This window comes from Aulonocara sp. 'chitande type north' Nkhata Bay, linkage group LG3, assembly GCF_057382095.1.
Source record: "Aulonocara sp. 'chitande type north' Nkhata Bay isolate Kocher_YH1m ecotype deep benthic linkage group LG3, A_spYH_male_GT1.1, whole genome shotgun sequence".
NCBI classification, from domain to species: Eukaryota; Metazoa; Chordata; class Actinopteri; order Cichliformes; family Cichlidae; genus Aulonocara; species Aulonocara sp. 'chitande type north' Nkhata Bay.
This window is the reverse complement of record NC_141346.1, coordinates 9,875,700-9,946,577: the sequence shown is the minus strand read 5'-3', so window position 1 is coordinate 9,946,577 and position 70,878 is coordinate 9,875,700. Positions and strand designations below refer to the sequence as shown.

The following is a 70,878-nucleotide window of genomic DNA, read 5'->3' as shown; positions in this document are numbered from 1 at the left end:
CAAACTATAAAATTCAATTTCAGTTTAGTGATGATCATTTTCAAACCAATAAATTGAATTTCAAATTAGGCTAATTCATATTCTGTTTTTAAAAGCATTTATTTAAGTTACAATTCAGATTCAATCCGAGCAATTCAAATTCAAATTGAACTTATTCAAATTCAGTTTCTGATGGCACAGATTTCTGCCCATATGAAAGGGCATAGCCTAACATATAAAACAGGAACAGACCGCTATGTAATTCATTTATTTCAACAAAGTAACTTTATTCTGAATATCACCTTTTTAAACGGTAACTGTAATGGACTACAGTTACTAAAATTTTGTTTTAAATATGTAATGCTGGTACATGCACTCTGTTACTCCCCAACACTGTCTGTGTACAATATATAGTGCTCTAGCATGGTCCATGGTAGTGATGTGCAAAAACACAGTGACTTCCAAACCCTTTTCTCAGTGATGATTCAGCTCTCATAACTCTCCTCCTCTCTCCTCTCAGTTCCAAGTTCCACTTAATACTTAATACTCCAGGGCTGACTGAGGCCCTCTGTTAAATAGTCAAGGCAAGAAGATTAGTGGCAGGTTTGACGTCTCCAGCACGGGAACGCTCCCAAGAGCGCGTGACCTTGATAAACATAAACAACACATACAGAGGGAAATGAGAGGGAGAGGAAGTGAGAACACCACACCAACGCAAGTCGACCGGTAAAGATCATCAGACCTTGACAGTTTCCATTTTGCATCATAGTCTAAACTTTGTGGTGACACCTCACGGACTAAATAATGAGTGATTTAGAAAAGTTAACATCTACAAAAGTGACCAAAGAAAAAACAAGGAGGATTTTGGTGAAACACCTTCAGTACAAGTGACTTTAACCAGCATTAGCCAAAGAACAACCAGCAAGTTTCATGTTGCCATGTTTTTATCCATGGCAACATGATGTTGCCAGGGGATCACCAACTGGTTTCTATGCTTAAGTAACTGTGGTGCAGCTGAAGTCATGTTTCCGATATCATTATTTTAACTATAACTGTGACTCTATTATTTTACAAACTTCAGCATCGTGTCTCATTACTGTCACACACAGGCATTAAAAACAGAAATATTATGTTCACTGTCATTAGTTCAAAATGAAAATATATTGTTCAAAAGGACAATTACTGAATTTTAACATTTGATATGTTCGCTTTGTGCTATGCTCCAGGACTTGATGACTCAATTTTCTTTTATTTATATTTAATTTGAGACAATTATTTACTGTACAGCTAACAGAGAGGAACTCATGTGTTTCCAGAACGATGAAGCCACTCACCCAGAAAGATGAGGAAAAACTGTGTGATATAGCTGACGTCACTACTGAGCATCATTTCTGGAACTGCCATATGTTGTTTCCTGATGTCTTTGTTTTTTTCTAACACAATAATTCCAGGTTTCAGTTCATGGCTTTGCTTTTGTTCCGGTTTGTTTGTGTTTTTCAGTTTGCCTATCGATAAAGATTTTTTTTTTCAAGTTTATTAGTATTAAAGTTGGCATTGCAGGATAACATGTAGGTTTTCATTTTCAGATTCTCCCTTACACTAAAAAGTCGTCTTATCCCTCAATTGCAGCGGTGTGAAACATAAATCTGGTCCACTGGAAGGCACAAAATTTGGATTTTTAATTGTATTTTCATATGTATTACAGCTTTTCCTACTAAAGGTCATTCATACTACACCATGATAATGAAGTACAATACTACATAAACAATTAAATAACCAAGAAATGTTTTTCAATATCTAGTATAAAAAATAAAATAAGACATTTCTTGTAAACTGACAAAGATATTCTTTAAAAAAAATACAGGTCAATCAATGAATACATGAATGTAAATTTGACATATTCATATCCATTTTTCACGGCACGGTGGTTAGCACTGTTGCCGCACAGCAAGAAGGTCCTGAGTTCAATTCCACCATCAGGCCGGGGTCTTTCTGTGTGGAGTTCGCATGTTCTCCTCCTGAGGATACATTTGTAGGCCGATTACGTCACAGCGACGCAACGAAGGCTGTCCAAATTCGTAGACTCCTCCGAATGCAGTCGACAAATGCGTCCTCTTTTTCCCTGAATTTGAAGGATGGGTCGGGTCTGTCATTAGTTGCCCAACCTATCCCAGAATTCATAGCGCGGTTCCAATTCCAGTTTCCAACAATGGCGGCCGCTACTAAGTTTTTAATATCACTCTTATTATTCTTTCTGGGTCAAAAAATAAACTTTTAACATATTTGCAGGCGAGGATGTAGCTGTGTAAACATTAAATATCTGCTCGGTTTATCAAGATATCACATATTTGCAAAAGTGCTCCGACGTTTTCGGAGATGTCTGTTATCCACCAGCTCGATAGCTATCCGAGAGCTCGAGGAGCAGAGAACAGGAAACTCCCGGCACATCATTTTCAGTTCACCGCAAGGAGCAGACGGCCGAGTTTATTAAACTCCACCGAGACAGCAGTGACACAAATCCAAAGGCTACACCGTCCAATTTCACAGGGGTTTACTTTCAGCCTACCCGACCTTTTGAGGATCCGGCCCACGTAGACCGTGAAGGCCGGGTCCTCAGGAGGATGCAGCCCATGAATTTGGACATGACTTATATACACACAATTTGTAGAACTACTTATTGAGATGGGCAGCTGGCTGCTTTCTGTCTCTGTCAAGGCTGTCCATATCTGAGAGGAGACCGTGGAGCTACAGTAGGAAACCATTTGATATTAAAGACAGAGCTTTATCAAAATACCACCATCCATGTGTGTAATGAACTGTTCAGATAGGTTACTGGAACAATAAATAAGTTTAAGTATAAATTTTCATAAGATAGAAAGAAAATGATGTTGGAGTCATTTAAAAGAAAAGTTTGTTGTGGAAAAACTGTTTGTTATTCTATAAAAAAGCTCTCGGCAAAGTTAGGACAATTGGAACAGCCCCACTCATCTTTCCAACACTGTAGCCAAAGACCCAGAGTTCAGTTCACTGAGTAGTCCCTTAACTGTAACTAGCAATTAATTTATGAATTATCTATCCATCCATCCCTCCTTATCAGGGTCAGATCAGAACTGGACACTATCCCAGGTACCATAATAATACATAATTCTTTAGGTTTTAGAGAACAAGACTGTGAGACTTTCTGCAGGTTCGAGTTAGACGAGATTAGACAAGGACCTAAAAAGGCAATCAGGAATGATAAGGAAGGAGGTGGTGAACAATGTGTCCGCCTCTGCCAGGGCCAAAGCAACACGTCCAGTGACCAAAAGACAGATGAAAAGTGAAATTCACATTTTTCTATCTTTACTATCTTTACTCTTCTATCTTGTAGCACATTGCATTGGACCCATTTATCCTTCAGAGACTAAAATAAAAAAAAAAAATCTGAATATAATCCAAGTAAATAATATGATGACTGGTAAAAATAAAAAGATTACAGACAGTATTGTGGAGCCCACCATCTGTATCCCCAAAATTACCTGACTGTGGAATCTGTATCGTGAGGCCATGGGTCTTTCATCTAGTGTTTGCAAATATACACCCAGAAACAGGAACTTAGCCCAGACAGGCAGAACCTGGACTCATGGGCCAGAATGGAAACATACAGCAACACCCTTGACACTCAGCATGGACCATGACACTATTGATCTTGTTTTTAGAGTTTGTTCCTGTGTTGCTATGATTAGTGCCACTGTGCCATCTTTCAGCCCAGCTTTGTCCATCCACTGGTCCAGATTTCTAATATTAGATTAATATCAGCCACTTCTTCTAACTGTTGGTGCTAAATACCATGTTTTCATGTTTTCAATAATGGTTGCTCTTGCTCCTCTTTTTTCTCTGGCTTCGGCTGTCTGAGATAGTTACTAAGTAAATAATAAGTCGTAACTATCTTCCTGATGTATTCATGAATCTTTGTTGTTTCGTCCTGGAAAGGGGTTCAGACACTATCTAGTCTCCGGGTGCCTTCCTTCTGCTTAGTGTATGTAACACTCCCCTAGTAAGAGGGCAACAAACAGCTTATATATGGTCCTGAAAAAAAAGAGTAAATGATGAGATGGATGAAAGGTAGTGTGTTTTCCTCTCCCGCATCTGCTAAAGCTTTATTTATACACATTCACATGTTCACAATAGGTTACAAAAACTTCTTAATCTCTTGTGTCACATTACTAAAATCTGAGTAAACTAAAATAATATAAAAAAAATCTAAACAGTCATATCTGTTGCTTGTTACTCAAAGTTACACATGACACTCTTTTTCCCCACACATAGTTTAATAGAACAAACATTCGTACTGGTTCAAATACAAACTTGTATTGGAAATCTCCACATCAACATTTCAGAGTGACCAGAGTTGTTATTACACTAACTTTAGACAATTACAGTGGTAGAACATCAAACTGTCTCTGTGAACTCACTAATATAGAGGAGCTGTGGTGTACTGTTGTTACAAGAGAGTGCCTTCAGTTTAGAAGAAGCCACAGACAAAGGCTACTCCAGCATGCGGTGAGCTAAGCTAGCTCTGCTCTCTTAACCATAACACGTTTCAAAGAGAAAAAACAGACAAATACAGATCCCACCAAGACAAACTGTTGGTCGGGTTTTACCCTTATTTGGCATCTTAATCATGTGGACCACATGTGTTGCCTTATTATTTACTAACCTGAAAAAAACAGGTGGACTACAGGTAGTGTGTTTTCCTCCCTCGTTTCGGCCAGATCTGAAGATGAGCAGTAGCTCACACTAAACCGTCTCACTAGGGTGGAGGTGCCCCCTTGTGGCGCAACTTGGGATTGCACAACATGTTGACTCTCCACCCAAAATCACCAAATTAAGGGCCTCCTTTAAGAAAAATACACCTGGAAACTTATACAATACACAAAAGGTAAATCACATAATAACGCTACCACACATTACAGTGTATCACATACGTTCTTTTTTTTTGTCCCATCTTATCTTAATGACCTTGTAGTACCATATCACCCTATTAGAGCGCTTCGCTCTCGCTCTGCAGGCCTACTTGTTGTTCCTAGAGTATTTAAAAGTAGAATGGGAGGCAGAGCCTTCAGTTTTCAGGCCCCTCTTCTGTGGAACCAGCTTCCAGTTTGGATTCGGGAGACAGACACTATCTCTACTTTCAAGATTAGGCTTAAAACTTTCCTTTTTGCTAAAGCATATAGTTAGGGCTGGACCAGGTGACCCTGAATCCTCCCTTAGTTATGCTGCAATAGACGTAGGCTGCCGGGGGATTCCCATGATGCATTGAGCTTTCCTTTCCAGTCACCTTTCTCACTCACTATGTGTTAATAGACCTCTCTGCATTGAATCATATCTGTTATTAATCTCTGTCTCTCTTCCACAGCATGTCTTTTATCCTGTCTTCCTTCTCTCACCCCAACCGGTCACAGCAGATGGCCCCGCCCCTCCCTGAGCCTGGTTCTATCGGAGGTTTCTTCCTGTTAAAAGGGAGTTTTTCCTTCCCACTGTCGCCAAAGTGCTTGCTCATAGGGGGTCATATGATTGTTGGGTATCGATGAAGCGCCTTGAGGTGACTTTTGTTGTGATTTGGCGCTATATAAATAAAATTGAATTGAATTGAATTGATGAATATCACATTATCAACTTTTTTTTTTTTTTTTTTTTTTGCCTGTCCCTCTTTTGCCATCAGAATTATTGTCTAAAGGCAAAGAAAGATCACATACGTTCTTAAAATGCAGATAAGGAGTTTTCTTGTCTCTCCCCTTTGCTCTCTCTCTCTCCCTCTCTATAGACAGTGACATGTTTTTTGTGTGTTTCTAAATCTGTTGCACTTTTATTGCAGTGAAGACAAACAGGAAGTAAGTGAGAGTGCAGGGTAGAAGTGTGATCGCGGTGTTTCCAGATTTAAAGCAGTACGATAAAAGAGCACATAAAAGCTCAAGCAGCTTTTCCTACTCATTGACAACTGCAGAAACATAGGTGAGTCCTGCTTGTTTTTCATCTTCCACTTTTTTCTTCTACTGATTTCATGTTTACCTTAAAATATGCATATATAAAAGATACTTTACCAGCTCTGACACGCTAGAAGAGAAACACTATGTTCCTTCGATACAGCTATCGCAGCATCACAGCTGGTTTCTGGCAGTGTTCAAGATGCACAACCTACAGCTCTATAACACTTTTTTATTAACTAAGAGCTCCTAACTAGCCTGCAAATCAACCTTACACTCATTTTTTGCATTTATTATGAACAATCTGTGAGTAACACAACATTATATTTAAAAGTGTTGTATATTCAGCAATGCAATATATTTGGTCATTTTCCATCTGCATACAGGGATTTCTTCTCTGCATTTATACATGACACACATACTGTGGCCCTTGTTAACGATTTTATCCAGTTGCTATTGCAGATGACAGCTTTAATCTATGTACTGAGGCGTATGATGACCCAATTTCGGCTTTTCAATCGGCTTTTAGAAAAGCCAGATAGTAAGGAAAGTAACAAATGTTGAAACATTGATCAGATTAGAGAAGGAAGTTAAACAGTTGATACTTGTTTAATGTGCAAGTTATGATAGGGGGCAGGGGCAGGGAGGAAGCAATTGCATGGGCACTGCTGAGCAAGAATAAAGTAGTTGTGGTAAACCAGTCATATGACCAATTTAAGGCAGCATAGTAATAAGATGCTATGTACCCATTTTTAAATTGTGGTGATAGGCCAGGTAAAACCAGAGTCATGATAAAAAACAAAAAAAACAAAACGCTGTGTTTTTTCCTGAATACTGTCGTCACATTTACTGTCTAAGGACAGCGCTAGAAAGCAGTCTCTGCTGATGACCCCCCAAAAGTTTAGAAAACAAAAAACACCATTTCCTATCGGTGGAAAAAGGTACAATGTTGACCTATCAAAAAATGATATGGAAACATGGTATTTGTTTTTTTAGGAAGAGGGGGACGTTTTAGGAGTGATGGTTGTGAGAGAACAAAAGAGAGAGAGTTTTAAGATGTGAGAGATTTGTGACATTTAGGCTACGTTCACACTGCAGGTCTTAATGCTCAATTCCGATTTTTTGATCAAATCCGATTTTTTTGTCTGCTCGTTCACACTACAAATAAAATGTGACAGCACACGCGCTCTAGTGTGAACGCTCAAAGTGGCCCGCATGCGCAAAAGAAGACGTCACACACAACGCGCTCTGTTTACACCCAGAGCAAACAGCATTGTTTGACTGATGGTCTTAATATAAAGACTTCGGACTTGTGTTATTTTGTTATTTACATAATAATGTAAATACATAATAATGTAAATAACCTAATAATGATCCTTATTGCTGTTTTAGAGGAGCGGTGCTTCAAAGGATAGCTGCAGATTTCTGTCAGAATCTGCAGAATATACAGTGCAAATAAAATGTTCACGTTTCTCCAACGTTGTCTTCCCAACAGTTTCACTGGATGGCCAGGAAGCGTTCACGATGTCTTCTCCGGCGCTGATAATTGCCGTCTGTCTTGTGTCAGTGACGTAAAAGACGGATTTAATGCGACATGACCGTTCAAACAGCAGTCGCTTTCTGAGACATCAGATATGTATCGGATTCAGTACCACATACGAAAGTGACCCAGATCGGATTTGAAAATATCGGATTTGTGCCGTTCACACCGTCACACCATGATCGGATATGGGTCGCATAGGGTCAGAAAAATCGGATTTGATGCGCTTTCGCCTGCAGTGTGAACGTAGCCTTAGTGTGTTTAGATAGTGTAATTGTTCGTGTTCAGGTTATTTTCTACGTGCTCGTGTTTATCTGTGCCACCTTTCTGTCTCTGTGCATTATGTTCTAGTTCCACTGCATATGTCATTAGTCAGATTATGTTCAGCCCTGTACTCACCCTGCTGACAGTACCCCCCACTCCCCCCGTCAAAGGCCGGCACTCGACCAACCAAAAAAGGGTGGGCGGATGGGACCCAGGACGGGGGGACAGACTCCAAAACAAAGACAGTTCAGGTGGGCGGCCACGTGACCAGTGGCTGAGACAAGAAAGACAGTTCTGGTGGGCGACCACGTGACCGGCGGTGATGCTGGAGTAGATATGGTGGGTGGCCGCGAGCATGGCAGCGGCAGCCGCGAGGAAGACGGCGGCTGCCACTGAGCAGGTCCGGCGGTGATGGAGGAGCAGCTGCAGGTGACGGCTTGGGAGGTGCAGGTGCAGGTGCGGAAACCTCTGGCTGAGGAGCGAGAAAGCTCACAGCTGGCTCCGAATGCTGTGGCGGCAAGTCAGGGAGCAGAACAGGATGATACATGAGTGACTGGGCCAAAGACTGGGTAGGAGACTGGACTACAGGCTGAACTGACTGGACTACAAAAGACTGGACGACAGACTGGACTGGCTGGAAGACGGGCGATTGGGGGACAGGAGGAGACTGAACCAACTGGACAGGAAAGGCCGGTAGATTAACAGAGGTAGGGGAGGCTAATGGCTGAGGTTGGTGAGGCTAATGGCTGAGCTATAGACTGAATTAGTGAGGGGATAAAGCTGCAGCTTGGGCTAGCGCATCAGGTGCTTGAGCGGGGAAGAGCTCAGCTAGCCTAACTAGAGATAGTGTGAGGGCATGAAAGGCTAGATCAGGAGGTGGATGGAGTGGTAAACTAGCAGGTGGACGGGCTAGTTCTTCGAAGCCTCTATACAGGTCTGGTTGGGTTCTGGCTGCCCTCAGCCTGGGTGCTGGGGCAGGCATGGAAGGTGGCTGGACGCCAGTCACCTTCCCACCCAATGAACACGAACAGCTGCAGGAGTGGACTGGGTCGCAGCTGCCCTCGTCCTGGGCAGCTGGTACAGGTGTGGGTGTAGTCTGACTGATAGGAGTGGAAATAATGACTGGGTGAGTGATACTGAAAGGTAGGTGCAGGAGGATTTTTAAGAGTAGCCTGGGCTGATGAAAACTAAACAGGCTGACAGGTGGACGATGGAGCAGTCTCAGATAAAACAGTCCTAGAGTGAGCAGACCAAGGGCTTGAGTACACAGGGACCGTAATAGATTTATCAGAGAATGTTCTGTCCCTTCTGCCATCACCATTTACAGTCTTTAATTGAACAGTCTTCGGGGGTGTTGAAGTGCGGATATTGTCCTTAATAAATCCCAGCTCAGAGGGAGCAGAGCAGAAAAATTCTTCCCAGTTCACATCATCCTCCAGGAGGGAAACATGGAGATTAGTCTATTATTTGTTTTAAGTGAAGAATGAAATGAGGAGGGTGGAAAACAGTCACTGGAACTCAACACGGGGAGTCGCTCAAAACGGTCCATTTTATGGTGGCATATGCACCGCTTTCTCCGGGAAGAGGAAGCGGACGGTGTAAACAACTGAGCGTCTGGTGCGGGAGCCTCCGTTAAGCGGAGGTGGGAGGCGTAGCCGCTGTGCCGTGGCGATGCGGAGAGGCCAGTGAGTGAAGCGGCCGGCGGGCGAGCGAGGAGCCGAGCGAGGGAGTGAGCGGTCGAAACTTGACCAGTGACACCCACCCGGCAAATGCTCCGATGCAGGGGAGGCAGCAGGTTCGCCCAGAGCCAGATGAGTCCCTGCAAAGACGTGTTCTCTCTCCGCGAAAAGTCGCTGTTTTCCCCTAAGCTCCTCCGGCCACCGAAGGAGCGCTGCCTCCTGCCGTTCCTGCTTTGTTCATTCTCTCGATCCAATAAATCTTTTTCACTCCTGACAGAATGACGCGACCGGTGCCAAGAAGACACACTTTTGACCCAGCGGACTCTGACTTTTTCGAGCGGCAGGAGGCAGCGCTCTCCATGTGGGCAGAGAAGCTTCGGGGGAAACAGGGAGCAAATCTTCGACATGACTCGTCTGGCTCTGGGCAGCCCTCGAAGATGCCAGGGTCCTCCACCTGCTGCCTCACCTGCTTCGGAGCATTCGCCGCGGAGAGTGGGTGTCACTTGCCAAGCTTTGGCCGCTCTCTCTCTCGCTGCTCCGCTCCTCGCTCGCCCGCCAATCACATCGCCCGCCTATCACAGGCCACTGCTCAAGACATTATCACTGCTAAACCTGGTAATTTCTCCCACTCAATCACCATTTCACCCATCAGTCAACCTTTTTCTGCTAGCAGGGCAGCTCAGAGACTGCCTTCCCTTCCATCTGTTTCACTTTCTCAGGTGAGGGCAGCTATTGCTCAGCCTGTCCCTGCAGCACCTCCTCGGGTGGCTAGGGACCAGCTAGCACTCACTCCTGTGCCAGCTCCCAGGACGAGGGCAACTGTGACCCAGTCTACCTCCACACCCATTCCTGTTTTTCAGGTGGGGGTGACTGTTGCCCAGCCACCTCCCGTGGCTTTCCTAGCACCCAGGGTGAGGGCAGCCAGAATTCCACCTGACCCCCCTAGAGGCTCAGCTGAGACTCTCCAGCTAGTGCCCTCATGCTCTGGAGGCTCGGAACAGCTAGCCTGTCCACCTGCTAATCCAACACCGCTTCCATCTCCTGATCCAGCCTTTCATGCCCTCCCACCTTCCCTGGTGCCTTCAGCCTGCCTTCAGCCAGAGGTTCCCGCACCTGCTGACCCCACTTGCCTTCAGCCAGAGGTTCCCGCACCTGCTGTCGCCTGCAGCTGCTCCTCCGTCGGCTCAAACGCCGTCGCCGGCAGCTGCTCCTCCGCCGGCTCCCACGCCATCCTCTGCAGCTCGTCGTCTGCAGCCACGAAAATGATTTTTTTAAATATAAAAACTATGACTTTGATTCTGAATTTATGGTTTTTGTCTGTGTTCAGATCAATTGTGTTAATGCAGTATGTCAAAATGAAAAAGAAAAAAAGTACATTCAGACATGTGAGATCGTGCTGAAAAGAAAGCCAAGTAGGCAAAGTAGTCAAAAACGGCCAATTAAACCCTGGACCCCAGAGGGTCAGTAAAAGTTTAAAGTAACACAATGGTTACTTTTCCTAGTAATTACTTTTTCAAAGTACCTTGCCCAACACTGGTCTTGAGACACCGAGTATGGTGATTTAGATCTGAAAAAAAGAAGAATGAATTAAAAAACAATACTAATGATAAAGTGTTAGTATAATTGGTTATTAAGACTGAGCAGTGGATTTCTATGACTGCTCCTTCTTGAACTCAATAAATTGGATTTATTTTTCAGCTCCAGAAACATGGCTGACACAATAAATGTGACTTCATCTTCCAACCAGACCTGCGATGCTGTTAACACTTCAGCCTATCCTTTCTTTATGCTGGTCTACAGTCTAGTGTTCCTGGTAAGTTTCAAATCATCAGATCACTGTTAAAAATGTGTTAAAGGTTCTCAGTGTATGTGCTGAAGTCCTGTCCTCTCCATCCTTTCTGTGTTTCTTTAGGTGGGTTTAATCCTCAATGGCTTCATCATGAAGTTTCACTTTTGTGGAGCACAGCAGCGGGCATCGAGCAGCTTGAAGATCTACCTGAAAAACCTGACAGCTGCTGACTTCCTGCTCTGCCTCTCTTTGCCACTCCGCATCACCCACTATGCTAGCAGCTCTGTCATCATTCGGCAGCTCTACTGTAGTTTTGGAGCTTGTGCCATCTTCCTCAACATGTACGCCAGCATCATATTCATGGGCTACATCGCTGCCAACAGGTAAACGTCATGATGAAGATTAGAGGAACCTTTTACTGAATTCACACTGCATTTCATGACAATGTTTTTACTACAAATTCTGATAGCCTGACTAAATCACTGACATCACTTTTGACTTTATTAATTTCTACTGATCTGAAACCACTGTGACTGATTAATGAATAGTGACTGATTCATCTACTCAACCCCCGTTTCTTTTCTCTTCAGGTATCTAAAGATCATCCAGCCTTCAGGAACTCACATCCTGCAGACAGCAAAAACTGCCCACATCATTTCCATCATTACCTGGGTGTTTCTCCTGGTTCCGACTGTGACATACACCATCCTGTTTTTCATCACCCAGACCCCTGTGACCTCTAACCCCAGCTGCTGTGATCCCTTCTTTAGTGAATCAATCAAGCTGTTCTTCACAATCATCCACACTTTGTCTCCCATCACCTTCTTGTTGGTCTCCATATGTATGGTCTTCTTCTACTACAGCACCTCCCACAGGGTGTTGCAGGCACAGCAGAGTCAGCTGGCCTCCTCTGGCTCCGAGAAGCTTGTGAAGTCTCGCAGGAACATGTTAGTGCTGGTCAGCATCTTCTGTGTTTGTTTTGTCCCCTATCACCTGGCTCGTCTTCCCTATAGTCTTCTGTGGAGCAATGACTCTGTAGGCTCAGTCTTGAACTATGTAATGGAGGTGACCACCATGGTGGCAGTTTTCAATGTCTGCCTGGACCCTGTTGTTTACTTTTTCCTCTGTAAGTCTTTCCGGGCAAAGATGAGGAAGGTGGCCATTGTGACCAATATCCGACAAGCAACTGAAGAGAGTGAGCTCAGCAAGGAGCATCTGGACATTAACAGTCTGCAGGAGACAGACACAACACTGTGAGCACAGAAGCAGGCATCAAGCAGCTTTCAACTCTGCCCTCAACAGTTCTCTACGTTTCATATACTGATATAATCTCAGCGATTTTAGTAAAGATTATTTACTTTTGTTACGTTAAAGAAAGAGGAATTTTCTGATCTTGGCCCATGAGAAGTCCATAACAAATAACTTGGTTATGAATGAATCTGTAAGAGTTTTTGGAAAGGAAAGCAAAAGACATCCCAGTGTACTTCAGACCCAGCAACACAATCAGACAGAAACTGGTTCATCCCGAACACAAAACTCCTAAACACAGACTTAACAATGTGGTGTATGCTGTACAGTGCAGCGAGGAATGCTCAGACCTCTACATCGGAGAGACCAAACAGCCACTTCACAAGCGCATGACACAACATAGAAGAGCCACCTCCACAGGACAAGACTCAGCAGTCCATCTGCATCTTAAGGATGCCAATGTTCACATTTTGGACAGAGAGGACAGATGGTTAGAAAGAGGAGTGAAAGACGCCATTTTTGTCCACTGTGAGCGACCATCTTTGAGCAAAGACACCAGCTGTCTGCCATCTATAATCCAGTTTTGAGATCCCTTGCCAGACGCCTTAACGCCCACTCACATCCTGGGCCATCTGGCCTCAGGAAATCACATGATGGGGTGGGGCCAGGTTTCACAATGAGCTCACCCGAAACCTTTGCTGATTGTGACCCACACCCGTTTTCACACCTTGGCTCATGTGATTAGGTAGAGGATCATGAGGGGGTCCTTTTGTCCCTCTATGGGGGGATACTCCCACTAGGTTTATATCTGGGACCCCAGCCTCTATGGATCTTGTACTCAGAGCTTGTTCTTGTGCTGCCATGATTAGTGCCTCTGTGCTGTCTTTCAGTCCAGCTTTGTCCAGCCACTGGTAGGATTTCTGGATATCAGCCACCTCCTCTATCTGTTGGTGGTACATACCGTGCAGGGGCCTGTCCTTCCATGATGGTTCCTCGTTTCCCTCCTCTTTCTTGGGTTTCTGCTGCCTGAGGTATTCACTGAGCACTCGGTCAGTTGGGGCCATCTTCCCAATGTATTCTTGGATGTTCGTTGTCTCATCCTGGACTATGGTGCTGACACTCACCAGTCCCCGGCCCCCTTCCTTCCGCTTAGCGTACAGCCTCAGGGTGCTGGACTTAGGGTGAAACCCTCCATGCATGTTAAGGAGCTTTATTGTCTTTATGTCTGTGGCTTCTATCTCCTTCTTTTGGCCAGCCTATTACCCCAGCAGGGTACCTGATCATGGGCAGGGCGTACGTGTTGATGGCCCGGATCTTGTTGTTACCATTCGGCTTACTCCTCAGGACTTGCCTGACCCTCTGCAGGTACTTGGTGGTTGCAGCTTTTCTAGCGGCCTCTTCATTGTTCCCATTCGCCTGTGGGATCCCCAGGTACTTGTAACTGTCCTATATGTCTGCAATGTTGCCTTCTGGTAGTTCAATCCCCTCAGTTCTGACTACCTTCCCTCTCTTTGTTACCATCCGACTACACTTCTCCCATCCATGTACAGGAGGTGGCTGACAACTGCTCCGTTCCGTAGTCGGTATCCGTAGCCAGTCTTGTTAATGATCTCACTGAGGGGGTTCAGGCCTATGCAGAACAGCAGTGGGGACAGAGCATCTCCTTGGTAGATCCCGCACTTGATGGTGACTTGTGCTATGGGCTTGGAGTTGGCCTCTAGTGTTGTACGCCACATCCCCATTGAGTTCCTGATGAAGGCTCTTAGGGTCCCATTGATCTTGTACAATTCTGGGCATTCCAGTATCCAGCTGTGGGGCATTGAGTCATAGGCCTTCTTGTAATCAATCCAGGCAGTGCACAGGTTGGTCAGTCTGGTCTTGCAGTCTCGGCTGACTGTTCTGTCTACCAGTAGCTGGTGTTTTGCGCCTCTGGTATTCTTGCCAATTCCTTTCTGTGTCCCGCTCATGTATTGACCCATGTGCCTGTTCATCTTAGCCGATATGATGCCTGACAGGAGCTTCCATGTAGTACTGAGGCAGGTTATTGGTCGGTAGTTGGAGGGGACCGGTCCCTTCTTGGGGTCCTTGGGGATCAGGACCGTCCGACCTTCGGAGCGGTATAATATTTATTTTTGTTTTTCCTGCAGTATATAAAAATTGGTGTATTTCAAAAATAGAACTATGAAGACACTCAAAATAAATTTCCTGTGGTAGGAAACTATTTTGTGCAACTTTTTTGTATTTACAGTTTTGAGGGATAAGCCTCTTAAATTTCTCTAACTAAAAATATATGTTAAAAAAGCAAAAACGATTTTCAATTTTTTTGTAGTTTATTGCACTTTTTTGCAATTTATGTAATTACTATGCACTTAATGAATACATATTATTAAAATCTGGGCTATAACAGCTGTATTGATGTATAGCAACTTGAAATGCTCCCAAAAATGGCACCACACCATGTAAAAATATAATATAAGCTCTGGCGGACTTGGTTCTATGGTAGGTCTTAAAGGGTTAAGACTGCACTAAACTAGACAGAGATCTTGGATGTCATTCCTTTTATGTACTGGAGCCATCTACCCATTTGGGGGTCTCTGCCCTGAGTGCTCCAGGTCATCCATCTGCATCTTGAAGTCCCACATGATCTCAGCCTTATCATTCTCCACCTTTGGGGTATCCAATTTTCACCTCTCTGGTCTGTGTCCAGATCCACCAGTTCTGCTGGAAGTGATGTGTGAATGCATGGTGAGATCTGTCTATACAGTCCTCTGTCAGGCACAACTTCTATTAGAATTTGATGTAGTTTGAAAACACGGTCAATAAATAATTTAGCGGTGTGTGACACTGTGGGCAGTTTTTCTAGGGCTAGGAAGTGTCATTTGGTACTGCTTTTATTGTTCTATGAGAAAAGGCGGTTCAGCTCCCTCCAACCAGTGTCACCATTTGTCCAGCTCCAGCCTAACCTTGAGTAGTTCACAATCACCCCACATTCTAATTTTGTTCTTTGGGGGTTAACTGACAGGAGGATAATGCACAAGGTTGCAGCCTACCCAGTGTTTAGAGACTCAAAAAAAAAAATCAGAATATAATTCAAGTGAACTAAAATCAAAATGTTCAAGAAGTAAATGGCCTGCATTTGTATAGCGCTTTTCTAGTCCCTAAGGACCCCAAAGCGCTTCACACTACATTCAGCCATTCACACACACATTCACACACTGGCGATGGCAAGCTACATTGTAGCCACAGCTGCCCTGGGGCGCACTGACAGAGGCGAGGCTGCCGGACACTGGCGCCACCGGGCCCTCTGACCACCACCAGGAGGCAAACACGGGGTTAGTATCCTGCCCAAGGATATTTGGCATGCAGCCAGGAGGCAGCCTGGGATCGAACCACCGACTTTTTGATTAGTGGCTGACCTGCTCTGCCACCTGAGCTACAGCCACCCCTTAACACATCATTAAATAAGTCCTGGAAGACTGCAAGTGCAATTGTGATCCAAAAAGCCATCACAAGATCTTCAAAATGTCCTAAACATGTGTTAAACACAGCCTTACATTCATCCTCCTCCCTGATATGGACCAAGTGTAAAATGTTTCAGAGGTCAAACACTGGAGAGGCTCCAGAGCAGATCTAACGAGTGGCAAAGGATACTTACTCTTCAGGTTACAGTAGTCAGTGCATGGCCTACATGTTTTTTTTTCTTCTTGGCTGCAAAGGGCATGACACTGTGTTTTTTTTTTCTGTGTTTTAAATATGTTGCACTATTTTGCAGTGAAGGCAAACAGGAAATAAGTTAGCGGGCAGTATAGAAGTGTGATCACTGTTTGTTTCCTGATCTAAAGCAGTACTATAAAAGAACACCTAACAGCTCAAGCAGTTATTCCTGCACACTGAAAACTGCAGAAATAAAGGTGAGTCTTGCTCGTTGTTCAACCTCAAGTTTTTTTGTACTTTTAGTGATTTCATGCTTAACTAAAAATATGATTTAACCAGCTCCTGACTCATGAGAAGAGAAGCAGTGTATAATCCTTCTGTACTGCCATCTCAATGCCAACGTTGGCTTCTGACTGTGTTCCAAATGGGAAACCTGTAACACTATAACAAATTTGTCATTGACAAAGGCCCAAGTAATGCTAACTGACCTGAAAATCAACCTTACACTCATTTGTAGCATTCATTATGAACACACCATTGTACGTAGCATTGTATATTCAATAATGTAATATATTCAGGAATTTCTTCTCTGCACGTGGATATTTCTTCATAAATTGTGCACCAATCCCATGTCACAAGTTCTTGATAAGGATTATATCCAGTTAAATGCTGGTATAGAAAACAGCTTATAATGTTCAGAGTAATGGGTCAGTTAAGAGTCAGTGTTGGATTGCATATGTAGGCTAAAGATGAGAGATGACATCTAACAGTGGTTTCTGTACTTGCATGTTAAGCTTTCAACTTTGTCTTCAAAGCTGCAAGACTGTAGGGAAAGCAACCTGAGACAACTGTAAACTGAATAGAATTGAACTTTCAGTAAACTCCTCCAGAAAGTAGCATGTATAAAGAGAGCTTTACTGAATCTTAAAGGCAACATTTAAAACTGGACTTTGATTAACACTAAGAGACTATGAAAGAGGGATCTCTGAAGGCAGATTTATTTTTCAGCTTTGGGAAAAATGAGTGACTTAAAAAATATGACTTCAACTTTGAGCCAGACGTGTGATGTTGTCGCCACATCAGTCAACTCTTTCTTTATGCTGGTCTACAGTCTGGTGTTTCTGGTATGTTTCAAATCTTCAGATTATGTTCTGTCAGAAATGTTATTAAAGATCGCTGTGCATGCACTAAACTCCTGCCTTCTTCATCTCTGTCCTTTCAGGTGGGTTTACCCCTCAATGGCTTCATCATGAAATTTTACTTTTGTCGTCAGCAGCAGACATTGAGCAGCTTGATGGTCTACATGAAGAACCTGGCAGCTGCTGACTTCCTGCTTTGCCTCTCCCTGCCACTGCGAATCACTTTCTATGCCAGCAAGTCTACCATTGTTCAGCAGCTCTACTGTAGTTTTGGAGCTTCTGCCCTGCTCCTCAACATGTATGCCAGCATCCTGTTCATGGGACACATCGCTGTTAACAGGTAAGTACAATCCCCGTTTCCCTGATCCAAGCATAGGCATCTCTTTGTAACTTTCCAAAAGTTGATCCTGTTCGTCTGGACGTAGCGTTTTGTCTCTGGAGACTGAAGAAATCGCTTGGATGAGTCACAAACGTTTCTCCCACAAAACGCTACGTCCAGATGAACAGAATCAACTTTTGGAGATTTACTTACCTGGACGATTGCAGGCATTTTAACCATCTTTGTAACTCAGTTATGTCTTCTGCAGATTCTCTTCCACTGTGACTGATCAGTGAAATTGCATACTGCCTCTTTTCTCTCTTCAGGTATCTGAAGATTGTTCACCCTTCAGGAACTCACATTCTGCAGTCAGTGCGAGCTGCCCACATCATCTCCATGGTCACCTGGGTTTGTCTCCTGGCTCCAGCAGTTATTTACACCATCTTGTTTTTCATCACCCAGAAGCCTCTGAACTCTATCCCGAGCTGCTGTGATCCATTCATTAGTGCATCAATTAGCTTGTTCTTCACAATCATCCACACTTTATCCACCATCATCTTCCTCGTGGTCTTCATATCCATGGTCTTCTTCTACTACAGCACCTCCCGCAGGGTGTTGCAGGCACAGCAGACACAGCTGGCCTCCTCTGGCTCCGAGAAGCTTGTGAAGTCTCGCAGGAACATGTTAGTGCTGGTCAGCATCTTCTGTGTTTGTTTCGTCCCCTATCACCTAGTTCGGCTTCCCTCAACGTTTTTGACAAGCAATCGCTCTGTTGTTTCAGTCTTGAACTATATAATGGAGATGACCACGATGGTGGCAGTTTTCAATATCTGTCTGGACCCTGTTGTTTACTTTTTCCTCAGTAAGACTTTTCGGTCCCAGGTGAGGATGGTGTCCTGGAGAGGCAACATTCAACAAGTGAAAGAGCAGGAAGGAGCAGCTGGACATTGCTACAGCTGTGAGTTAAGCCAGTAAGCTGTTGCTTTGATTCTGACAGCGTGTCATAGATCCAAGTCCTCGTGAACCACAGGAGCTTCTGCTAAGCTAAAAAATCAACACAAGCCTGAACTCAACACAACACATGGACAGCGTGAATGTCAGCACTGTTTCATACAGAAAAATATGTGAAAACTGAATTTCTGTGTGTCTTACAAGGCATTTGAGATATCAACCTTTCAGCATTGATTTGTGTTAAGATGTCTTAACTGCTGATGCTTATAAAGGAAAAAGATTTTAACTGTTTTGCTACCCTACTGACTGATTTCACGTTTTTGGTCTGAAGTATAGGAAATGCATTTAATGAAGACGTGTGATGACGTGTACAAATGTGACTCTTGTGTTGACATTTCCCTTTTGACTGGCGAAGCAACAATGTGACAAGCTGTACGGCACTATTTTGGTAAAACAGGACCTTGGTGTAAAGGCTCATATAGATGTAATTCATAAGTCATGTCCGTAAACTTAACAAAAAGCAACGATTCTCTTCTGATCCTGTTTGAATTACGGAGAATTCAGAGAAGAAAAGAAATTCACATTTGTACACGCAGTTCTTATTTTGTAAACTCCTCAAACATGCATGTTTTACAATCATTTCACCTTGAAAGTGGAAGAGTTCAAAGAAATCATTAAAAACCTAAAATTACCACGACATTCTTGTATAAAAAGTTTAGGCAATACCTATAAACCACCTTTGTAGTGGTTTTTCTAACCCTCAACCTTCCTGTCAGTCAGATTGAAAATGTAACTTGACTATGAAGAGTTTAGTTTAGTTCGATCAAGAAAACTTTGAGTCTTTTTCTTTTGTTTTATGTTTTGTATGTTTGCAGGTTGCTATGTTGTATGACAAGCATGTGAAACCACAACAGTTATTTCCTCTCTTTTTTTTTTACTCTATGTGCAAAGCTATAGTGAGATTTTTTTCACCACAGTGCTGAACATAGCATACTATCGCATACTGTGACAAAGTGTGGGTCTGTTTTGTACTTTGAGTCACTGTGTATTCATTTACACCTAAACTCACAGCACTGCTCTGTGCTTTAGTTTTTTAGAAAACAAAAACCCCATAAATCCTGTTTTTCATTGATGTTGAACATTACACTTTAGTATAACACCTGGGAGAATAACCACACTGATCATTTTACTGGAGCCAAAAGAATTTGGACTATTTTAATTCTCAGTCGTGAACTGCAGGATCCCCTGCATTTGAACCCAACATTCATTACTTTATGAGTTTATCGAGTGTTTGGCGCTCTCACTTAGAGTTGGCTCTCTCTGTGGTATTGTATCACATCCTTTTCCTGTTAAAGTGCACCCCGCTGTTTTGCCTAGCTTATCTCTGTACCTGTTTATTTAAAACCTTTAGAATAAGACTCTTTTCATATTGTAATCTCCATGTGCTATATTCAAAGCACACTCTCCTAGCGAGGCACCTGTACCAGTAGCTTTTCCCAGCAAAAACCAGGCCGACTGGGTGACAGTGAGAAGGAGCTGTAGTCTTAAATAGAAGCCCCCAGTACGCCACCAACATGTTCACATTTCACATCATTTTCTGGCACTCTGTGACACACACACCAAAGAAAAAACTATTCTTATTGCCAGTTCCGTTTTGACAAACCTGAAGTGAGAAACACAAGCAGCCAATTACCAGGGGCCAGCGCACACGGCACTGAATGGAAACCTGAAACTGCAAATAAATGTAAACTTCACAAAATAATAATTCACTTCGGCAGTAATGACACTTGCCAAAACAAAGGTGAACTGTAGTTTTCTCTGGTCCCCTCCCCAATCGGACCAGAAGTGACATTTTTAGCTGGCTTTCTGAGTGAGCTGGTGTGGTCTTTATAGATAACAAAAGTTTGGGGAAGTTTGTGGGTGAAACCTGTGAATATTCAAAGATGGAACCAGGAGCAAAGTTGCAGTTTCTCTTCCTCTATCATCCCAGGAAAACACTATCCTAGAGAAACTGCAGGTGGTGCTGTTGCAGAAGCGATATGAGGATCAACCTAAAGATGATGGTGTGGCTGGCATAGATGATTTTGATGAACAGGCTGACTAATGCACTTAAAACTCAAAGGGGACTAGGGGAAAAATCTTTAAAACCATAATAGCCTCAGACCTCAAAGATGCCTTCCCCCCCTCCCTTCTTTTTTACTTTAGATCACAGGCAGATTTTCAAATGAAGAACCTGAGATCAACTCGAACCATGGACGTGGAAGTGCTTTGCTTTGTTGCTGATGATAGATTTTCTGCTCGTGGATTGTTCTTGTAAGATAATGTGAGATCATCTAAGAAAAAACTGCAGACAGGTGAAGTAAGTATTATATATAAACAACCTGTTGACCACATCTAAAAATGACATCAGGGTTTTCTGTGGTGGAAATGTGTTGAGACAGTCTAGCAGTGACGTCAAACAGAAAATAAGTACAAGTGCAGGTTAGCGGTGTGGTCTCTGTGTGTTTCCTGATCTTTAACAATACAGTTAAATTGAGAAGGCATAACAACTCAAGCAGCCTCTTCTGCTCACCGAAGTCTGCGAAAACACATGTGAGTCTTGCTGTTTTTTTTATGAAACATACTCTGAAATCATATATATTTTTATACATACCTATGCAGGAGTGTTTATATACTGGAATTACAATGTTAAGCAAGTGACCCACATAGTTCAATTGTTTATGACCCATATACTTAGGTGCATCACTGGTGATGCGCAGCGGTTGCTTTAACCTACTATTTTAGACTATGGCAGTTTTATGGGTTATGCTGACAGGTTTGTCTCTTACAGTTGGTAGAGTTTGGCTGATGTGATGCATCTGGTTTGGGTTTGTGTGTCCTCGTCTTAATCTTTTTTTGTCTTTGTTAGTTTTTGACGCACATGTGCTTAAAGCTTTTCACCCAGGTTTGCTTTGTCTTGTTCTTCTGTGATGTTATGTTTTGCTCTACATATGGCTCAAGAACTCTGCTCTGTTCCAGAGGATCTTTTTGAGTGGTTTGATTTTAATTGGATTTAAAAAGCTGAATCCACAAATGATGTGCTGGATAAAGTTCATCATATTTGTCTTAAAATTGTGACCTGACACTCATCCTTAAATCTTTTGTACTTCTGTTGAATTCCTGCTTAACTTTACTCCTGTAATGGGAAAGACAGACAGCTGCCTCAGCACTACAGCTGGTTTCTGCCAGGCCCAAGGCATCTTGCTGCCAAGAGTGCTGACAATCTTACAGTCATATGTGGAGTTCATTATGAAAAATCTGTGATTAGCATATAATTATATTCACATTGAATAATGATATATTCAGTAATTTTTCTGCTGCACACCGGTGTTTCTTCCAAAAAATGCATATAGAGTGGTCTGAGCCCAGACTTCTCAACCTCAAAGCTCTGATTACCTGTTCTGATCAAATTGTGCAAACAACAATGGAGGTGGAATATTAAGAAATGCGTGAACACAGTAAATCTAAAATTATCATCTGAAAACTTATTATTTGGCCCCATCAGCTCTCAGCGAAGGCGGTCGCACTTCTCCTCTCCTCCTCACCCTTATCTTCCCTGCTTGCCTCTATGTCCTCGTCTTGTCTTGCGTGCATTACTTTCCCTGGAACAGTCTCTCATTGTCGTTCTCTAAACCTAAAAGACAATTATGGATTTGATCAACTGGTCTCTGAGTGCTATTGACACCCTTTTCTCAACGAGAAGTCTGGGCTCGGGAGAGCCTGAGTGCCCTGGAGGGACTTTCCCTGCCGGTTACACGATGGACGGGTGGCAGAACTGGAGGACCGTGTGCCTGGCGGGACTGTCGATCGAGGACGCTGAAGATATCTACCTATTCGGAACCATGATAACAGGGTTCATGCTGATCGGCGTTGGCCTAGCCCTGCTTTATCAGAGAAATAAGAGAGCGGAACCGGCTGTTCAAACCCCCACATGGCTGTCCGCTGGATTCGAAGCGCCGGGACGAGGTGTGACCTCTCACAACGAACGTAATATGGTCAACACCTTGGAGACGCTTACTGCTGCTGTGAAGGCTCAAAACAACACCATTGAGCGTATGAGGGGAAACATCAGAGAGAGGCCTGCTCAAAATGACACCCTTGAGCGACAGTTGGAAAACATCGCGGAACGGATCACTGCAGTTGTGAAGTCTCAGAATCAAAAGACTGACAACACCTTGGAACTGAAGTTTGATACCATCATGGGGAGGCTCGCGGCTCTCCAACGCGAAGTTGAGGGACCAGTCTCAGAGTGCTAAAATTCGAGCTGCTCACAAAACAGAAATCAACAATATTCAACATTCGGACACCACGGCGCCAGCTGCAGGCCCAAGGCTGGAGCCCACCAAAACAACTCCCTGATAACGACTGTGTGATGACTATTCTTCCCGTCCCATGAAGGCCACCTGGGTTGGCTGGCAGACTGTTTACTTAGCCTGATAGTGCGAAGGACACTGTCTCCGCTGAACTCTGGACACACACACACACACACACTTACACTGACAAGCACTCACTCATCCCCCTCCCTTTCCAACGCCTTCGATGCTTGTGCCCTACCGGGGAAGATAGCAGTCAACTGGACCAGCGCAGATGCTGCAGGACCGGATGCGCTGTCTACGCTGGCTCTCTCTTACCCTTTACCCGCCCCTGTTGCTTGTCTCGTGTTTCTATGGTGTATTGATAGTCATGTGCTTTTGTGCTGAGGTGTTTTTTCTGTTATCAAACTGTTCTCCCACCAGGAGCTCAGTCTGAGTGGAGTTTTTTTTTCTCCTCCTCTTACCTCATGTAGTGTATTTTCGTTGTTTTTTCCTATCAGCCTACCTTTCTGACATGTCTCCCCAATGTGATGTTTGTGTAAAGTTGGTCAGAAGGTTCCTTTGTGAGTGCGCATGCGCCATTAGCGTGCTGCCTGCTGTAACCCCTAATTTCCCTCGGGATGAATAAAGTATTCTGATTCTGATTCTGATTCGACAAGTTTCATCTTCTTGGCAAGAAAAGTACAAGATTGGAGATACCAATGACATATTCCATACCCATTATATTTTTGACCATTAACATAAATATCTGGTTGCAACATTTGTTTACATTTTCGAATAAATATACTCAGTGGAAGGCATGTAGATCTGCACCAATGCAAAACAAACACAGACTGTGAATTAATCTCATGTTACAGGTTTGATAAGAAGAAAAACAATTACTGTCCCCAGAAAGTTGGGTACATGTCAGTAATTGACTGTACAGGTGTGTTACACAGAATGCACCGTAAGACAAATGTTTTGAATGGAATTGAATTGTCAGAAAATACAAGTATCTGCCTTAAAGAGGGATGTTGCCACGGACAGGTGCAGACCATGGAGTAGCAGTGAGGAGGACCCAAAACACTATACATGGAACAATATACAGAAATACATCACGCTTACGATGAACACTGGATTTATTTATAGTGAGTGGAAAAAAAACACAACTATATAGAAATCCCAGTGTTGGACTGGATCCTGCCTAAATCTGGCAGACCCTCTGTTTCCAAAATCTACAACAAATTAGCTGAACATGGTATGAAGTCCCTGCCCATTGAATCTATTTGGGTCAGGGAACTGGGAGAACTACAGGTTAATATAGACTGGGATACAGTGTGGTCTAATCTGAGTTTGACTTCTAAGAACCTGGCGCATCAATTAATTCATTTCAAAACCATACACAGAACATATATTACGCCCTATAGGAGGTTCCAGATGAAACTACAGGCTACGTAGTACTGTCACATCTGCAATGATTCATCACCTGGCACGTTTTTGCACATGTTTTGGGACTGTCCTGTGGTATCCGATTTTTGGGTCTTTGTGAACTCTGTGTTATCTGAGGTACTGGAAGTTTTTTATGTTCCCAATCCTGGTCTTTGTCTCCTTAATGATACCTCTGAAATCTCCTTAAAACAAATGCAATGCAAAATGTTGTTCGCTGGATTTACATCCGCAAAGAAGACTATTACAAAGCAATGGTTCTGTCCTGACATTTGTATGGAATCATTCTGGAGACGATGTCTTATCCGTGTTATTGGTTTTGAACATACCACAGCAAAATTAAATAAAGCTCGACCCACGACTGTTGACGCTTGGAAAATCTTCTCATCCAGAGTTATCTCCTGGAAGAGGCAATAATTGGTTTTAACTTTGTGTTTTTGTGTCTTTTCTTTGCTGTCCCTATGCCTTGTTTGCTAATGTTTGCTTTGCTACTGCAGTTTACAGTTGTGCTGTATATGTCTGTACCCCCCCAACCCCGTTTTAAATCAATAAAATGTTGATCACAAAAAAAAAAAAGAAATCCCAGCACCGTGGCCCCACCCATATGGAAAAGATATATATAAATCTTATAAAGTTTGTATCTGTCTTGTGGAAACTTGTATGAAAAGCATATAAGAGTGAAAACAGATATAAGATCCCTTGAAAAATTATATAATGCAACTTGTATGTTTTGGATACTTACTAAAACAATATATGAAGGTAGGGAGAAAGTGGCCACTTTCATGAGTAAATCATGTAAGCCTTATATGATTTACTCATGAAAGTGGCCACTTTCATGAGTAATCACATATAAGTTTTTACTATTTCTTTTCCATATGGGCAGTGGCAATTCTCATTGATTCCCACACAGTGGACATGTCCATGAAAGGTGAAAAAGTAACATCTCCAAAAACACCCTCCGCTCCCCAATTCCTGGTAACACACAAACATACTCAGCTTAGCAGGATCAGCTATAATCACGACAGTGTTCTTGGTCCACAGTTATACTAACAAGTTTTGCGTTAAGGATCTAGTGCCGACTAGAGCTCAGCCACCCTCTTAAATAGGGCGCTCTTGACGAGGCCATCAGCTACAGCTGGTGATGGCTGATGAGCGGCAGGTGTGGAAGCCTCCAGTGTAGGAACACATCTGAGAGCGCAAACGTACATAAACACACACAGGGAGACGGAGGAAGAAGCGAGAGGATACAACCAAAACACTACACATGGAACAATGAACAGAAATACATGAGCCCTGGATCCCTAGACCCAGGCCATGACAGACGTAGTGGATCTCAATGCAAAATATTTATAATTTGTTTAAATTTGATTTGACATAACAAACTAAGAGTCTACCAAGGTCGATCCTTCTGAGTATTTATGTCTCCCAAACCATCAATGTGTCTTTTAGACCCCATCCTACAAGACTGTTCAAGAAAGTACTACGATTAATTAATGTTTCAATCTGATCAACCTATCTCTGTTAATTATTTAATCTCCACAGGCCATCAGTAGTTTAACCGCAATCACTTTACCTAGCTGTTACAGCTAATTATAGGCCAATCTCCAACCTTCCTTTCATATCAAAAATCCTTGAAAGAGTAGTTGTCAAACAGCTAACAGATCATCTGCAGAGGAATGGTTTATTTGAAGAGTTTCAGTCAGGTTTCAGAGCTCAGCACAGCACAGAAACAGCTTTAGTGAAGGTTACAAATGATCTCCTTATGGCCTCTGACAGTGGACTCATCTCTGTGCTTGTCCTGCTAGACCTCAGTGCAGCATTCGATACTGTCGACCATAATATCCTATTAGAGCGATTAGAACATGCTGTAGGTATTACAGGTACTGCACTGCAGTGGTTTGTATCACATCTATCTAAAAGACTCCAATTTGTGCATGTAAATGGAGAGTCCTCTTCACACACTGAGGTTAATTATGGAGTTCCACAGGGTTCAGTGCTAGGACCAATTCAGTTTACACTATACATGCTTCCCTTAGGCAGCATCATTAGAAGACATAGCATACATTTTCACTGCTATGCAGATGACACCCAGCTCTATCTGTCCATGAAGCCAGATAACACACACCAATTAGTTAAACTGCAGGAATGTCTTAAAGACATAAAGACCTGGATGGCCACTAACTTTCTGCTTCTTAATTCAGATAAAACTGAGGTTATTGTACTCGGCCCTGAAAAGCCTAGAAATATGGTATCTAACCAGATTCTTACTCTGGATGGCATTACCTTGGCCTCCAGTAACACTGTGAGGAACCTTGGAGTCATTTTTGACCAAGATATGTCCTTCAATGCTAATATTACAGAAATATGTACGGCTGCTTTCTTCAAGTTTTGCAGTATGTCCAAAATTAGAAATATCCTGTCTCAGAGTGATGCGAAAAAACTAGTAAATGCATTACTTCTAGGCTGGACTACTGTAATTGGTTATTATCAGGTTGTCTGAAAAACGCAGTTTTGATAAAGTGGTATAGTTTGCATTGGCTCAGGTAAACCTGACCCCTCTTTTAGTTACACTACAATGAGTGTAGGCTGCTGGGGGATTCCCTTGGTGCACCTAGTGTTTCTTCTTTAGTCATCTTTTTCAGTTAATATGTGTTCACACACCTTTCTGCATTTAATCATTAGTTATTGTTAATCTCTGGCTCTTTTTAACCACATTTCTTTGTCCTGTCTTCATCTGCACACCTGCAACCGGTCACAGCAGATAGTCGCCCCTCAGAGATCCTGGTTCTATTAGACGTTTATTCCTGTCACTGTCTCCAAAGCGCTTCCTAACAGGGGTCATATGGTTGTTGGAGTTTTCTGTTTTCTTTGTATTATTTACCTTACAATATGAACTCCCTTGAGGCAGCTGTTGTTGTGATTTCCTATAATCCTATAATTCCTATAATTTATAATCCTTATCTTTATAATCTCTTCTGCTATTTGCACATTCTTTACTGTAAATTCCTAAGTTAATTTGTAAATTTTTGTAGTAAATTGTAAATATTGTAAAACTTTTCTTCTGTCATTTAATGGTCGGGCATTGTACAGCTACAAGCATTTCACCCCCATGTCATACTGTGTATGGTTGTGTGTGTGTGACAAATAAAATTTGAATTTGAATTTGAATTTGAATTTGAATTTGATTTGGTACTATAAAAATACATTGGATTGAACTGAATCTTTTTCAAGATGAAACTTGCATTTATATGCAATGTATTTATTATCTATTTTTCAGCTCCACAAACATGGATGGCCCCAACAATTTGACTTCCATTATGAACAAGACCTGTGATCCAGTTGTCCCATCAGTTAACCCTTTCTTTATGCTGGTCTACAGTCTAGTGTTTGTGGTAAATTTTCAGTTTCAATTTTTTTTAGAAATTGGTTTAAGGTTCTCTGTGCATCTACCAAAGTCCTGTCATTTCCATTTTCTCTGTGTCATTTCAGGTGGGTTTACTCCTTAATGGTTTCATCATGAAGTTTTACTGTTGTCGAGTTCGGCAGCAGGCATCAAGCAGCTTGATGGTCTACATGAAGAACCTGACAGCTGCTGACTTCCTGCTCTGCCTCTCTCTGCCACTCCGCATCACCCACTATGCTAGCAGCTCTCTCATCATTCAGCAGCTGTACTGCACAGTTGGAGCTTATGCCCTGTTCCTCAACATGTACGCCAGCATCCTATTCATGGGGTACATTGCTGCCAACAGGTAAGGAACCTTTACTAATTTCAGACAGTATTTCTTGTCATCATTGTTAATTTCAAAGCCCAGACATCTCTCTAGAAGTCAATAATGTCTTCTGAAGATTTGGCACCACTGTGACTGATTAGTGAATTTTTCTACACCTTTCTTTCTATTCTCTCTCCAGGTATCTGAAGATAGTCCATCCTTCAAAAACTCACATTCTACAGAGAGTACGAACTGCCCACATCATCTCTGTGGTCACTTGGGTTTGTCTCATTATTCCAGCAGTCACCAGCAACAGCCTGTTTTTCATCACCCAGAAACACCTGAACGTCACCCCGAGACGCTGTCGTCCCCTGTTTAATTCATTGGTCAGGCTGGTCCAAAAAATCGTCCATATCTTCTCTGTTATCATCTTCCTCTTAGTCTTCATATCCCTGGTCTTCTTCTATAACGGCATCTCCCGCAGGGTGTTGCAGGCACAGCAGACACAGCTGGCCTCCTCTGGCTCTGAGAAGCTGGTGAAGTCTCGCAGGAACATGTTGCTACTTGTCAGCATCTTCTGTGTGTGTTTTGTCCCCTATCACCTGTTTCGACTCCCCTATATTTTTCTGTCGGGAAACTGCTCTGCTGTTAAGGTGTTGTACTACCTGAAGGAGGCGGCCACCATAGTGTCAGTTTTCAACGTCTGCCTGGACCCTGTTGTTTACTTTTTCCTCTGTAAGACTTTTCAGGCCCAGGTGAATCGGAGTATGGCCTCCATAAGAGTCAACGTTCAATAAGCAAATGAGGAGAGTGTGACGTAGGCCAGTCCACTGGCTGTCACAAGAGTGACAGCATAAAGAAGGAGCTGGAGCTTTTCGAGAGTGAGATGAGACCAGTAAAACCAGTATCATGTATGCTAAGCCCTCACATACTAGAGAACTTTCTGTGGCGCTGAGAGAACAAATCAGCCCAAACACACTCCCACACAGAGAGCATCAGTTTATGTTGCCAACTTTCAGCTATTAGTCTGTGTCAGTTTTAGCAAACAGAAACGGAACCAGTTTCTGAACCAGGTTAAATTTCTACAAACAATATCCAATGTGTGAAATCTGAATTTCAGTGTTTATGAACAAAAATATTTTAACATTTATAAATAAAAACTGAAGTGAAAATTACTGCTGAAAATTTCGTCCGCAGCAATTTTTATGATTCATGACGAGAAGCAAAACATAGGCAATGCCTCAAGAAGAAGAAAATATAAGGTTTCCAGCCTGTTTTGCTACTTTAATAATTTTTCATTTCTTATTTCGAAGTTTTGTTCTTTCGAGTAGAAAATAGTTTAAATCAAGACAAAACAAGTGTTCCTCTGCAACTAGGAGTCATAGCTCTACATTACTAGAGGGGGTCCACACAGGAATCCTTGGAGAGCAAGCAAAAGACTTCACCTGTGCCTTCAACACATTATAATACACATTTATGCAGGTCATGTTTAAATAGCAGTAGTATAAAATGCCCTTTCATACTGAGGGACACTCAGTTCCTGGTTAACAACTGAACCTTCTCCAAGATCTTCCCATATGGCGTGCAGTAAATGCAGTCTGGGTGCTCATGGCTTGCCCATCGTCAATCATGTCGGCCAGCCAACAGCTGTAACTTTCTTTCTTCCTCGATAAGGCAGGTTCAAGCCAGCTCTGACCAGGCAGAACTCTGTTGTCATGGTTCCTGTTTAATGTTATTGCTTGTCTAAATGAGTTGACTTATCAATTCATCTCTAAGAAGTTTTGAAGGATCCAATAAATGATCTAATGGTAGTGACCTATACCTTTAACAGATTGCAAAGCATTCTGGGTGAGCATGTTGAACAACAGAGACCAACACTGAGCTCTTTCTATAGTTATAAACCACAAAGTTTCAAAGTAACCGAACCGATTTACTGCACACATGGCTTAGCTTTTAACCTTTCTTCTTTCCACCTCACGCTAACACGTAGCTCAAACTATCTTTACTTCTGATTTGTCTTCTTTCAAATGTTTCGATGCTATAGTTCTTAAATCAATAAGTCGTTACCCTTCAGTTGTTCTGTGTTTTAAGAACAGTAAAGTGAGTCAGTTTCTTTGACGTGGACTGTTTTTTCAGCCTGCAGTTTGTCTGTGTAACAGATACTAACTCTAGCTCTGTGGTTGTTCAGTTTCCTGTTTCGAATCAAAACTTAGCTGCTCACATTTTACTGCAGGGTAAACTGTGTGGGTGTAGGTAAAATGTCCTATAAATGTCCTACACACACACCTACACACATTTCTACATTTTAAAGTAAACTAAATATATTCTATAACTTAAATACAGTTGGTACATTGCAATAAACCAACATGTATGAAAATCACATGTCAGCTTTAATTCTGTATAGACCGTAGAGTCCACAGATATACATGCACTGGAAGGCAATATGGCTGCTGCAACAGAAGCAGTTACCAGTGCCAGTCCCTCTTCCCTCTTTAATGGTTTTATTTCAACCCTCAACACAGCCTGCTTCCTTTCAGCCAGACTCATAGTTCGAAGTGAAAGATGAACTGATAAAATCTTTATTAAGGTATTCAGTAATCATAACTGGGTGTTCAATATATTTAAAGAGTCATTTAGAAAACTTTACCTGCTCTTTATCAGTTGAATTGACAGGACAACATTGGAGCTTGCATGAAGTTCAGATTTACAGCAAACATGAATGCACCAAAAATGAATGAACACTTGTGTGATCTTTGATGTTTTGTGTGTTTGTATGTTGCACTTCTTCCTGCACCGAGGGAATCACTTGATAAAACCTGTTACTGTGGATCATATTTAAGCCTCTTTGTGGCATGCTCCACCAAATGATCATGCTACTTCACCAAATGTATAGATCTGTATTGTGAGCAACATGTGAGCTGAAACGAAATAATGTTCAGGGTTTATGCTCATATTTTAAGATTTACGATACATGTTAACAACTCATAAATTGTTAACAATCAGGAAGTGGTTTCAAAGTCTGAGACTGGGGTCAGACTCATTTTACATGGCGGGCCACATATAACCACATAAATATCTATGGTAGAAAGTGAAAAACAGAATTTCTTGTGGAATTTTTTCAACACCAAACACAACTGTAGACTTGGTCTCAAAGCATACTGAGAGACAGAGCTGTGCAGGAAGTGAGATTTTATCTTGGTGAAAGTAAAATTCATGATGTTTTTCAAATGTGGAGCCCAATTTTGATCTTCTGTTTCTGTTAGTTCAGGGAATTTTGGTCAGACAGTGATAAAAGGTTTGGGTAGTTTGACAGCATGTCCATGTACGTCTATCATGTCCATCTTTTTTCAGAGTCTGTGTACCTGCTCTTTAATCATTTGCTGTTTTGGCTTTTTGGTGGTTGTTGATTCTGACGTTTCTGTGGATAACACGTGTCTATATTTAAATAACAGATCAGTGATACATCCTGTTAAACTAGATGTTCTTCCTCTCACCCCCAAAAGGTTCAACAATTCATAACTTTATAGATTCTGCTCTCAGCTTTGTCTCTAGTATCACTGAAATGCAGCCAGATGCTCATTTTATGTTTCCACTCGTTTCTTCACTTTTTTCCGACGTCCCACTCTGTCTTTGCATGTGATTGGCTGCATGGTGCGCCCATCAACATAAAGCCCCGCCCCTGCCTGCATGGATTCTCAGCAGGGCTGGAGATTCAGCTCCTACATACCTAATGACTGACATTTAAATTATCACAAAACAAAACAAGAGACGTACATATGTTACTTTTGAAAACAAAAGTCTGTGACTGTGGGTCAGCCGGATTGCCCGACACTCAAACACCCACCTGTTCCTCGGGTTTACTTCCTGAAAACCTCTGAAACGTCTGCTCATCTTTCCGGGTTTACAGAGCAGCACCAGCTATGAGAGCACAGAGAAAACCCAACACAGACCTCTAGCATGACCGGATTGGACTGCATGAACTGCGCTTCAGTAAAACAAAGAAAAGACAGGTGGCGTGAGCTGAGCCGTCACAAGTGCAGCTCAGTGACGTGATATTAGTGACACAACCACAGACTTTGCTGAGACTCTCTTCTTTGATATCAGTTACCACACTAAACACTTCCTGCTGGATCTCTTTCAGATTAAAAGGTTATTTGAAATGAGGTGACTGCAATACTTTTAATGTGAAATTAAGAGAGGAAGTGCTGCGTTTTATTCTTTGCACTCTGACATTGTGCAAGAGCGGATGTGGTTTTTCCTGTAATAAATTAGTAAAATATTATTTTAAATGGGTAAAAAATATTAGTGCATATATGAAACAGTATCATCGTGTTACCGTTTGGAAATGTACTCTTCAAATAAAAAAATACTGAATTTGTTCTCTTTGTGTCGTGTTCAGTTGAATGTTGGTTTAAATGTTTTACACATCACTGAAACTTCGTTAAATTTACATTTTGTTTCATACATTTATTATTTAGTGTACACCAAGTAGGAAAGGAGTTACATGTTTACATTACCCACTAATGTAAACTGTTTCCAGATCTGTTCTCTCTTTTCAAAAAAGAAGCCCTAGTTTTGGTTCAGTCCTTTGCTTTTCTTCTTGTTTGCATGTTTATTTCAGGACTTTTACAATACATTTTAAAAGTTGCCAAGTCATTTTTTTTTCAAACCTGATAGTTCTGACCTGATAAGGTGCTGTATTTCATTTAAGATTAAGCAGAAAATGTCAGGATAGGCTTTTATTTGTAGGCCTTCTTTTTGATATCAAAATCTGACAGTGACATCAAAAGCACTGTGGTGATTTGCTGCCACCTGCTGCCTGCTTCCTGTCACTGCTCAGGTTGTCCATCTCCCAGAGGAAACTGTGGAGCTACATCAGAAAACCAACTGTATGATATATGACCGTGATCCATGATGAGTCTTGGGTGGGGTGGCTCAGTAGTGTATATGGGGATTGTTGAGTGAAGACAAAGTCCTTCAGCCAGGTCAAGTCAGCATACTGGGGCAAACTGCAGATCCTTTGCCTGAATTCCTTCTACCTCTCGGAAAAAGGAAAAATCCACCGCCCACGGAGCTGATTCTGAAACTCCTCAAAATTTACAAAACAAAATCTGCTGGGTCCACTCTAGTCGGAGTCTGCTGTCCGGATCATGGATCCGGATCATCAGGGTCATCAAAAAAACACCAAAACATAACAAATAACTTAAACTGGGAAATAAAATAAAAAAGACACGTGACATGTGTAACAGGAAATAAGTGCTGGTTAGCGGTGTGGCCATCATTTCCTGATCTACAGCAGCACTGTTACACCAAGAGCACAAAACAACTGAAGCAGCTTTTCCTGCTCACTGAAACCTCCAGAAACACAGGTGAGTCCTGCTGGTTAATCATCCCTGAATCTTTTGTGCTTCTACTAAATTTATGCTTGACTTCAAAGATGACTTAACATTTCCTGACCTGGGGACCAGAAACACTTAAAATCAACTCCACACAGCTGCCTCAGCACCACTGCTGCCTCTATCAGGATGCATGTGTAATGACACCATTACAAATTTCTCACTGACTAAGGCCTAGGTGCGTCCTGGTGCCACGTGGTGTAATAGTCATCCTTACACTTATATATGTGGTTCATAATGAACAGTCTGTCATTAGCCCATCATTACATTCAGTGCTGTGTGTTCAGTCATCCAATATTCAGTCATTCTTCTGCTGCACAAAAGCGTTTCCTTCAAAAAATACATCTACGGTTATGCGAGCAGTGAACCTCAAAGCTCTGCTCATCTGTGCTGAGCAAAGGTTTAGAAAACAGTTTAACAGTTGAACCACTTTAATGCTGTTGTTACAGCCACACTGCAAAATGAGCTGTGGGAGGGTGGGGGGCAGGTGTAAAAGGCATGCAGTGCTTATTTATCACATGTTTCAACAACGATCAAGAAAAAACAGAGGTGGGGGAGGAGGACCAGGCGGCTGAGCCAAATTAGAAAACTCAATAATAAAACAAAACTGGTCTACAGCTTCTCGAAAGGTCATGTCTATCTACAACAAGTTCAGTCAAAACCATACAGATGTGGCATCAACCGCATAGGGTAGTGTTTCTAACATGTGTCTGTCTATGTGCTTTATATGTATAGAGTACCCCAGAATTACATACACAGCTGCCCACAATAAAGACGCTACTAATACATAGAAATCAGCAGCTGCCCCTTTTGTAATGATCCCTGGTGAGTGATTGGTCACCTTTGTCCAGATCAACCAAATACGCATGTACCAGTCAATTTTGAAAGGCCTAGAGGCTCGAGGCGCTACACCTGGAAGACAAGAGAGTGACAGAACAACCAGCTGAATATAAAACTGGGTTCTGAAAACTAAGAAGGAGCTCCTGATGAGATTCATATCAACAAATTTAATCCTCATGGCATGCTGTCTAAAGCTACGTGCAGGATCTGAGAAAACAGTGAAATATTTAGCACTGTGCTGTTCTTAAAGAAGACATGAAACACTACACAGTTAAAGAGTAATTTAATCCATTGAGCCCTGCTCTTTATAAACTGACACAAAGTTTATGTTTAGCACCATCTTCTGTTGGTACAGAACATCATGTGGTTGGTTGGTTGATAGACTTACATTAGTTTATGTTAGCTAACTAGTGACCGAATCAATTACTCAGAGGAAAATAAGGAAACTAAAACTAACAATCAGTTTACAGGGATCACTTTAACGTTGAAACAGTGAGTTTGATGTTCAGAAATATTCAGAAGATATAGTGTCCACTTTCATTGCCCGTCTCTTTAGCAGTAAGTAGCAGAAACATTCAGCCATAACTGAATTTAACTGACCAGAAGATGACATTTATCAAACTTTCTGAGGGATTTAGGGGATCTCAACATTATATTTAAAATTAGTTTGACTTTTGATTTACCTAAAATAATATGAAGGCGTATCCTATCAAAGAGAGATCTTAATGAAGGGGATTTATTTTTCAGCTCCAGAAACATGAATGAACCAATAAATGTGACAGATGGCCAGACCTGTGATTATGTCAACACATCAGTCAACTCTTTCTTTATTCTGGTCTACAGTCTGGTCTTTCTGGTGAGTTTTAAGTCTTCAGATTGTGCTCTGATGGAAACGAGGTTCTCTGTGCATCTACCAACGTCCTGTCGTCCTCTCTGTGTCTCTACAGGTGGGTTTACCCCTCAATGGCTTCATCATGAAGTTTTACTTTTGTGGAGCTCGGCAGCAGGCATCAAGCAGCTTGATGGTCTACATGAAGAACCTGACAGCTGCTGACTTCCTGCTCTGCCTCTCTCTGCCACTGCGCATCAGCCACTATGCTAGCAGCTCTCTCATCATTCAGCAGCTCTACTGCAGCTTTGGGGCTTCTGCTTTCTTCCTCAACATGTACGCCAGCATCATATTTATGGGGTCCATTGCTGCTGACAGGTAAGGAACCTAGTAAAACCAGAATAATGTGTTAGTTATGAGCCCTGTGCTCCAGATCAAAGTGTAGAAATCTCCTTTGGACTTAATAATTAATTGACCGGCCCACCAGGTATTAAAGCCATAAAGACTTTGAATGAAAACAAACCCTGTTGTGACAGTGATGTACAGTCTTGTTGGTATATGTATGATTTCTATACATTTTACATCACATACAAACTTTAGTTGTAACATTCAGATAATTATTTATTAAAAGCTAGATATTTTAAATAAGAATAAGAAAGAAAAGTATTTCTTTGTGCCCCCCTCTCCCTGTTAATGCCCTACCTGCCCCCCTGGCAACACTTTGCTAGATCCGCCCCTGCACAGTTACCAACTGTCAGCTACTTAGAAAAGGATCCTGGTGTTATTTATCTCTCAGAAACAGTTCATAACTTCCCTTCAACTCATTCATGTCACCTAAAAGGTAAACCTGTTTCTCCATCACCTGTTCAGCTCTGATGATTCAGTAAGGACATCTCCTGGTTTCATCTTCATGTTTCCTTCTCACCACATAACCAAACCATATCATGACCAGCAGCTTTACAGCTGTGGCTCCAGCAAACATCAGTTGATACTAGAAATTAATATTAAATAAATTCTAGCAACAGCTGATCAAGCTTAAACGTGCTGCTGTTGTTTAGCGCGACCTCCGCCTGTTTCCCCGTTCTGGCGCAAAGTGCGCAAAACAAAAAATAGAGACGGGACCTGCGACAGAAAAGCCGATCAGCTGATCATTGATCAGTTTCATGATTGAAGTGGGAGAGGGAGGGGGAGAGAGTGAGAGTAGAAAAGGCAGCTGTGCAGCATAAAGACGCAGAATAACTCCAGCTTTGTGTCTTTTTCATTGTAGCTGAAGTCCGGGACAAACTGTGTTCCTTTTCAGCTCAATACCAAACGCGCCCGCCACGGATCTCTGCTCCTCCTGGCTTCCCTTTTGCTCACCACCTGCTGGCCTCTGTGGGAGCTCTGCCATAGCCACCACCAAACATCAGAGTTATTTTTACACATCGACCTGCATCTGGCCAATCCACCACCTTTCATTTTTTATACCGTTACAAAAACAACAACAACAACAAAAAGAAAAAAAGATTGGCCCATAATAAGCTATGTTGGCACCTCTGTAACAGCTTAATTAAGTTGTCTCCTGCCTCCTGTCTCTTCTCGCTAGGTATCTGAAAATTGTTCATACTTCACAAATGCACATGCTGCAGACAGTACAAGCAGCAAACATCATCTCCATGGTCACCTGGGTTTTTCTTCTGATTCCTGCCATCACCTACACCATCCTGTTCACCCAAGAACCTCTGAGTTCTACCCTGAGCCGCTGTGGTTCCCTCTTTAGTGCATCACTCAGCCTGGTCTTCAAAATAATTCACATCAGTTGCACTATCATCTTCCTCGTGGTCTTCATATCTTTGGTCTTCTTCTACTACAGTACCTCCCGCAGGGTGTTGAAGGCACAGCAGAGGCAGCTGGCCTCCTCTGAGAAGCTGGTGAAGTCTCGCAGGAACATGTTGGTGCTGGTCAGCATCTTCTGTGTTTGCTTTGTCCCCTATCACCTGGTTCGACTTCCCGACACTTTTCTTTTGAACAGCTGCTCTGTGGGGCCAATGTTGTTCTACCTGAAGGAGGCAGCCACCATGGTGTCAGTTTTCAATGTCTGCCTGGACCCTGTTGTTTACTTTTTCCTCAGTAAGACTCTTTCGGGCTCAAGTGAGAAAGGCGTCCAGGAGAGCCAACATTCAACAAACGGACAACAGGTCAAATTGGTGAGCTGTGAGGAAAACAATGCACTTTATTAAATGTGTGAAATGTGAGTTTTGTCTAAGATTCTGCTTTAATAGTTACACATGTCTGGATGACTGCATCACTTTTTAGCACTTTTTATTTTTGATAACAAAAAAATTAAATATAGCTAATATCTTCATTTCTTTTCCTTATAAAAAATCCAGCATTCACAACCATTTTTTGCTTTACTGACATCTTATTTCTCCATTTTGTTAATAAGAAATAAGAAATTTATAAATAATGATAAAATGAGAGTTGATGTGTTCACATGTTAAACTGGTGCTTTACGCAGTCTGGGAGCTGCTCCAGACTCCTTCACCTTGCTTCAGTAAGGCTTGTATCAACATTTTATGCACTATCAGTGCCCGAGGTTATAACAGGTATTAAAGGATTCTGGTTGTTTTGATTTTCATCGTCTGAGCAACTGAAACCAAAGCTGCTCTCCATCCATCCATTCGCTTCCGCTAATACTTTTCAGGGTCAGGCTGCTGGAGCCTATCCCAGCTGTCATAGGGCGAGAGGCGGGGTACAGCCTGGACAGGTTGCCAGTCTGTCGCAGGGCTAACACACATCATTTTATTGGAGCTCAAACTCTCAGTCATGCCTCCATGCTGGTTGGGAACTGCAGAAACCCTTGCATTTGAACCCTTAAATGGCATTCATTACTTAATGACTTAATCAAGTGTTTGGAACTCTCACTCAGTGTTGGCTCTCTCTGTGGTATTCTATCACTTCCTGTTCATGCTACAGTGCACTGTGCTGTTTTGTGTAGCTTTTGTGTGTACTTGTTTAATTAAAAACACTTTCAATTGAAATTAACTGCCCTTTATATTCACAGTACTTTTGTCTTTTATTTTAGTCTTTCGACATTTGCTAGCTTAGCTTAGTAATAAATTTATTTGTATTAAATGCAGCCTATTTGCAGCTCTGGAGGCCAGGATCACTGAATTGGCTCAGAAACCTGGAAATCCTGTAGGTAGCCTGTAGTTGGTAACTTTGCCACCATTAGCTTTCTCCCAGCAGAAACCAGGCTGGGTGGGTGATAGTGAGGAGGAGCTGAGTCCTAATTGGAAGTCCCCGATTCACTTCACCATGTTCATGTGTCTAATGATTTTTCCCCACTCTGCGACACACCAACTAAGGAACAACAACTGTGATTCTATTTTAAGAATCGTGAAGTGAGAGACATCAGCACCCATCACCAATTGTCTTCCAGAGCAGGCGACACCTAACAGAAACCTGAAACTACTGGCTCTGGATAAATGTAGATTTAATAGAACAATAACTCCTGCTGGCAGTAATGACACCCAGTTACCTCAATTGGAGTCTAGGTATTGTTACAAGTTCAAATATTGAGGGTGAGCACAAAAACAGCAATTGGTCCAGGAGAGTCGGTCAAACAATGATTTTAATGAACACACGCGTGGTGAGATGAACACTGCACACAGACAGCATCGATCAATCGATCACTGAACAGATGATGGATCAATAACTGCAGCTGGATTGTGTTTGTTCTCTTCATCAGATTCCTGTCAACTCAGAATCGACACAAACACAGTAAACAGACACATTAAACTGTCTGACAACAACAGGAAGATGACACATGTGGAGGAGGTTCAGTCATATCCTGATCATCTAGACAGATTTGATTATTTTTTTCAGCTGATGTGTAGTAATGGTCTGACTGGTCGCTGTTACTGGGAGGTCGAGTGGAAAGAAACAGTTGAGATATCAGTGAGTTACAGAAGAAAAGGAAACAGTTATGACTGCGTGTTTGGATGGAACGATCATTCCTGGAGTCTGATCTGCTCTGAATATGGTCCTCATTATGTGACATCCATCTCCTCCTCCTCCCCCTCCCCTGTCTCTAACAGAGTAGCAGTGTATGTGGACTGTCCTGCTGATCCACCTCCACACCTTCAACACCACATTCACTGAAACTCTTTATCCTGGGTTTGGGTTCAATCCTGGTTGCTCGGTGCGTCTGTGCAGAGTTGGGTGTAAAGAGTGTCTCCTGTTAGAGAAACACTCTGACTGTTAAACAGTTCAGTCTGTACATGTCTGTCTCTTTCACTCAGAAACACGTTTTCAGATTCATGGATTCAATCAGTTGATGTTTTCAACTTTTCTAAATGATTCCTTGTGAACTTCTTCCTCTTCAGTCCTTTAGCAAACAAATGTTAACATGTAGATACTAGACTAAGATGAATCATTTCATCTGAATGCAGGGAATGTGAACTTTGATTTTTAGGAAATTAACATAATTCCTCTCATCATCTTATAATATTAGAATATTTCAAATCAATCCAATGTATTTGAAATGTCAGATATAAAATCAAGCACTTCACTCTCGCTCTGCAGGCCTACTCGTTGTTCCTAGAGTATTTAAAGGTAGAATGAGAGGCAGAGCCTTCAGTTTTCAGGCCCCTCTTCTGTGGAAACAGCTTCCAGTTTGGATTCGGGAGACAGACACTATCTCTACTTTTAAGATTAGGCTTCAAACTTTCCTTTTTGCTAGAGCATATAGTTAGGGCTGCACCAGCTGACCCTGAATCCTCCCTTAGTTATGCTGCAATAGGTGTAGGCTGCTGGGCACTGAGTGTTTCTTCTTCATTCACCATGTTTGTATATACAACTCTCTGCCTTTAATTATGAGTTATTGTATTATTGTCTTTACCTTACAATATAACATGTAAATATAAAGCACCTTTAGCTGACTGCTGTGCTATAAGAATAAAATTAAACTGAAAGTAACACTGTATTATGTGTGTCTGTGTTTGTCTGTGTGTGTCCTGGAACTACCTGCTGTACTGTAAGACAAATATGAAAGCTACTGGACCAGTTCTAGGTTGGCAGGAGTGGTGGAGCAAAGCACCGTGTAAAGATCAGAACTGAAAACGTTTGAATGAAAAGTCGGCATCTTTAATAAAACACAAACAGGTCACACTTAACCGTCCATAGATCAAGATCATTTTAGTTATCCCAGCTTTGTTCTAAATGACACACCGAGGTTATTCTTTAAGCTTTAGTTCTTGATTTACAAATAAGATTGAAACTAAAACCTTCAGTTTCACAGTTTCACAACTTATTTAAGACAAACTGAGAGTCTGAGAGTCTAAAACCGGTCTGTTCTGCAGGGCAAATAAAGCCAACTTAGTGCTATGAGCTCATTGAATTTATGCCCACTACTGATCATGGTGAGCAGTTTCTGTCTTTGCTTGCAAGAATTCTAAATTGTTCTCAAACCCAATTTGGTGCTTAAACACAGAGTTCATATAGAAAAATCTAATTTGGCTCAAAACAAGAAAATAATAATAATCATTAGCATATAACATGAGTCAATAGTTCAAATAATCACACTTTCTGTTCAGTTCTATGTCAGTGTGATCAGATCAAAGCACCCCTCCAATCCGGTCGTTAAGTCTGACGTCACTAGCCGTGTCTGGGCCTAAACTCCGCTGCAGGTCCATATATCAAACGATCATATGGCATTACTGAGTTGAAAAACTGTCTAAAGTCTTTCATTTTTAATAAAATGATCAGCGTTCTGCTCTACCAGGTGTAACAATTGAGTTTAACATCCAGGCATCCATGAAAACGGAATTTATGACATTTAACGGAGTTAGAAGTTAGCAGGAAGTTAGCTCGCTAGCTTCTATCTAAATACAATATAGCATGTCCTGACTGCGGGATTTTGGAAACAAATTAAAACGTACAGCTCTGCTATCACTTCCAGCATAAATGAAGACAGAAAACTAAAGAGCAGTGACGTTTGTAGGGTTACTGAAGTTTGGTCAGCTGGTATATAATGATGTGCTAGCGACACAGCTATGTTAGCATAATATAAACAAGCTAACTTTTTTTCCACTCGATAAAAGTTAACGTGAGTGTTCTCGGTGGTCAGGAACAAATGTAATCGCATGGCAGGATGCTGTAAAAGGACCAAACTTCAGCCAGGAGAACAACTGAGATAATCCATCCACAATACGAGGTTAGTCATTCATATACTGCTGCATGGGCTGGGCTGTAGTTACATCCTAAGGTTTTAAAAACTGAGCTTAAATAAATGATTAGCGGTAATAAAAGCCGAGGGAGGTCAACAGGGATCACTGACTGTTTTAGGAGCTTTTTGAGATCAAATAGAAGAAAATACAAAACATTAAACATGTTAACAACACAAAAGCCATATTAAACGCAGACTACTTTAGACCCGGAATTAGGATTCGTCACGTCATCACTTAACGACCGGATGGCCAAACCTATCTGTTCTCTGATTGGATAGTTAAATTTGTGATTGACAAGACATTGGCCAATCAGATGAAAGGAAGAAAAAACGGGTCAAAATTCATACTTGTAACTTGATACTTGAGTGCAGAATTTGACATGTATTTTTTGGCTAAGTCCACACACAAATTCTTTTTACACATACAAATCTTGATTTACAAGTACAAAATATTCACGACCACAATTTGAGTCGGGAGATGGCAGGACTGGTTGCTTGTTTCCCAGAAAAGAGTCATAATAGTATTTGTTTTTGTTGTGGTATTATACTGTATTGCCCACTTACAGGGTCATCCTGTTTGTGAAGCAGATCACTGATTCACATTGAAGTTCAGCATGCTGGAACTTCAATGTGAATTTCAACTGCTGAAATGAATTAAATCTTTTAAAAGGTAGTCATTGTCCTGTACTTCCCGAAAGAAAGAAAAAACCAAAGAACACTAACAGAGGTCAGGTTGCCCAGGTGTTTGGCCTGGTCTATCAGAGATCCTGAGGGCAGCTGTGGATCATCCAGCAGGGGGCAGCCTTATAGCAATCGGAATATGAATGTGAGTGAATGTTAGATAACCAGCATTTATACAGAAATAAAAGCTTAGAAAAAGTGTGTGTGTGTGTGAATAATGCAAGTGGTGTAACTTGCTTCATTCACCCACTCTGAGTAATGAGAAAAACGCTATATAAGAACCAGTCTGTTTGTTATTTACACAAATATCAAAGCTGAATCTCTCTCTATTCCACTTTTCTTAACACCTGCCATGATATTGAGAGACGAGTAAGGTTGCTAGCATAGCTGAAGATTGAGGTGACGTTTGCAGTCAACTTTTAAGCTAATGTCAATTGGTAGGCCCATGAACCCGCTATACAGGAAGTCGGGTCCAGCTCCTTGAAGTTCTAATCCCTGATCCTATGAGTCGATGTGGGTGGGAGGACTCACACAGCCTGACTGCCTTGACATCTGCGTGTCTTCCCTGCTCACCCTGATATAAAGAAATCTGAGTAGTCTCGCGGGTCAAATCGCATCAGTCACACCTACTATGGCAGCTCCCCTGTCAATCATGGCACTTTGTTTTTTATCTGACTTGGTTTCAGAGTCTGGACAGCAGGCCCCAAAGAAAGATATTACTTGGAAAGGCTAGACCAACCTATTTGAGCTATTTGGACAAATATAGATTAATAGTTATTGTTTCATATATATTGTTTCATATATATATGAAACAATATATATATATATATATATATATATATATATATATATATATATATAGTTTCATTAAAGGTTAAAAAAATGAATGTTCATTATTTAAAGCAACTTAGAGCAAAACAAAAGCAAAAATGATTTTAGAAAAGGATAATAAAATCACATCAATTCTACTTATTTATTTAATCCACTCTAAACTGATGATTATTTTGTTCTTTGGAGGGAGATAAATTGGTGGTGATATGGAAAAAAATGTTTTCCTCCTCAGTGCTCTGTGCTCTGCTCTATATTCGGCAAAGCAGGATTCCTTGATAGATCCCACCTATAGATCCCACATCTTCTCAAACTTATACTTTTGCTTTTCCACAGGGAAAACCTTCGAAATATCCCGTCTGGATTGTGACTAACTAATGTTCAGATTTTCATTTTCACAAATGAAAAAAAAAACTACAACAGTAGCTGAACAAACAAGTTATTGGTGGCACTTCTGCAATCAATATACTCTGAAATAAATTATTTAAAGGATGAGACAGTTCAGCACAGCATGTTATTAACTTCACACATGAAGTGGTTCAGTCCAGTCAGACTTCAGTTTTGCAGCCACCGTCCCCATCCTCCTTCTTCAGCTGGTCGTCATGGTAACTCTGGACCTTCCTCCAACGAATCCTGAAATCTGTTGCACTCCTGGCTCCACCCAGAGTTTCTACCTAGAAACAAAACCTGTGTGTTAACATTAACTTCAAATTTGAAAACCTAATTTTTATTTTTTTTATTTGTTTTGTCTACTTTGCTCTTGTTTTCCTGCAGTACCACGTCCTATCGCATACCCCGGCTGTGCTCTCTTTTTAAAAAAAATAATTTTACTATTTTAAAGGGAAAAACCTCAGTCACTTAGACCAGTGCTTGTTATTCCATAAATGTATTTTGAATGTGACAAGTCTACCAATCCCCTATGTAATTCATAAATATTGTTTTGGTTCTGACTATTTTGCTCTATATAATTTGATTGACTTCTACAGTGGCCTGCTATTGTTAATGGTAACATGAGTGATATCAAAAATTTTCTTAAAGCAAACATCAGCAACCCAAAATTAGCAGCCAAAGGGTTCAGTCTGCAGCTCAACACTCTCATGTGAACCTACAGTCTCCCCCTCCGGTCTCTCTTGTCCTCCTACTCCTTTCAAAAGCAAAACAAAGCAAAGCAAAGCATCCACCCTTACCTTACCGGTGTGTTGAATTGTTTGTCAACATTTACTCGTCCTAACCTTGCTCCAGTCTTTGTCTCAGTGTAAAGTCAGTCAACACTTAAGTCCACATCATCAGTCCAGTCACACATTCACTCACCCGCATTCACACAAGATATTGCTGATAGTGGAGACTCACGCACAACCTATTCCAGTCTCCATCACCAGCAAAATCCTGTCATCATTTTTATAACAAAAAAAATGTTTATGATTTTAGACTGGATTGACTCGCTGCATTTCTTTTAGACAGGAACTCACACTCTGGTCGGATCCCCATAGGTAGCCTTCTCCTCAGCCCATTGTAACAATGGTTTCCAATCATGAGTACTTTCACCTTACTTTGTCGTCAGGCAGAGGTTTGCAAGAGGGGAGTGAGCGCATGGATCAAGGCAGGATAGCAGCAGGAGAGACCAGTTATGGGGCTGTGGTTAACTGCAGGCTGACTCAGATTATATTGCGTGGAGTTGACTAGGGACAGAGACAACAAGGTTAGTACTAATCTTTTGAGAACAAGAAATATGAGAAACCGACACTAAATTTCAATTTCAAATATTTTATTGTCCCACAAGGGGAAATTAGGATTTTTCAAACAATTAACAATAGAATGAGCCTTCCTGAGCAGATTTGTGTTATAAATGGCTGAATTTCCATATTGCCAGTGCCCTGAAATTTTGCTAGCAGTTTTTACCAGAAGTCCCAACTGATTCTTATTCTTCACAGTCAAGGTATTGAACCAGGTAGCGATACAAAAACATAATGGATTACATAAACCTTCTATAAAACAAAGACAACATCTGAGATGAGACATTACTCCGCACAATCCCAATATCAGCAGTTTTAATACTAGTACAGTAATAGTAAACAAGAGGACTTCCCAAATCAATAATCATGTCTTTAGTTTTAGACACATTGAGTGAATAGAAGGACTCACCACACCAAGCCACAAAATCTGTCACCAGTCTTTCCATTTTATTATTATCTCATAACACTTGTTTCTTCAGCTACCATGTCTCATGTGGACTTTACAGTGTCTACAGTCTCAGATCAACAAATTCCTTCCCTCCAGCACAATCAGCAGCAGGGGCAGCGACTCCTCAACAGCAACATTGTACCCTTTACGTAAAACATAGAATGTGCATGATTTGCATTGTTCCCACATAATGTCAGTGATCGTATGATACAATTCCACATTAGATTCTTGATGAATGTAGGTTATTGTTATTCAGCCCTGTTGTAATGTGCCTCTTTATAACTTTGAGCATCTGCCCCTTCAAACATATCTGCACAGCCCTGAACCTAAGCCTGATCTAAGCTGGTGAAATGTTAACTTATAACAAGCTGTTGTTGTTTATCCAGTTCTTCTCAGCTGTCCAGAGAACTGCAGAGATTGTCTTCCTCAAAGTCAAATATTTGAAATGGAGACAGCTTTAATGTGTCAAGGACATTATGTCATTACAACATGCCAAAGTGCAACAATAACATGTTTTCTCTAAAGTGAAGTATAACAAATTTAAATGCAAAAAAAGAACAGTTTGAGCTCTTTATCTTATTTTATTGATGTTCAGTGACGTACAGCAATGCATTTTTAATCTGTTACAGTTTATTTTCCTACAAGTGTGGGATTCAGCCCAATCCCAAGTCGACCCTAAGATTTAAGAGTTAGTTCCTTCTCTCGTGCTTATTTAAATTTAGTTTTTTGTCTTGTGTTTTAACGCTTGTTGTGGTTAACCTGTGGTTAACATCACAGCGCTATAAACTGCAGGTCATGCCTTAAGTCAAAGTCTGCAGACATAAAGACTCACAGAACGTTTTTCTCAAAGACCTCAGGCTTCTCATCTGAGCAGGGCCATTGGGATTGGACCGCTTACTGTCATTAATAGAAAGTTATATATTTTATATTTGCATATATAAATATATTAAACACAATTCTACTATATAACATAACAGCAACATGCATATATTATACTTCCCAACACCAGTTTAACTAAACATATATAAATTTCTCTGGAGTTTCCCAACCTTCCTGTTTCCACTTGAGCTGCTCTTTTTTAGATTGTAGAAATCACATTCAGGTCTTTTACATTTTAAAACCACTGAATTTAACACGGGCCTCAAACGTACACAGAGAGAAAAAAACTAAAGAAACAGAAAACTTTATTGTCAAGAGTTTTTATGTTTATAGATCTGTAACAATGTTACCTGATTTATTACTCTGTAAAAACCCACAAAGGACTCATTCTTTTATTAATAGAAAAATAAGCTCAAATCACCAAGAAAACACATTAAGATCAAAATAAAAGAAGTGAAATTATCAGGACTTGAGTCTAACTTAGCATTTTAATTTACGTGTTTCATTAAATATTGCTTCTTGTATACTTGCCTATGTGATGCATTTGTGTAAGTCAGCAGAGGTTGCTGTCACAATGAAACAGAACTATGGATCCTAATAAACTGCACACAGACAAAGCCTGTGCAGTGACGTCCACAGATGGACAGGGTCTAAGGTGTTAGAAGCCTCACTGAAAAACAAAAACAAGAGACTAGAGCCTATCACGAAAACTAGTGAGTGGACCTATGATTAAAGAATTTCTACCAAACTACAACTGCAGCTGAACAAATGAGCTGTTGGTGGAACTTTACACTCTGAAATATTGAAAGATTTAAAGGCTGAGACAGCTCAGCACAGCATGTTATTAACTTCACACATCAATAGGGCTGCCACAAGCGATTATTTTGATAGTCGACTAGTCACCGATTATTTTTGCGATTAGTCGACTAATCAGATCGTCATCCATTGGACGTAAAACGTACAGCTTATTGCACCAGCAGCATCTGCTCTCATATAACTATCATTAGCTTACAGGTTTAAGTGTTTAGGGTATGTGCTAACTAAAAATAAAGACAGGATGATAGTTTATTAAATTTTAATAAAAATTTGCAGATTGTTTCGGTGGAGTTTAATAAACTCAGCTGTCTGCTCCTTGCTATCTAAAGTATAACAGGACACCGGAGTATATTCTCGAGCATCTCACACTTCTTATAGTAAGTTGTCTGCTTGACGTTTATTCAGCTGCCAGGAGTCCGGTGTTTTCACCGGCGCTAGTGAGCCTTGCCCCCGGCTCGCTATCGAGCTGGTGGGTAGCAGACGTCTCCGAAAACGTTGAAGTGCTTTTGAAAATATGTGGTGTCTTGATAAACTGAGCAGATATTTGAGGTTTACACAGCTACTTTCTCACCTGAAAATATGCTAAACGTTTATTTTGTGACCCAGAAAGAATAATAAGAGTAATATTAAAACTAAGTAGCTGCCGCCATTGTTGGAAACTGAGCTGGGCTGCGCTATGAATTCTGTGACGCTGCTTCTTCTTCTTCAGGGTTTAACGGCAGCTGGCATCCTTGTACATACAGTGCTGCCATTTTCTGTTTCAGTCCGTTATTACACTCTTAAATCCTACTACTTATTCCTGCGTCTTTTGGGATCTTACAAAGCTTCAAAGGACGTGTCGACTATTAAATTAGTCGTCGACGATTTTGATAGTCGACTAATCGTGGCAGCCCTTCACATCAAGTGGTTCAGTCCAGTCAGACTGTGTTCTGTTGATCTTACAATAATGTTTAATATTTAGTATTTACTGTCATATTCCCATATATCATTGTGATGTTGTTTATTCTATTACTCTCGTTTTCTTCTGCTTGTTTTCTTTTTTCTTTCTCAACAGGTGATCCAGGTGATCGATATATGGTTTTTTTTTGTCGCTTCTCCGCTGTTTTTCCCCCTCTTCCTTTCTCCCTTTTCTTTTCCTGATTCAAGTCTGTCCAATATCTAGCAAGTGAAAATAAAAATAAATAAAATAAACAATAAAAGGTGAATCAAATAGACCATTACGGCAAGGCTGGGATGGTCAATTTGGTAAAGTAAATCCGTTGGGCATCTTTCTTTGCCTTTAGACAATAATTCTGATGCAAAAGAGTCAAACGGGACAGGCAACAAACAAAAAGTATCCCTGGGTAAGTTGCTCATTGGAGTATGAATGTCTGAATGTAGTTAGGAGGCACTAGGTATAGCAGAGACGAAAATACGACTCTAACCACCGAAGTGTGTCATAATAAGCAACATGCAGTGACACATGATACACAGGAATATGAGTGTGAATACAGCCTGTCATGTACAGATGTGCTCATGTGGTCTGGTTTAACAGCAGATTTCTCTACAAGTTCCTGCCTCTTTCACACAAGCAGTGGGCAAATATATATTTTTGGAATATTTCATCTTTAAAGTATGATGTGAGCCATGTGCTGATATCACTGCTTCTGTCCAGTCATCAGTGCCCTTCGATCTCTGATGAATAGTAGGATGTTCTAGCTTTACAGAGGGCTTTTTATAGAGCAACATTCTCTTTTTCCAGGCTAAATGAAGATCTTCTGCAGTACTGAGACATCTTCAGCTTATGAATTATCTGCTTTAAGGTTCGTGAGTTATACCAGGGAGTGAAATTCCTATGATTTAAGGCGTTCTCCTTCAGAGGAGCCACAGTATCCAGTGCTGTACACAATGAAGATGAAACTGTCATGGTTCAGGGTCAACTGACTCAGTATTTTGAGTTGTTCATAGTGTTGGGTCTTCAGTGTGTCAGCCTGTCATTCCCCCTGTGTTAAAGTCTCCCTCTCCTTTGTTTATCCCAGTTGCGTCTTTGTGTCTTGTCTCCATTTTCTGTCCTCCTTGGGTTTCATTCCATGTTTTCCCAGCACGTCACGTGTGATGGGAAATTCGACTTAGCCCTCACATTTAGATTTATGTGGTTAGAATTTCACTGTATGTTTTTTGTGTAACCTTTTCATGCTTAGATAAGGTATGTGTATGTGTCAGTATGACCTCGTGAAATAAAAAACAGCTTAGCTAGGCCTAACAATGTTTCACTTTGTTATCTGCTAACCGCTTTGCTCAGAAGGATGAAGCTCAGAGCCAGCGCCAGGTGCTGCCCTGGGAAAAGATAGTGGGAGTCTGTTCAGCAACAGCGGGGGTTGGACAAAAGACTGTTGTAACTGAAAGATACACAGAGTTTGTGCGATGTTATGAAAGGTGTGCTGCGATGCCCCAGGTCAGAGTGCTAATAACTTAGACCTGTGTTGTTTTGATGTGTGTATCCCTTTTCCTGTGCACAGTAATAAATAGCTTGACCACAGCTCTCTCTGTGTTGCAGACTATTTATAAAAATTCCACAACATATGTCTCTCTCCGTTTCTCTCTCGTGTCCTCACTCCCTCTTGTGTCTGCCTTTTCTCAACCCCTGTGTCAAGCTCCTGTTGTCACAGTCCGTGTTTCACCATGTTCCAGTTTTATATTGACAGTCTTGTGTTTCCTGTGCAGTGTGTTTAGTTTTACTTCCCCTGTGGCGTTTTGTTCATTTGTCTCAGCTGTGTTTCTACTTCCATCATCACACTCGTATCTGTTTATTGTGTAAGCTGTCATTCATTTGTCATCAGGTATTACATACAGATACACATTACATACAGCAAAGAGGAAGAACCTGGATATAACAAAGTATTCTTCAAAGAAACCTGTAAGTCACTTAAAGCCAAGTTCACTCATAAAATGTGTCCGTGATAATAACGTTACAGGCTATGCTAGGCTTTGGCCCACATCAGTCTAAAACTATATGTAACCATGAATAACGTGTTTTGGAAACTAACTGCACAACATGCAGCACTATTAGTTCTCTCAGTCTCAGAGCAGCGTTTCTAATTTTGATTGAAACTGTCAGAGAAAACAGCAGCTTTGAGTGAGCCAGGATATTAGTTTACAGAGGCTGTTAAAGTTATATGTCTAATGTTAAATGTTGGTGACACAATAATTTCATCCTAATGGCACTGACGAGATATATATATTCATAGGGTTTATTTCTGTCTGTGGGTTTTTTTATAGTAAAAAATACAACTAGGATTTTAAGTTCTTTGTGTGTCTTCAGATCAGTAATACTAATGCAGTATGCCAGTGAAAAAAACAACTAAATTCAGTTGAGCTGAAAAGATACCAAACAAGGCATTAATTAAATAAGTTAAATAAAATTAAACAATCTGAGGGGGAAATACAAATAATAAATAATACAAACGTAAACTCAAAAGGAGTCAAAAATGGCCGGTTGTATTTCAGACCTCAGTAGGTTAATCCAACAAATCATGAAAAATTAGGTTTACATTTTTGTTCATGACAGTGCAGATTTCTGACATTTTGTGTGATTTAAGCTGTAATAATGTGATTATTTTCTAACAAAAAACAGTGAAACTTAAGTTAGACTTGTGTTTGTAAATGAACCGCCCCATGTTGTGTAGCTTTCTGGATTTTATACTAATTGGGCTACATATTTATTTATTATACAGGCTATGCAGTACATAACATCAAAACTCACATGTTTTATGTAACTAAAGTGTGTAATCATGTGGGCTACAGACAATAATTAAGTTATAGACTATATACAGTCTGTAACTTAATTATTGTCTGTAGCATGGGCTGTATATGAAAAACGTGTATACTTACTGCATTTGAATCATTTTAACCATATGTAACCACCTGCATATGTGTTTGGGGGGGAAAAAGGCTTTGATTTTGCCACCCAATTCGATTTCTTTGCCACCCTAAGAAAACTTCTCTAGATCCACCCCTGGAAGCGAGTGAATAAAGTCACCCAGTCACTAGCTGTGCCATTACCCAGCATACATCACTCCCTCCATAAATGCAATAAACCATACAAAAGTAATAGCCTATAATTAATGTATCTGCTGTTTCTCAGGTAGTTGCTTACATTATATAATTTATTGTGTTCAGTATACGTCACTACAATGCGATTTCGAAAATGTATAAATATACGGACAACAGGCTCTTCCATGGCAATCTCTTGTCGTCAATAAACAACGTTTAGGGAGCTCGATAGGTGAAGCAGAGGAAGCCTGACCATGCGTCACACATTTGACGAGTTGGGAGAGAGAACGTGTTGGACGAAGAGGCAGCTGTGCAGCTCAATACCATTTTCTTCTGTCTGTGATAAGATTGCTTTCAGAGCCCAAGCAAGGGGGAGGGTGCATCCAACCTCCTCGGCTGTAATTGGTCCAGCCCAGAATCGAACATGACGAATTGGCCAATCCACCGCCTTTCATTGTTTATACCGTTACAAAAGATCCCCCTTCCAAAAATCAAAAAACAAAAACACATCTGCCTATAAAAACAAAAATCACCATCGGCCCAGTGGAGACTGAATTTTTTGTCATTTGTCAGAGATGAACTTGCACACTTGCTTTATTTCTCTGGGATAGCCTACTGTACTCTGAGATGAAATGCCGGTTTGGCAGCATCTAGCGAGACGTCAAATGCTTTCAGTGGGAAGTAAACATCCAGACTGCCAACAGGTGTTGCACACAACAGCCGCTCTATCATGTGACGCACACTGCTTCGACTTGCTAAGGTCATGAGCCGGGTTACGCCATGTCGCAAGTTTTGTGAGGTGCTTTTGTGATACTTAATGGATTGGATTACATTTTATTTCTCCCCCGATATCCGATCCAATAATTTAGTTCAGGATCGGACTGATACATATCGGTATTGGTCCATCTCTAATATTAAGTATGATATTAATTATTATTAAATGTATGTTTGTGTGTAAAGTTACACATAATAATATATATTAAGTTGTCAGCAAATGGGTTGCAAATCCTGTTACTGCATTAAATATGACTGAAATGAAAAGACTAAAATTAATCAAACCCAGATAACAATACCTTTTGTTTGATCCTGATTATTTGATCATTTGTATTAACCACACTGATGGTGTAAACAGGAAGCAGTGGACTGATAGCTTCCACAGATAGAGAAAAACTCTGGGTGGATCTGGATCTGGTCCATACAGGTGTAGAAACACGTGTTGGTTATGGGCTACAGTCTAAATCTAATGTTTTTAATCTCTCATGGCTGTTTGTCCTATAGCAACAACTACAAGATTATGCATTTGTATTGTGAGAGGTAAGAAGTCAGTTACTGCAATCTACTAAAATCTAGGTGATGTCATTTAAGTCAGTGAGGGTTTATTTATTAAATATTACGTGCACACTGGGACTGGGCCAAAAAATACACAGAGATGCACCACCTTAAATTTACAGTGGGTTATTTTATTTTTTTTACCACTGTGTGCAGCTATTGTGTGAGTTCATGACAGTACTTTGACATTTCACAGGATGTTTCCTACCAAAAAAATGGTTTCTTTCTTATCGCAGGACTTTTATTTGTTCTTTTCTTGCCAAACAGCTCATTTAAGTGAGAGTCTGATTTGAATGTCGTCTGTGCTCGAGGCTGGAAGAGAGGTAACAGTCAATAAAACTGACATGTTGTGAAATGTTTCACCAGTAGGTGTCAGTAGACTGCAGTCAACTGGGATCTGTTTTCTTACCCCTCCGAATTCAACCACATAGTCCTATCATGTTTCTATTACTGTGGGCACCAGATCCAGATGCATGCGGAGGTTTTTCCACATCCGTGGAAGGCTTGTGTTTTTTAAACTGTCTTAGAAGTGGATGTGACTTTGCTGGACTCTGACACTCAATGAATGAACTCTCATATAATGTGGAAAAATAATGAAACTTTGTCAGAGATAAAGTGGGATTTTATTATGACACATAAGCCTTACATTCAACCTGGGTTACAATAACATGTTTTTCATATATCTTTTAGCATGTGAACTATAAGCTGAAAAAAGTTTGAGATAAAAAAAAAGAACAGTTTAAGCTCTTTATCAGTGACGTACAACAATGCATTTTTAAATCTGTTATATCTGTGACAGTTTATGTTCCTACAGATGTGGTAATCTCAAGTCGACCCTAAGATTTAACCCTTTAGAGCCGATCGGAGCGGGCACGCTCTGTTTTGCGTAACTATTTTTAAATCCCGGTAGCACTGCAACCATATAGCTAGTGCAATAATTTTTGTTGCATATGAAACCGGAGGAGTTGTACTTACAACTTATGCCATCAGCTTGTCCTCGGTCACGGTTTCCTTCCACATATAGCTTTGCAAAAACTGAATAAAAAGCACTTGCAGCAACAAAAACATAATATTCCAGAAACACGCTTTGCCGATCCGATCAGCTGTTCATAACACTTCCTACGTTGGAACAGACGTCAGCGCGAACTTTTGCATGTCCACCATTACTTGCTCGAAACCAGAAGTGATGTCATTTTCGCGGAAATGTAGTTTTTTTTTTACCATCAGGGCCTCAGGGCCCATACTGGTGTTTTTAAAAGTTATCTTTGACTTTATGACTTTCTGTGACTGCTGGAAATAGTTTATTTTGATGCATATGCTGCTTTTTTGCAAATTTGCACTATAATATTTATTTTTGTTTTTCCTGCAGTATATAAAAATTGGTGTATTTCAAAAATAAAACTATGAAGACACTCAAAATAAATTTCCTGTGGTGGGAAACTATTTTGTGCAACTTTTTTGTATTTACAGTTTTGCGAGATAAGCTTCTTAAACTTCTCTAACTAGAAATATATATTAAAAAAGCAAAAACGATTTTCAATTTTTTTGTAGTTTATTGCACTTTTTTCAATTTATGTAATTACTATGCACTTAATGCATACATATTATTAAAATCTGGGATATAATTGTTGTATTGATGTATAGCAACTTGAAATGCTCCCAAAAATGGCTCTAAAACATGTAAAAATATAATATAAGCTCTGGCGGTCTTGGGCTACATCCACACATACACGGGTTTTTTTTGAAAACGGAGATTTTCTGTTTTTGTTTTAAAAAATAACCCCGTCCACATGTAAAGGCAGAAATGAAGGAAAACGCTGCTAGGAACATGCCAAAGCATTTTTAAAAATCTCCGTTTTCAGTGACTAAAAACGCGGTTCTATGGTAGATCTTAAAGGGTTAAGAGTTAGTTTTTTCTCTTCTGCTTATTTAAGGTTTTTGTTTTTTGTAGTGCTTTCATGATTGCCCTGGTTAACCTGTGGTTAACATCACAGTGGTATAAACTGTGAGTAATGCCTTAAGTTAAAGTCTGCAAACATACAGACGCACGAAAATATTCAAGAGAACTTTGTGAGACCTCAGGCATCCAGTTTTACTCTGAGACAACGTTCAACCTTCATGTCTGAGCAGGAACATTGGGATTTGACCTTTTACTGTCATTGATAAAAAGTTATATATTAAACACAATTGTAGTACAAAGCATAACTGCAACATGTGTATAAAATACTTCCCAGCACCAGTTTAACTAAACATGTATAAGTTTCTCTGGAGTTTTCAGTCAGCTGTCTTCTCTCAACCTTCCTGTTTCCACTACAGCTGCTCTTTTTTAGATTGTAGAAATCACATTCAGGCCTTTTACATTTGAAAACTTCTGATTTCAACATAAACCTCAACCTTACAGAGAGAGAAAAAAGGAAACAAAAAACTTGAGCATCAAAAATATTTATGATCATGGATCTGGAACAATGTTACATGATTTATTACTCAGTGTAAAAATCCACAAAGTACTTATTCACTTAATAATAGAAAAATAGTCCCTATTTTCATGAGTTCACTCCAGCCAAGCTAATGAAACAAACCAAATTGTCAGTGTGGGCAAGATGTAAATGTTCTATAGTCAAATTATTGAATATGAAAAGGACCCGCACAAGGCAATAAAAACCCTCAAAACCCCATATTTCCATAATTTTTTAAATATGTATCTCTTGCTTTATATTACTTTCTGTATACCTGCCTACATCGATGCATCGTTTTCAATCAAATAGCTGTTTTATTACTTGAAATAAAAGAAACTGAACACGTAAAAACCCTTTAAATTATAACTAGAAGAAAGCTGAAAGCTACAAACACAAAAGTGGACAAACATGTTAACACAGGAGAAAATACAAGTCAAAAACTAAGATCACAACAGTAACTATGGCAACACCAGCACAAGCTTTACCCATCACCTGCTCTGCTTACTACAGTTAGGTCTCTGTGACTCTGTCTGCTCCTACAAAGTGGCAGTCAAGTTAAAATGACAGATACGAGGACATCCAGCATGCTTTGAAACTGCACTCCATTGAAAGCGATGAACCAAATTTCTATCAGATAAGGTTTGGGACTGTTATGGTCTCATTCATGGCTGTTACAGTTATTAAACAGCAGAAGTAGAAACAGGACATAAACACTACAATGTTTTGTTCTCCCCCCTGACCTCCTCAAGCAGATCTCTGGCTCTCCTCACTTTCTTCTCCATCATTTGTGTAAGTCAGCAGAGGCTGCTGTCACATGAAACAGAACTATGGATCCTAATAAACTGCACACAGACAAAGCCTGTGCAGTGACGTCCACAGAAGGACAGAGTCTAAAGTGTTGAAAGAGACACTGCAAAACAAAGCAAGAGACTAGAGCCTGTCAGGAAAACTAGTGAGTGGACCTCTGATTAAAGACTTTCTACCAAACTACAACTGCAGCTGAACAAATGAGCTGTTGGTGGAACTTTACACTCTGAAATGTTGAAAGATTTAAAGGATGAGACAGCTCAGCACAGCATGTTATTAACTTCACACATGAAGTTGTTCAGTCCAGTCAGTCTTCAGTTTTGCAGCCACCGTCCACATCCTGCTTCTTTGACTGGTCGTCACGGTAACTCTGGACTTTCCTCCAACGAATCCTGAAGTCTGTCAGTCCTTCTGACAGCATGAGGCCTGACAGCTGGACAAAATGTGCAGATGATGAAAAACATGAAGCATAGTTTGAACTTGTGTCAAGTTTGTGTTGGTGACTGAACTGCTGACCTGCTGTGAAACCTGCTGCTGGATCTCTGTGCTGTGCATGTCTGCCTCTGACTGAAGCTTCATTTTCACCACTGTTTGCTTTGTCACTGCTAAAAATGAACCACATATAACAACACAAACATTAGTGTTTTACATGATGACAGGATCTTACAGTGTTTGCATTCTGGACCTCACCTGTGAAACAGAAAAAATAGACTCTGACACCACAGTTGAGATCACCCCATTTCCCTGAGATTAAATGAATTGCTCCACAGTATTCAACTGAATAGACGTTTCCAGGCTCAGAAGACAGCCAGTTAGTGAATGTGGAGGTTGTGTTGTCAGACCAGAAGGCCCAGGGATCCCTGTAGAGGCCAATCCACACATACTGAACCCCTGATCCATTCAAAGTGAGCGTGATGTTGGATTTCTCCTCTTTGCTTCTTATACTGGTCAGGTCTGTGTGGTATGTCCTGCAGTACGACTGAGCCGCTGACCAGGAGCGGCTCTCCTTCACTAAGATGTAACTTGTGTTTTTGGCTGTAAAAGATTAAAAGAAACAAAGAATTAAAAAAAAAAACATGTTGTGAATATCATGAAATTTTAGGGTAACTATGGCAACAAATCTTTTTTTCTACCATTGTAACACAGGAAAGGGTAAGAAGCTCCACAGGGTCTATCATCCATCTGTGTTTGTCCCTGAAGAGCCACACAGTATTCCTTTGCATTTGCACAGTCTGGTTGGCCGTTAGCCCAGATCAGAAATTCATGTGTACTGCCAACATAAAAAAGTTTTCCCTCCATGGACCACTTCCAGCTGTAACGATCATCATAGAGCCCTATCCAAACCCAGTCATTGATCCTTGGTGAAACTGAGAGAAGCAGTTGGTTGATGTCACTGTTGTAGATGGTGACCAAGTCAGTGAAGTGTTCTCTGCAGTAACTCTGAGCTTCAGCCCAGGTCATCAGCTGGTTCACAAAGTGGTATTCTCTGGAGTGGGGAGGAAGAGTGGAAAGTCCTCCTGAGAAAATGAAAAGATTTTATTGTGAAATATTTTCCCTTAAATTTTTACAAATATTTAAGTAATTTTATTTATTTATTTTTATAATGTTTGGTTTACCACATTTCTTGGTTCAAACTGTTTGAGGGAAGTGTTTTATTTCACATCACTGCACACCTTCAAACTTCAAACTTGTTTGAGTCCAAATGGAGGAAATGATAGCATATGAAAGAAAGTCCAACTGGTGAACGAGCTGTATTTTTAATTTTATTTATTTTTCTCTTCTCTGTAGTCAAACTGCAACAAGTATGTGTAGTGCAGCCATGTACAACTAATATAGTTCAACTAATAATACATGTATTACAACATTTTTGGAACATCATTTTAAAGGAGTGAGTACAAAATTAAATGTTTCTCAACTCTCAAATGACCTGAAGACAAAGATTGTTCACCATCATGGTTTAGGGGAAGGATACAGAAAGCTGTCTCAGAGATTTAAGCTGTCTGTTTCCACAGTTAGGAACATATTGAGAAAATGGAAGACCACAGGCTCAGTTCAAGTTAAGGCTCGAAGTGGCAGACCAAGAAAAATCTCGGAGAGACAGAAAGGACGAATGGTGAGAACAGTCAGAGTCAACCCACAGACCAGCACCAAAGACCTACAACATCATCTTGCAGCAGATGGAGTCACTGTGCATCGTTCAACCATTCGGCACACTTTATACAAGGAGTGAGAGTGATGCAGAGGAAGCCTTTCCTCCACCCACAGCACAAACAGAGCCGCTTGAGGTTTGCTAAAGCACATTTGGACAAGCCAGCTTCATTCTGGAATAAGATGCTGTGCCGGGGCTGGATATTTCAACAAGACAACAACCCGAAACACTGCTCAAAATCCAATAAGGCATTCATGCAGAGGAACAAGTACAACGTTCTGGAACGGCCATCTCAGTCCCAGACCTGAATATTATTGTAAACCCGTGGTGTGAGTTAAAGAGAGCTGTCCATGCTCAGAAGCCATCAAACCTGAATGAACAAGAGATGTTTTGTCAAGACGAATGATCCAAAATACCTTCAACCACAATTCAGACTCTCATTGGAACCTACAGGAAGCGTTTAGAGGCTGTAATTTCTGCAAAAGGTGGATCTACTAAATATTGATTTCATTTCTTTTTTTGTGGTGCCCAGATTAATGCACCTGCCTGGTTTTGTTTAAACAATTATTGCACACTTTCTGTAAATCCAATAAACTTCATTTCACTTCTCAAATATTACTGTGTGTCTCCTATATGATGTATTTAACTGACATTTTTTTATTGTAACAACCAACAATTTATACAGGAAAATAATGACCATTAACAAGGTTGCCCAAACTTTGCATCCCCTTTTGGCTCCTACCTCAAAGCACACTGTGTTCTGTTGATCTTATGTGCTGCACAATAATGTTTAATATTTAGTATTTACTGTCATATTCCCATATATCATTGTGATGTTGTTTATTCTATTACTCTTGTTCTCTTCTGCTTGTTTTCTTTTTTCTTTCTCAACAGGTGATCCAGGTGATCAATATATGCATTTTTTTTCCTCTGCTCATTCTGTTGGTTTTTGTTTTTCGACCCTTCTCCCCCGTCTCTCTTCTCAGCTGTTTTTCTTTCCCTCTTTCTTTCTCCCCTTCTTTCCCCTAGTCAAGTCTGTCCTGTATTCAGCAAGTGAAAATAAAATAAACAACAAAAGGTGAATCAAATGGACCATTACGGCAAGGCTGGGATGGTCAGTTTGGTAAAGTAAATCCGTTGGGCATCTTTCTTCGCCTTTAGACAATAATTCTGATGGCAAAAGAGCCAAACGGGACAGGCAAAAAAAAAAAAAAAAAAAGATGCTGAACGATAGGCTATAGGCTAATTGCTAACTAGAACAACAATACGTTGTTCACGTGGAACAGAAAGCGCAAGTACGGAAGACAAGGGGTTGTCACATGATTCGGAAGGCATTGTGGGCATTGTAGGCTCGGCATTTTGCCGTAACACGGGCAGAAATATTGCAGTTCAGTGCATTCGTTACTGAAATTTTTCGTGAAACGGGGTATTTGTAAGTCGGGGTTCCACTATACAGCAAAACTACTTACTCAGTTCAAAAGTTATAGTGCTTCTCCATACAATGGGTTTTGTTAAATAATATCATGGGTTTGTATTAACTTTAGCTTTAACTGAGCAGACCAGCAACATATTCCTCCCAAAAAGTTCAGCCATTTGTGTACATGGCCATATCACTAAAGGTTAACTTGACTTGACTTTAACCATCTCATGTCACTTACCTACCAACTACTCCTGGCCCTTTTTTTAATCAGTTCTGAATTCTTCAGTAAATCCTTCTTTTACATTTTAAAAGATTAGATTTCATTATAATGTCTGTACACCATAATAAGCATCGTATCAAAAAATGAAAAAACAAATCAAATTCCTGAAAATATCACACTATGTATAGTTTAAAAACTTAGCATATCTATCTGTCTATCACAGCTACTGCTGTGAACTCAGTCCACTATCTTAGTGAAGTGGCTGTGTTAGCTTGATAGCTGTTAGCTTATTAAGTATTGGTGCCAGTGAGAATTTGTTTGCTGGCATGTCAATAAAACTGACTTGGAAAACATAGAAATCTAAAGAAAATTAGCATACTTACTGTGATACAAATAATACTGGTAATGGTCAACGCTTTATAGCTGGTGTCCCTGGGCTTTCAATGAATCTCCACTCCCGCCCACTCATATTGCAAAGCAAACAACGGCAAAAAAAGTGGGCGAACCTCCATACATCACACAAAATTACCTCACAAGTTGAGTTTTTCTTGGAAGAAATACATTCAAAGCAAACAGCTAGTTGACTGTTTTTACAGCTAGCAGTTGATATAGGCTTTTTTTTAAATCATAAATTCACTACAGTAAATTCCTAATTTTTGTCATATATTTTTATAACAAACTTTATGTGATGTTTCAAAAAGAAATTTGTTAAACAGTGTGCATAATGTTAGTGCAAGAACCTGTGAGCAACTGATAATAGTCAAGGTCAATCTCAAAAAGACATAAAAAAAAAATCTATTTTATGTTTGTGGTCAAATTGACCCCACGAATCGAAACATTCTAAAGATGGCTGCAATATAACTGAGATAAATATGTGAAATTAAATGAAGTTTTTAAGTAGCGGGTATTTTTTAAGTTGTCTTAAACTTTTGATCAGGACTATATGCACCTTCATTCTCTGCAACACATCAGCCAGTGCTTTCCCTTTACAGTCATAGTCCCTACATTTAAAATCCCTACTCTTACACACCATACTGCCTTTACCTCCCTATATTTATACACCTTCCCCTATCCTCCTCCTTTGTCAAAGCCCAGCAGTTTGTAATGGCACTGAGCTTATCAACAGCACTGGTGCTGGGAAATGTTAACTCAGGGCGCTAACAATCCAGTATGGAAATGTACTTCTTATCCACATATTTGACTGTGACTTGATGTCAGGTGCCATTCCTGGTACAAGTCTTCTTATTTTATCTGGGCTTAGGACTGTCATGATACAGGATACATTGGCTGTTGTTAAAAACTGTAATCCACAGTAACTATTTAGTTTAATAGCTAAACTAAATAGTAACACAATTTAAAGTGAATGCAGGTATTGTGGTATAAGTAGGTAAAGATTTTCTCTCTGTCATTGTTGTAAATGTGTTAATAAATACATTTATTTTTAAAAAAAAACTTAACATGTAATCTGATTACCCAAATGACATTAATCTGTCTCAGTAAGTTTATAAACTATATTTCAATGTTTAATATTTTATATTACTGACCTGAGAGCATCAGGATGAGCACTAAACAGGTTTCTTCCATTCTTTGCTTCTGTAGAACAAATATAGTCGTCATGATTATTTTTGTCATTTTTTATCATTTAGAATCAGAATCAGAAAAGTGTTTGTCAGATATTGAGCAGATTTACAACATTAGGAAATTGCTGCGGTACTTAGTGGGAAACATACTATAAGACAAACACTTAGATAAAAAAAAAATATATGAAAAGTGCTAAGCAGATTGATATATACATTAATGCAGGTGATGATCGGTGCAAAAATGGAACAGATGCAGAGAACACAATACAGGTCATGTGTTTGTGGTGGGACCAGTCATATGGTTATTGTTCATGAGTCCAACAGCAGAGGGGAAGAAACTGTTCTTATGGCGAGAGGTTCGGGTCTGAATGGACCGGAGCCTCCTGCCTGAGGGGAGCAGGTCAAACAGACAGTGTCCAGGGTGGGAAGGGTCAGCTGTGTTCCGAGCTGCACGCCCCAGTGTCCTGGAGCTGTAGGTTTATTATCTCCAGTCTGATAAGATGCTTAATATAGAGTTTAGTGTGTATATCCAAAATAATTATACCTTTTGAATATCTAAAAGTCTATTGTATCTTTAAATGGTTTCAATCATCAATCATAAGTTTATATGTTTTGTCATTAATAAATTAATGATGCGTAACTTACCGGGCAGCTCATCTAGTCATCTGCTGACTGGGGCTGACTTTTAACAAGGTTTTTGTTTGATTTCTTTGTATATTTTACTGTCAAATGAGGACATCAAGAGGGAGTGAACTAAAGTGAAGGTAATGTGGTAATGTTATGGTAATGGGGCGATCGTGGCTCAAGAGTTGGGAGTTCGCCTTGTAATCGGAAGGTTGCCGGTTTGAGCCCCGGCGTGGACAGTCTCGGTCGTTGTGTCCTTGGGCAAGACACTTCACCTGTTGCCTACTGGTGGTGGTCAGAGGGCCCGGTGGCGCCAGTGTCCGGCAGCCTCGCCTCTGTCAGTGCGCCCCAGGGTGGCTGTGGCTACAATGTAGCTGCCATCACCAGTGTGTGAATGGGTGGATGCCTGAATGTGTAAAGCGCTTTGGGGTCCTTAGGGACTAGTAAAGCGCTATATAAATACAGGCCATTTACCATAATGTTATGGTAATGTTTTAATAAATGTTAATTAATAATATTATTGCATTCATGTTTTTAAGCCAATGCTGTAAACACACTTTTCTAAACTATTACAGTATAAACCAGTTTATTGATTATCACCTTACTCAGGCTTATCTGTAATTTTTGAAAAGGTAACAATTGTCAGTTTGTCCAGACAGTCTACAGAAGGTTTGGCACCACATGAAAAACCTCTGCAAGGTTACAGAAAGGTGAATACTCTTTAACAATATTCAAATCATTAGGGAAATCAAGCTGTTAAAGCGGGAAACACACACACACACACACACACACACACACACACACACACACAAAGAAGCTCAGACATGTTTCTAAGGATCAGACAACATGGGTGTTAGTAACAAGCAGGGAAGATATATGGAGTCTGTGCTTGTCATTTGTCTTCGTCATTCAGGGCACTGTACAATTTATTAGGAGGCAATTCATTTTTGTCAATTATACTTAAAAAAATATTAATGTTCTTGTAGGTAGAACTTAACAACAAAGCATTTTAACTTAAAAAGTACTTTGTGCACATGTCCATGTTTCAGTGAGCTGACTAATCATTTTAAAACTCAGTGCACCAAAAAGAAAAAACACTCCTTCACTTAAATTTTTGAGTATATTGAACAAAATCTTTTTGTCATCACTTAACAACAGAAAATATTAAGCTTGTGTAACACATAAAAGTGAGTCTGAAAACCCTTTGTGTTTGAATTGCATGCCCTGTACCATCAGAATCAGAAAGACTTTATTTATCCCCAAGGGGCAATTAACATATAACAGAGCAGCATGGCAATGAAGATAAGGATAGGGCAATAAGAGTGAGATAATAAATACACGGTGAATAAAGAACTGTAAATTAAAAATAAGTTAGTTAAGTGTCGGCAGTAGAAATAGACTGTAGAGTAGTTTATGTTTCTGGTGTGGGAAGTGTTCTTATCGGCTGGAGTTAAAAAGCAGAGTGCCTTTGGGGACAAAGGTGGCGCTCCTCCTCTCAGTCCTGCAGGAAATGCAGCGGAGGCGTCGCCCAGAGGGGAGCCATTGAAATGTGGGGTGAAGAATGTGAGAGGGGTCGTTGATGATTTTGGCTGCCTGTCTAAGGACCTGTTGGCTGAAAACCTGAGCCAGAGTTCTGACAGGCCAATGATTTTAGAGCACACTGATGCAGTGTGCTGCAGTCTGTTCCTGCTCTGAACGGTGAGGGAGTGGAACCAGCAGGTGATGGAGAAGGTCATGATGCTTTCCAGGAAGGCATAGTAAAAAGTCGTCTTGATGGGTGTGCTGACTCCAAAGGAGTTGAGTTTCCTAAGGAGGTATAGCCGTTGGTGGCACCTCCTGAGAATCTCCTCTGTGCTGCGGAGAATTTCAGGAGGTTGTCAAAGATGGTTCCCAGGTATTTGTACTCCTCAACTACCTCCACTGGCTTCCCGTGGATGGTGGTGTGACTGAAGCAGCCAGATCCCTCTACCTACTGGAGAAGGACACCACCATCTCTTTGGTTTTGCTCACGTTCAGTTCAAGTTTGGAGCTGTCACACCACTCTACAAACTCCTGAAGAGTGGGCCTGTGGTGTTGTGAGGGGCAGTGACATGAGAACTGTCGTCAGCGTATTTAACCAGGTGACAGTTGGGCTGTGTGGATCTGCAGTCATCAGTGTAGAGGATGAAGAGCAGGGGGGGAGCACACAGCCCTGAGGGGAGCCAGTGGAGGTGGAACAGAGACCGGAAAGACAGTTGTTGACCCAAACTTTCAGAGCCCTGTTGGTCAAAAAGTCCAATATCCACAGGATCAGCTGATCATCCAGGTGAAATTGGGAGGAAAGTTTAGTGGCCAGGATCTGAGGCTGCAGAGTGATGAATGGTGATGAGAAATCAGCAAACAGAAGTCTGGCCGAGGAGTCAGGGAGCTTAATTTGTTTGTGGATGGAGTCCAACATGAAGATTTTTGCATCATCAACAACTCTGCGTGCACGGTAAGCAAACTGGAGTGGGTCCATCACGGGGTCTTACGATGAGCTGTTTTATGATCTTCTCCATGGCCTTTATCACCAGGGAGCTGAGGGCCAGAGGACGAAGATCATTCAGAGACTTTGGGTTGTTTCTTCTGGGGATGGGGATGACTGTGGAGTGTTTCCACAGCTGGGGGACGGTGTGACTATCAATTGAGTGTTGAAATGGAGTCTGGAACACACTTCCTAGTTGCCCTGCGCAGTGCCTCAGAACTCGACTGCTGATGTTGTCAGTTCCTCTCCCTGGCCCTCCTGAGGGCTCTCAATAGGTCCTCATTCCTGAAGGTGACTGCAGAGCTGCCAGCTTTGAGTGAGGATCTGGAATCTTCAAGCTGGGCCATGTTGTCCATCTCAAACCATAATGAAAACATTATTACAACTGAAATAGGAAAAAACATTAGAGGAAACAAAAAAATCTGAGGTTGGCAACACTTCCTGGTAGGTTTCATGTTTTATAGTGTTTTATTAATATGTACTAGTTATATAATTTTAATGTGCAAAACATTTTTGTCACAAAACAAAAACTTTGTAGTTATTTTTTGTAATGTAGCAGAGTGAAGATGTTAAAAAAAAACTCTAGCTAGCCATGTTTTTTAACTAGCAAACATTCCTCAGAAATATGAATCTGTGATAGTTTCACAATGGCTGCTGAATGATATGAACTGAATAGCCCCCTAATAAACTGCCCTGAATCATAAAGACAAATGACAAGGTCAGACTTCCCCACTTCTTGCTACTCACACCCATGTTGTCTGTTCCTAAAAACACATCTGACCTCATTTGCTTTTAGGTTTGTACCTGCTTTAACAGCTTGATTTCCCTACTGATTTGCATGTTCTTGAAGTAGATTCACCTTTGTGTAACCTTGCTTGTGTTTCTTTGGCCCAGAGGCGCGTCATTTCCAGAGATATTTTTCTTTTAGACAAGCACAGGTATGGACACATCACCAAAAATACCACTATATGTATTTTTGGAGCAGCACCACTTCCACTACACTACATGTAGTTGTTTTATTGTCAATAAAACTCTGAAACATGAGCATTATAAAATTTATTGGTCAATATATCATAGAAACACGTTAAATGAAAGTTTAAAGTTTACTTTGGTGTGAAAACATTTGACGGCATAAAAATCCTGTTGGCACCAGTGTTGGGCAACTTACTTTATTAAAGAAGTAATTAATTATAGTTACTAGTTACTTCTTCAAAAAAGTAACTGAGTTACAATATTCTAAAAGTAATTAATTACTTGAAAAGTAACTATTGAGTTACTTTAAAAAAAAAAACTTTTAACCTTCTGGGGTCCAGGGTATTATTGTCCATTTTAACTACTTTTGATTTTCCCTCTACATTTCACCTTTAAACTATTTACTTTGCCTTGTTTGGTGTCATTCTTTTCAGCACAACCTCACGTGTCTGAATTTACAGTTATGTTTTCATTTTGACATACTGTATTAACACAATTGATCTAAAATCAGACAAAAACTGTAACAACCACAAACATGTTTAATGATCATATTTCACAACTTTAAATGCAAATATAAATTGTCAATTTTAAAATCCTATGCACAAGTTTGCAAACAACAAAGTTATTTGCATCCATTTACCTTTTACCTTAATTTTTTTAATAACCATTTCAAACTATTTACAGAACAATCAGCTGTTCTTCAATAAGATGCCACAAATTATTTGTGCCACTCCAAAAACATAATTTCTGTCCACTATAAAGGAAACATCACAGCCTGATACCTGCAGGTCTGACAGCAGCAGGTGTATCACTCCTGTTTCTACCTGGAGACAGCAGTCGCCTCATTGTTCTGACACAAACACAAAACTATCCACAACACTACACACTAACTACAAAAGACAACACATTAACTACACACTCCAAACACGCTAAACGTCACAAATCTCTCACACCTCAAAACTCGCTCTCTCTCTTTCGGCTGTCTGCAGTATCACTAGAAGGCAAAGAATATACTGTTGTCCTTTTTTCCCTCTTTATAAAACATCTCTTGTACAACATATCCAATTTCCTTCCACATGTGCAAAAAGCCTTGCATCTCTAACTTTCTCTCCAAATTGATCAATCTGAGCTATCCTTCTGTAGAACTGAGACCCATGAAGACTTGGGATCTATGGCATTGGTCTCATCTGACTCAAAAAGCAGAAGAGACCAGCTGTGTCTGGTATGCTAACTAAATCCTGGAGGTGGTGCTGCAGTAGAAGAGATATGAGGACCAACATAAAGATGATGGTGCAGCTGGCATGAATGGTTTTGATGAGCAGGCTGACTGATGCAGTTAAAAGATAATTCAAAAGCACTAGAGAAGAATTTTTTTTAAAACCATACTAGCCCCAAAATTTCGAAAATAATTAATGATTAATCAAATCAAAAATCCATCAAAAATGTCCCTCCCCCTCCCCCCAAAACAGATCCCAGTAAATATGTTTACTTTAGATCACAGATGGATTTTCAGGTAAAGAACCTCAAATCAACTGTCACGGTTCTGGGTCAGTTTGGCCCAGTATTTTGAGTTGTTATGTTTTTGCAGGTTTAGTTTAGTTCCATGTGTCATTTTCTGTCTGTCTCTCAATGTCGACTCTGCGTCTTTGTGTGATGGTTTCTTGTTCCTATTTTATTGTGAAGGTCTGCGTCTCATGTGAGTGTGAGTGTATGTGTGTTCAGTTTTACCTCTGTCTCGTCTTGTTGATTACTCCCAGCTGTGTTCCCCACCTGTGTGTAATCTCCCTGTGTTTCTCTGTGTGCATTTAAGTCGCGTCTTCTGTCTTTGTAGTTGCTGGTCTGTCTGTGTTTCCACCCTGTGTCATCTGTGTGTTTCCCTGCAGTCAACCATCATCTGTTTCCGCCCGCTCTCATTCATGTCCAGGTTCGTGTTCTGTAGTTAGTTTGTTCCCAGTTTAGTTTAGTTTAGTTTGTCCATTTCCTTTTTGTGTTTAATAAACCACCCTCACACCTGTACAAGTGCCTGCGTTTGGATCCTCCTTTATTTTCCACACGGCTCATCTCACTCGCCGTGACGGTACGGACCAGCCAGATATGGATCCAGCGGCATTCAGCCCACCCAGGGAGCTTCAGGAGGCCGTTATCGACTCTGTTTCTAAATTAATCAACCAGTGGTTAGAGCATGAGGGAGAAGTGTCTCTTTACACTGTGGAAGCCAACCTACAACACCTTATTTCCAGTTACCCCTGGTTATTGGACTCACTGCATCCACTCGTACAGAATTTTGTTCTTCACGAGCTTCACCTTCACCCTCCCACCGCTACCGCTCGCCCACTCGCTTCAATGGAGGACGTGCTGTCCGACCGGCCGGACAAGGAATTACCCGGTCCATCGGAGCCGTCTCCGAGATGAAAGCGACGTTCGCGCCACCGGCGCGGCACCCCACAGCCGGATGTAGGGACATGTAAGCAGTCAGCTGTGGTGAGTGAAAGGGACAGTTTTTCTGCTGCGTCAGACTCTGTGACTATGTTTTCTGGAGCTATTTTTTGTGTGTCTTCTGAATATAACAATAATTTTTCCGTCTCACCCATGGCCACTGCTCCAAAGACTGCCTTTGCTGAGCCCACATTCAGGGTTAATGACTGTGTTCACGCTGTTGTTTCTAAACCTGGAGTTACTGAGTCAAGCACCACGAGTTTAGGGAATGACTATGTTAGGGGAGCCTTTTCGTCCGCCTCGGTTCCTTCAGGTAAAGCAATAAACTTCCCCGAAACAGTTTTTCCTGACCATATCCACACCTTCACCACAATTCAATGTGGGGCCTGTAACACAGTTAGCAGTACAGTTAGCAGTTCAGCCAGCAGCCCAGCTGCCCTCAGTTCAGCCAGCAGCCCAGCTGACACCAGTTCAGCCAGCAGCCCAGCTGCCACCAGTTCAGCAGCCTACCCACTCGTTCATTCAGCCACCATCCTCACTGTCTCATTCTAAGCAGGGAACACACTTCACCACAACATCTGCTGGTTCTCTTAAGCTGGCCATGTCAGAGACAGTTGCTCCCTCTAGGGCCTCCCCAGAGGCTGGGTGTCAGTCACCAGCCAACTCTGGACCCCTAGAGGTCAAGACGCCAGCGCCAGCAGCCTCACCGGAGAACTCACCAGAACAGTCTCAGCTCTCAGCACCCCCTGAGAGTTCAAGTGAGTTCACCCGTCCGCCTCCGTCCTCTGCTGAGTGTATTGGGGAACACTTCCAGCCCTCTGAGGACTGCATCCCGCTGTTGCTGCCTGAGTCTAGCCACTGTGCTGCTCAGTCCCAGCCAGTGTCCACACTGGCAGAGGTCTCCGTGCCTGCTGCTTCAGTGTCTGTTTCCATTGGAGGGCCGAGGGGCCCGTCCAGTCTCAAGCCATGTTAGCTGGTGGTTCAGGTGAACCCAGCCAGCGTCCTGCCTCGTCGGCTGGAGGGCCTGAGGAGCCCAGCCAGCCTCAAGTGTCGTCTGCTGGAGGGCCCGAGTCGCCCGTCAAGCCTCAAGCAGAGTCAGCTGGTGGGTCCAAGGAGCCCGTCCAGCCTCAAGCCGAGTCAGCTGGTGGGTCCGAGGAGCCCACCCAGCACCACTCCTCGTCTGCTTACGGTCTGGGGAAGTTTGTTAAACCACCACCTGCTGAATCATCCCCTGTGACTTCTACACTGTTGCCTGCATCCACATCACCTCCTGCAGCATCACCACTGTCAGGTTCCGCAGCCGTCCCGCTGCCGTCAGGTTCCGCAGCCGTCCCGCTGCCGCCTGGTCCAGCCTCCGCGTCTTCATCCACGCCTGGTCCAGCCTCCGCGTCTTCATCCATGCCTGGTCCAGCCTTCGTGTCTTCATCTTCGTCTTCGTCTGGTCCTGCCTCATCTGGTCCTGCGGTTGCCACACCGCCGTCAGAGCCAGCTCGACCCGTTCCGCCTCGCCTCTGCCGGCCGTTTTCCGGGCCTCTAAGTTGGCATAATGGCCTTCGGGGACGGCCTCCGGAAAGAGTTTGTCGCCGCCGCTGGCAATCGCGGCCGACCTCCGGACCTGCTCAGTGGCCGCCACTGCCTTCCAAGTGGTCAGCCTCCAGAACTGTTTGCCCGTCGCCGCCGTTGCCGTGTGCACGGTCGGCCTCCAGAACTGTTTGCCCGTCGCCGCCGTTGCTGTGTGCACGGCCGGCCTCCAGAACTGTCTTGGTCTTTGTGTTGTCGACCCCCGGGTCGACCCCTGAACTTTTCTCGGACTCTTGACCTGTAGTTTGGTTTTGTTTTTGATCTGTTTTCCAGTGTGCTTGAATTGTTTGCTTGCGTTTTTGGACTCTTGTGCTCCTTGTTTTTTGTTTGGTTTCTGGTTTTCTGTATTTTCATGACCATTTACACTGAAAATCCTCAATGAAGGCATCAAAACTATCAACGAACATATATGGAATCATGTAGTAAACATATAAGTGTGAAATAACTCAAATAAAACATGTTTTCTATTTTAGATTCTTCAAAATAGCCACCATTTGCTTTGATTACTGCTTTGCACATTCTCTCCATGACCTTCATTATTTAGTCACCTGAAATGGTTTTCTAGCAGTCTGGAAGGAGTTCACAGAGATGCTGAGCACTTGTTGGCCCTTTTGTCTTAACTCTGCGATCCATCTCATCCCAAACCATCTCAATTGTGACTGTGGAGGCCAGGCCATCTGGTGCAGTACTCCATCATTCTCCTTCTTGGTCAAATAGCCCTTACACAACATAGAGGTGTGTTTGGCATCATTGCCCTGTTGAAAAATAAATGATGGTCCCATTCCCCTCTACAAATCATTACCTTATCATGGTGGAGGTGTTTGTATGTCCCATGGATCCCAGGGGCTATGTTGTCCGGGGGCTCCTCCTGCCTGGTAGGGTCTCCCTTGTCAAATTGGTCCTGGGTGAGGGACCAGACAAGGAGTGATTCAGAAGACCTCTATGAGAAGAACACCTAGGGAACAGTTCACCCAGCCTGGGATAGGGTTACTGGGGCCCCACTCCGGAGCCAGAGCCAGAGGCCTTAGTCCATGGGGCCAGCCAGGTACAGCCCGAAAAAGGGACATGGGTCCATCTTCCTGCAGGGCTACCACCCACAGGAGGGCCTGTAGGGGTTGGGTGCATTGTGAGCTGGGTGGTGGCTAGGAGCAGAGGCCCTGGCAGACTGATCCCTGCTTATCAAGACTTGCAATTGGGACATGAATGTCACCTCTCTGGTGGGGAAGGAGCCCAAGTTAGTGCGTGAGGTTGAGAGGTACTGGCTAGATATAGTGGGGCAAAAAAGTATTTAGTCAGCCACCGATTGTGCAAGTTCCCCCACTTAAAATGATGACAGAGGTCAGTAATTTGCACCAGAGATACACGTCAACTGTGAGAGACAGAATGTGAAAAAAAAATCCATGAATTCACATGGTAGGATTTGTAAAGAATTTATTTGTAAATCAGGGTGGCAAATAAGTATTTGGTCAATAACAAAAATACAACTCAATACTTTGTAACATAACCTTTGTTGGCAATAACAGAGGTCAAACGTTTACTATAGGTCTTTACCAGGTTTGCACACACAGTAGCTGTTATTTTGTCCCATTCCTCCATGCAGATCTTCTTGAGAGCAGTGATGTTTTGGGGCTGTCGCCGAGCAACATGGACTTTCAACTCCCGCCACAGATTTTCTATGGGGTTGAGGTCTGGAGACTGGCTAGGCCACTCCAGGACTTTCAAATGCTTCTTACGGAGCCACTCCTTTGTTGCCCGGGCGGTGTGTTTTGGATCATTGTCATATTGGAAGACCCAGCCTCGTTTCATCTTCAAAGTTCTCACTGATGGAAGGAGGTTTTGGCTCAAAATCTCACAATACATGGCCCCATTCATTCTGTCCTTAACACGGATCAGTCGTCCTGTCCCCTTGGCAGAAAAACAGCCCCATAGCATGATGTTTCCACCCCCATGCTTCACAGTAGGTATGGTGTTCTTGGGATGCAACTCAGTATTCTTCGTCCTCCAAACACGACGAGTTGAGTTTATACCAAAAAGTTCTACTTTGGTTTCATCTGACCACATGACATTCTCCCAATCCTCTGCTGTATCATCCATGT

At 41.4% G+C, this 70,878-nt stretch overlaps 5 protein-coding genes and 1 long non-coding RNA gene across 6 annotated transcripts; 4 read left to right on the top strand and 2 right to left on the bottom strand.

Moving 5' to 3' along the window:
• The first annotated feature begins 11,133 nt into the window (after positions 1 to 11,133).
• On the top strand, positions 11,134 to 12,474 carry LOC147333884 (P2Y purinoceptor 14-like). The gene is made up of 3 exons (XM_086285847.1): positions 11,134 to 11,241; positions 11,341 to 11,600; positions 11,808 to 12,474. Exons 1-3 carry the CDS (start codon positions 11,137 to 11,139, stop codon positions 12,472 to 12,474), a joined length of 1,032 nt encoding a protein of 343 aa, XP_086141973.1. The 5' UTR covers positions 11,134 to 11,136.
• Positions 12,475 to 17,245: 4,771 nt separating this feature from the next.
• On the top strand, positions 17,246 to 18,552 carry LOC147333883 (P2Y purinoceptor 14-like). Its single transcript, XM_086287300.1, has 2 exons — positions 17,246 to 17,598; positions 17,904 to 18,552. Exons 1-2 carry the CDS (start codon positions 17,246 to 17,248, stop codon positions 18,550 to 18,552), a joined length of 1,002 nt encoding a protein of 333 aa, XP_086143426.1.
• Positions 18,553 to 27,585: 9,033 nt separating this feature from the next.
• Positions 27,586 to 29,029, top strand: LOC147333882 (P2Y purinoceptor 14-like). The gene is made up of 3 exons (XM_086287299.1): positions 27,586 to 27,697; positions 27,795 to 28,054; positions 28,215 to 29,029. The coding sequence occupies exons 1-3, from the start codon at positions 27,593 to 27,595 to the stop codon at positions 28,810 to 28,812; spliced, it is 963 nt and encodes a 320-aa protein (XP_086143425.1). The 5' UTR covers positions 27,586 to 27,592; the 3' UTR covers positions 28,813 to 29,029.
• A 5,979-nt stretch (positions 29,030 to 35,008) lies between these two features.
• LOC147333881 (P2Y purinoceptor 14-like) lies at positions 35,009 to 37,299 on the top strand. Its single transcript, XM_086285846.1, has 3 exons — positions 35,009 to 35,107; positions 35,199 to 35,458; positions 36,666 to 37,299. The coding sequence occupies exons 1-3, from the start codon at positions 35,009 to 35,011 to the stop codon at positions 37,297 to 37,299; spliced, it is 993 nt and encodes a 330-aa protein (XP_086141972.1).
• A 5,582-nt stretch (positions 37,300 to 42,881) lies between these two features.
• On the bottom strand, positions 42,882 to 45,029 carry LOC147333880 (uncharacterized). The gene is made up of 3 exons (XR_015128576.1): positions 44,940 to 45,029; positions 44,267 to 44,476; positions 42,882 to 43,471 (listed from the first exon to the last, which is right to left on the bottom strand). It is a non-coding gene; the product is annotated as an uncharacterized LOC147333880 (long non-coding RNA).
• A 10,526-nt stretch (positions 45,030 to 55,555) lies between these two features.
• Positions 55,556 to 60,703, bottom strand: LOC147333879 (putative C-type lectin domain family 20 member A). Its single transcript, XM_086287298.1, has 5 exons — positions 60,631 to 60,703; positions 56,431 to 56,814; positions 55,988 to 56,332; positions 55,814 to 55,902; positions 55,556 to 55,730 (listed from the first exon to the last, which is right to left on the bottom strand). The coding sequence occupies exons 1-5, from the start codon at positions 60,701 to 60,703 to the stop codon at positions 55,605 to 55,607; spliced, it is 1,017 nt and encodes a 338-aa protein (XP_086143424.1). The 3' UTR covers positions 55,556 to 55,604.
• Positions 60,704 to 70,878: the final 10,175 nt, after the last annotated feature.

Bases quoted from the DNA above. Each gene is read 5' to 3' on its own strand.
- LOC147333884 (XM_086285847.1), top strand. From the start codon at position 11,137: ATGGCTGACACAATAAATGTGACTTCATCTTCCAACCAGACCTGCGAT. The intron at 11,242-11,340 runs GTAAGTTTCAAA...GTGTTTCTTTAG, and splicing joins TCTACAGTCTAGTGTTCCTG to GTGGGTTTAATCCTCAATGG. The intron at 11,601-11,807 runs GTAAACGTCATG...TTTTCTCTTCAG, and splicing joins GGCTACATCGCTGCCAACAG to GTATCTAAAGATCATCCAGC.
- LOC147333883 (XM_086287300.1), top strand. From the start codon at position 17,246: ATGTTTCAAATCTTCAGATTATGTTCTGTCAGAAATGTTATTAAAGAT. The intron at 17,599-17,903 runs GTAAGTACAATC...TTCTCTCTTCAG, and splicing joins GGACACATCGCTGTTAACAG to GTATCTGAAGATTGTTCACC.
- LOC147333882 (XM_086287299.1), top strand. From the start codon at position 27,593: ATGGATGGCCCCAACAATTTGACTTCCATTATGAACAAGACCTGTGAT. The intron at 27,698-27,794 runs GTAAATTTTCAG...GTGTCATTTCAG, and splicing joins TCTACAGTCTAGTGTTTGTG to GTGGGTTTACTCCTTAATGG. The intron at 28,055-28,214 runs GTAAGGAACCTT...TTCTCTCTCCAG, and splicing joins GGGTACATTGCTGCCAACAG to GTATCTGAAGATAGTCCATC.
- LOC147333881 (XM_086285846.1), top strand. From the start codon at position 35,009: ATGAATGAACCAATAAATGTGACAGATGGCCAGACCTGTGATTATGTC. The intron at 35,108-35,198 runs GTGAGTTTTAAG...GTGTCTCTACAG, and splicing joins TCTACAGTCTGGTCTTTCTG to GTGGGTTTACCCCTCAATGG. The intron at 35,459-36,665 runs GTAAGGAACCTA...TCTTCTCGCTAG, and splicing joins GGGTCCATTGCTGCTGACAG to GTATCTGAAAATTGTTCATA.
- LOC147333879 (XM_086287298.1), bottom strand. From the start codon at position 60,703: ATGACGACTATATTTGTTCTACAGAAGCAAAGAATGGAAGAAACCTGT. The intron at 56,333-56,430 runs GTAGAAAAAAAG...AATCTTTTACAG, and splicing joins CCCTTTCCTGTGTTACAATG to CCAAAAACACAAGTTACATC. The intron at 55,903-55,987 runs GTGAGGTCCAGA...GTTCATTTTTAG, and splicing joins CTATTTTTTCTGTTTCACAG to CAGTGACAAAGCAAACAGTG.